This window comes from Dendrobates tinctorius, unplaced genomic scaffold (genome assembly GCF_039654945.1).
Source record: "Dendrobates tinctorius isolate UK_male_01 unplaced genomic scaffold, ASM3965494v1 ptg000281l, whole genome shotgun sequence".
Lineage (NCBI taxonomy): Eukaryota > Metazoa > Chordata > Amphibia > Anura > Dendrobatidae > Dendrobates > Dendrobates tinctorius.
Genome location: NW_027361948.1, coordinates 4,422,903 through 4,494,991, shown reverse-complemented (window position 1 = coordinate 4,494,991; position 72,089 = coordinate 4,422,903). Strand labels below are relative to the sequence as shown.

At 43.9% G+C, this 72,089-nt stretch overlaps 1 long non-coding RNA gene across 1 annotated transcript; it reads left to right on the top strand.

Annotated features, from left to right (window-relative positions):
- Window positions 1-12,371: 12,371 nt before the first annotated feature.
- Window positions 12,372-32,930, top strand: LOC141072615 (uncharacterized). The gene is made up of 2 exons (XR_012226714.1): window positions 12,372-12,853; window positions 32,546-32,930. It is a non-coding gene; the product is annotated as an uncharacterized lncRNA (long non-coding RNA).
- Window positions 32,931-72,089: the final 39,159 nt, after the last annotated feature.

The window sequence follows — 72,089 nt, the reverse complement described above, 5'->3', positions numbered from 1 at the left end:
AACATGACTGGTGCAGTGAGAAGAATTAATGTATTTGTTGCAGTGCCATAAAACTTTAAATATGTCATGTTGTTTTCTTGGTTTTAGTCACTGGAAGTCTACTTTTAAGGAGTCTGAGCCATGTTGTACTGTACGTATGCAAATATGTTGCAGTATTTAATTTTAGAATGCTTCTGTATGTAAATTGTAAAATAGGTTGACATACCTTTTTAGGCTAGGTCTACATTACTGCAGTACACTCTGCTAAGACTACGTCCGAGTTCCTGTCGGAGTACAGCTTTTCAGGGATTCTGACTGGATCCTCTACAGAGCCATTCACATTAGATACAAATACCCCAAACACAGGAAAAAATAATGAAGGGCTAAACTCACTGAACTATACAAAATAAATAGAATCTCGTGCAAGAGCTATTAAGCACAACAAGAGATAAGAATAGAGTTTTTAAAGCTCAAATACAATTTATTGGAAAGATAATAAACAGAGCATGAATGCTAATAGGTTACAGCAGACATAAACACAAAGTAATAGTGCAGCACCTTAGAAAATGTTACACAATGTAAATAAATATATGCAGCATGAACAATTAATTAACAGATATAGACCATAATAGGAAGCGCCCCCCAGCTAAGGTAATATATATTCCCAAAATAAAGGGTGTTACATGCAATACGGACCAAGGTGGGATACTTTCTATAAAGTGCAAAAGTGCTTCTGTGCTAAAAAGCCCAAAGGGCATTAAATGTAAACAAATGTAATGAAAATTGCCCATGCGCAATACACAACTGAATATAAGGGCTGTGTAAAAGAGTAACACTTACATGTAATGTGAATGCTGCTGTCAAACCTGCCGCCCCTACGCGCGTTACGCCGCAGCTTCCTCAGGAGTGTGGTTTCAATATGCCCCGGATCTGGTATTTATCATGCGGTCAACCAATGAACCGCTTTCCCTGGTAAGGGACGTAGAAATCAAGGCATGCGCACTAGCGCCTATAACAACGTCAATGGTGACTCATCCAGTTCATAAAGTCCGCAGAGTAGGCGGCGCATGCGCTGTAGAGTCCCCCTAACAAACAGGGAGTCTGTCATCAGCGCTCAACGGCATGGGCAATTTTCATTACATTTGTTTACATTTAATGCCCTTTGGGCTTATTAGCACAGAAGCAATTTTGCACTTTATAGAAAGTATCCCACCTTGGTCCGTATTGCATGTAACACCCTTTATTTTGGGAATATATATTACCTTAACTGGGGGGCTGCTTCCTATTATGGTCTATATCTGTTAATTAATTGTTCATGCTGCATATATTTATTTACATTGTGTAACATTTTCTAAGGTGCTGCACTATTACTTTGTGTTTATGTCTGCTGTAACCTATTAGCATTCATGCTCTGTTTATTATCTTTCCAATAAATTGTATTTGAGCTTTAAAAACTCTATTCTTATCTCTTGTTGTGCTTAATAGCTCTTGCACGAGATTCTATTTATTTTGTAGAGCCATTCACATGAATGAAGCTCAGAGTGACGGTGGACAGTCTAGCCTCCGCCCTGGCAATATTCGTCTTTTTCAGGCAAGCACAAAAACTTGACAAACCATGAATACTGCCAGCACGGAGGACGGGGACAGTGTCCAAGGTGGCTCCATTGACTTCATTGAAGTGAATTTCTTTCTGGGGTTCCTGTTTCAATAGTTTTTTGGGGATTCCAACAGAAACCCTGACTTAGTGCTTAGTGGAGAGCACTGTATTAAGAGGAATCTGTCACCAGGTTTTTACTACCTCATCTAAGAGCAGGATACTGTAAAGGCCGAGACTGTTTTACCAGTGATGTGTCACTTACTAGGCTGCCTGGTGTGTCCTTTTGATAAAATCTGGTTTATCTGCTGCAGATCAACCAGTGCTCTGAATGCTGAGCCCTGAATAACACCTCCCATACCATTGATTGGCAGTTTATTGCTTATACACAGTGTACACAGAAAGCTGCCAATCACTGGTGGGGGAGAGGTTACACAGCACTCATGAATATGCTTGACTAACTGGCAGCAGGTTTACTAGTCCTATAATGATGATCTCCTGCTGTCTCTCTCTCTGTCACTGCACTGCCACTGACTGCGCACTGTGGAGGATATGGCCGAGGTTCAGAGAGGCGTGTCTGTCACATGTACAGCGTGCTACGTAAGCACACCCCTGAACCCCAGCCATTAGACAGGCAGCAGCGGCCGGCCGCCATTGCTCTGACTGAGGCCACCACAGTCCACTCACTCAGTGCTCACACCTGGGGTCCCGTCCCATGTGTCCTCCAGGCAGGCTCCCAGTAAGCAGCAAGTATGGGAAAGTGTTTTACCCACATCAATGTGGACGTGACCCTCTATGGGGGGGATGTCTCTGTGACCCTTTAAAATATGGATGTGGGTGTCATCATCATCCACATTTTAGAGGGTCACATCACATCTACATTTTAGAGGGCCACATCCACATTACAGAGACACCTGGCTGACATGCTGATATGAAGCAAATGAGAGAAATTTGCTAATTGAGCACTTACTTGTATATTTTCGGTGGTGATACAGCAACAGAGCCTTTTTTCTATTGATAAGTGTTACGTGTTACAGAACCACTCAGCACCCAGAATATGTTGTGCAGTTATATGTATGTATAATAGGTTCTATGTGAGATGCATGTCCCTAATGCATCAGCGTCCGCCCTCCCCCCACCTTTGTAATCTCCACAGTAGACATTGGTAGGCTCCGGCCACCTGCGGCTTTTGTAATGCATGTCTGGCCTGCCGCTTTTCTATTGGCCTGCCCTCTGTATCTGTGTGATATATTCTGTGTCCTGTGAGTAAAGTGTTGTCAGACTGGAAATACGTGGAGAAGCAGTGATCTTTTATATGCGCCCATGTAACCAAGGAATTCCAGCCAGCGTCCTTCATTCAGATTCCAGCCAACGCAGAGCGGACCTCCGAAAACGCGGGGTGGTACTGAAAGAGGTACCCCAGCTTGGTAGACCCCGTTACACTGGTGGCAGACAGCGGGATATGATACCCCTTCTACAGGAGGAAAGGAATGAATGGAAAATAACTACCAGAAGTTAAAGAGGACTACATTAAAAGATCTGGTGGAAGCCCGAGGGTTGATCGCCAGCAACAAAACAAAAGCGGATTTGATAGCAGCCATCATGGAACACGACAGTGCAGCGCCCCCCAATGTTAATGTGGAGGCGACCGAATTCCATAGGGAGGTAAAGAACAGACTGGCGTTCTATGGCCTAAACCCTGCAGTAGAGATCATACGAGAGGTGATGGCTGATGTGCGTACTGATCTGAAGGAAAAGATGGCCGAGCGGACCAGAATAGAGCTAGCCAAGATGGAGATGGCAGAGCGGACCAAAGTGGAGCTGGCCAAGATGGAGATGGCAGAGCGGAGAGAGGAGAGTCAGCGAGCAGGGGGAGCTCTGGCCTTTGACCAGGTACCTTCAACAGTAAGCCACAAAAAGATCCAGTATAATGCCTTCCGACAGTTGGGGGACACAGAGGAAGACATTGATGGTTTTCTGCAGGACTTTGAGCGGCAGTGTGCCCTTCATCAAGTGAAGCCAGAGGAACGGGTTCAGATTCTGGCCAGCAAGCTGACAGGCCGGGCAGCGGACGCCTATCGCACGGTACCTGATGAGGACTGTAATGGACCATGAGCGGATCAAAGAAGTGATCTTGGCCCGGTATGCGCTGACACTAGAGGCCTACCGTCAAAAGTTCCGCGGACTTATAAAACGCGTAACCGATACCCACGCTGAATGGGCCTGTAAATTACGGCGGTCACTGCTACAGTGGGTACAAGGGAGCCAAGCAACCACTAAGGAGGACGTCCTCCAGCTCTTCCTGTTAGAACGATTCTTTAATGGACTAAACCCCGAGACACAGGAATGGCTTCGGGACAGGCCTGTAACGACTCTTGAGGAAGCCGCTCGTCTGGCCGACGAACATCATGATGCCAGGAGGCCGCAGTTGTCCGGATCAAAGGTGGTCACTAGGGGCCAGCCCATGGACCTGGAGGGCCCCAAACCAACGAAGATTGTAGGGGGACCAGCTAGAAACCCGGCCTACCACAGTCCCCCTGGGGCGCGATGCCACACCTGTCATCAGCTGGGCCACCTGCAAAGACCATGTCCCAACCGGACTCAGCATACCCAGTGGCCAAAGGCGGGAACAGCTACCTTCAGCCGGGCTGCTGTACACTGGTACCAAGGCGACACTGACCCGGCATTGGGGGCTACGACTAACCAAGGGGTGGAAGAGATGGAGGAAGAGTTGCATGAAGTAGACCCCGTGCAGGCAGCCTAGGCAGATAATCGACAACACCATCAACAGGTCGTGTGGGTTCATGGGAAACGTATGCAGGGACTAAGAGATTCTGGGGCAACTTTGACCCTTGTGAAGCCTCATCTCGTCCGGGACCAAGACAAGACGGACCGGACAGTGGCAGTCCTTGTAGCAGGGGGAGCTATACATCGACTGCCCACTGCCAGGATTCACCTGAACTGGGGAGTCGGGGATGGCCTTGTTGAGGTCGGCTTGATGGAGGATTTGCCTGCAGACGTCTTGCTGGGAAATGACTTGGGGCCCATGTTTTCTGCAATCTCGGTGGCCCCTCTGACTGAGACCTATCCTGTGACCACCCGGAGACAAGCTCGAGCTGCGGAGGCGGAATCACACTCAGAGGAGGCTCAGGTAAGACATCCCAGCCCTACACGTATTCCCATAGCCAGACACATTTCTTGGGCCACCCCAGATGAATTTAAGAGGGAGTTACTTGAGGATCCTTCATTAGAGGGATATCGTGGGAAGGCACAGGAGGGGAGAGGAGTAATGGAAGGGTAACAGTTTGTATGGAAGCAGGGACTCCTCTACTGGATCACAGAGCAGCACCACACAGGGACGAGCCCCACTATAAAACAACATATTCTGGGTGCTGAGTGGTTCTGTAACACGTAACAATAAGTATTTATTATTCCTCAACCATTTTTATGAAATGGGTTGTTGGAAGGTGTACCGCTGTCGCACATGTGCGATACTCAAGTGCTACTACAGGAGACCCAAGCCTTAAGATGGGCCGTGGCCCTCATAACAGTGGACCATTGCATTGCATTGTGCTTGCCCCCCAGGCTAAAATTTGCCAGCCAGCCCCTGTTACCCATTATATAATGACTTATACAGGATGAGTTTTTTTATTTATTTTAATAACCTTTTTCCCAGTGTAACCACTTTTTTTGCAGATGTTAGAAGTGCTAGGACATTTGTGTACTAAAGCTGGAAGAAGTGCTAACTAAAGGGGGTTTTACACTAAGCAATATCGCTAGCAATATCGCTAAAACGTCACTGGTTTTGTGACGTTATAGCGATATTGCTAGCGATATCGCTATGTGTGATACTTACCAGCGACCGGCTCCCCCGCTGTCCATCGCTGATCGCGCGAGAATGTCCGGCTCCATTTCTCGTCGGGCGCTTCCTGCTGGGCTTCCTGCTGTGACGACGAGCGACGCGTGGACGCGGGCGGGAGGACGCAGGATCGCTGTGTGTGAATGGTAAGTATCGTCCGCTGCGTCGCTGCTGCATCGCTGTGAGATCTTTCTGTATGAAAGCTCACTAGCGATCATTTAGCGATGCACCAGCGATCCTGACCGGGTCGGATCGCTGGTTGGATCGCTGGTGCATCGCTAAATGTAAAAGGGCCTTTAGCCTGCAGTCCGTCTGTGAGCATGGAGTGGTGTCTTGCACTGTGTTTTAGGACTGTATGATGTCTGACAGTAATCTCACTTAAGGTTTTCCCTAAAGTGTAAACTGTGCATTAAGCAGCAGAACAAATGCCTCAAATCGATAAAAGGCCACCACTTTCCCCCCTGTATGCTAATCCCGGAATATTCTTTGGCTCTGCTGGAGTTGCTGGAGCCATTTTTGTTGATGCTCATCAATATCACGTTCAAGAGGCCTAAAGAGATAGGAAATGGATATAGGAGCATATGAAAATACAATGAGCGCTAGTCATAAGCAGACCGGATGTCAAGGGACAGAAGTGGGTATTGACTGTGGAATGAGAAAGCTCATTTGATTTATTACATGTCAAGAGTGTTGATATATGTGGATGTGGGCTAATGTTACCGCTGGCGTTCTGAAATAATGTTTCTCTGCTGCTTGCCTTACTTGGCATCTAGAACTTTAAGTAATAGCCTGTCTTTTCCCCATATAAGAGTTAATTGTCTCTATAGAACAGACATTGCGGATACCTGTATTTATCAGTTCACGTGTCAAACTAAGAAAAGAAGGCTTCACATTTTGTGATTGACACGTAGCCGGGTTCTCTATAAGCAACTTTTCCAAGGTTTCATGACTTGATGAGCACTTTATAATGTTTCCTGGGTTTTTGAAAGGCACCTTTTGTACTTTACCGTAACTGCAGTTAACATGGACACTGGATCTATACTACACGATGAAAATATTTGGGCCCCATATCTAGATGATCTACGCAACGAGGAATGGAGCAGCGGTCAAGATTGCGCCCTGCTGCATTGAATGCCTATGTAGCTGAAGGAGATGGCTGGGCATTTAACTGTCTTGCGAATGTTGACAACTGTGCTGTTCACACTGATGCTTACTGCAACTTTAAAGAATGGAGGATCTGGATTTCCCTTCTGGTGATCAATGGGGGTCTCAGCTGTGGACCCCCCTGGTGTGACCTTTATGATTTAACTTGTGCATATTGCTTTAACCATTTAATCTCTATATACAAACATTACTGGTAGAATGGATTATATTAACGTGGCACTGTTGCAATAATAATTTTTATTTGTATGGCACCAACTTATTCCGCAGCACTTTACAATAAAGCAGGGACATGTTCAAACAATAAAGACATTACAAAATAAGACATAGTTCAACAATTACAGGAGGCGTGAGAGCCCTGCTCACAAGCTTTCAATCTAGAAGGATATACTTATATAAAATTTGAGAAAGTTCTGAAATGTCCTATAAATGTCTGTTCTGTTCCTGGTCTATAGATCTCGGCTTTTAGCCGAGATGAATCTGTGCTGCACTTAATGTACATGCTCAGTAGTAAGGCAGTAGTGGGAGTCTGTCGGTAGTCAGGGAAATTGAGGAATCAGATGTTTGGCTTACCAACTCCACAGCCCTGGGTAGAATGTGCTTGACATTCTTTCCAGCCATCATTATAATGGAGCATTTGAAATGAGCTGCATCATCTGGCCATCAGCCGGTATTTGTCTAAGTGCAGCTATTAAGTGCATGGAGGATATAGGAACTGGTGATTAGGAGGGACAAGTTTCTGAGGAAAATTTAGAAAGAACAGGGAAGCGTTAGATTAGTGGGTTGAGGTGATAGGCCTGTCATAGAATCATAGAATCGTAGAGTTGGAAGGGACCTCCTGGGCCATCTGGTCCAACCCCCTGCTCAAAGCAGGATTCGCTAAATCATCCCAGTCAGATGTCTGTCCAGCCTCTGTTTGAAGACTTCCATTGAAGGAGAACTCACCACTTCTCGTGGCAGCCTGTTCCACTCATTGATCACTCTAACTGTCAAAAAGTTTTTTCTAATATCTAATCTGTGTCTCCTCCCATTCAGTTTCATCCCATTGCTTCAAGTCATTCCTTGTGCAAATGAGAATAAAGTTGATCCTTCTACAATGTGACAGCCCTTGAGATATTTGTAGACAGCTATACTACTACTACAGCTATTGTCGAAAGAGATGTGTTTTTAAAGCACGCTTAAAAATGTGGGGGCAAGATATTAACCAGATTATCCGGGGTCCTGCATTCCAGAAAACGGGCACAGCATGAGAGAAGTCATTTAACTGAAGTGGGAGGCTCAGATTATGGAGGATGTTCTACTTAGATCGGTTGACGAATGGAGAGCACAGGTAGGGTGATAGGCAGAGATGAGAGAGAAGATGTAGGGTGGTGCAGAACTGCGGAGAGCTTTGTGGATGAGAGAGTGAAGTTTATTTTGTACTCTGTAACATATGGGTAACCAGTGCAATGATTTGCCCGAAGGTGGTGGCATCGGTGAAGTGCCTGGAAATAAATGATCCTGGCTGCTCCATTTAGGACTGACTGGACAGAATGTTTGGTATGAGGGAAAGACTGATCAGTAGATAGTTACAGAAGTCCAGATGAGAATGAATAAGAGTGACAGTAAGCATTTTTGCCGTTTCAAAGGTGACAAAAGGTCGAATTCTGGAGATGTTTTTAAAGTGAACCTGTCAGCAGTATCGTGCACACTAACTTATAGACAGTGTCAGGTCGGCGCCGTTATACTGAATAAAATGATACCTTGGTTTCCCAATAACACGAAGAACAGTTATTACTAGGACACTAAACATGCAATTTTGCTGCAGCGCAGGTGTCACGGCCGGCACCTGCCTGCAGAAAGGGTTTTTTTATTCAGTAAGTACAGGTATTCATTATGCAACCTAGGGGGGGTCAGTGAGGGATCAGTGGTCTGTCAGGAGTCTGCATTATGAATATCTAATCAGAGCACCAGATAAAGCCCCCCCCCACACACACACACACAGGCCGCCCCGGAGCACGAGCATATCATTAACTAAAAACTGAAAATGAAGATTAAACAACAACCACAAGACTGATTTCATCAACCCAGATAACATTTTAATCAGTATCACAGAGCTGACCTGACACTGTCTGTAGGTTACTGTGCACAATCCTGCTGACAGGTTCCCTTTAAGACGTAGGTAATATGAGCAAGTGAGTGAAAGAATATAGGGAATAAAGAAATGTGTTAAATATGACCCCCAAGACCGTGAGCTTGCTGCTTAGGAGTTACCGTATGTTTGAACCATGCAAAGAAACTGCAATATCGGGTATAGATAGGTTAGTTTAGGTATGAAATATGGGAGGTTCAGTTTTGGAGAGACTCCGTTTCAGATAGGGGGAGGACATAATAAAGTCAGCTGACGGACCACTCCTAGGATTTTGTGTTAAGGTGGAGGTGATGTCAGAAGATGTGTAATAATTGGTGTCATAGGCTGCCACATCTGCAAAAATTCAGTTTATCAAATTACCTCCCTGACAGAACTGTACCAAAAACTGCAAATCCTGTTATCGTGAAGTGGTGATGTTTACTAGAAACTACAATATAGCCATGCATTAGTTTGTTATACCTACGAACATTGCCAAAAGTCCTCTAAAGTAATGTAAACCTCCATGGGATTGATCCTTGGCCCAGTGCAATCATGTTTTATTTGGAGAAATGAATCCTTCACCTTCTAGCTATCTGGTAAACAAATCTGAGTTTCCTTTGCAGATATATTTTGGCACTGTATCGTCCAATACATTGCGTTCTGGGAAAATGCATTCTTCTTTACTTTAGCACATTCCCCGGTGTGAAGACTACCAATAATTCATAAGAGCTGTATTTAGATAAAGAACCCGCTTATGCCTGTGACAGCCGCACTGCATTTAACCCCCTGAGTGCCGTAGATTGGGTTTCATAGGAGACAGTCATTTTAGCTATATAGTGCAATAATATTGAATTGCATTACATAGAGTGAGCAATCAAACGATCCCAGGTTCAAGTCCCCTCAGGGAACAAAAAAAAAAAAAAAAAAAAAATAACATTTAATTAAATCTTTCTTTTCAGCCTGCTTCAGAGCAGCACACTCCTTGCCTGGGAAAATGGCCACTTCTGATAGACTGCAGAGGTGACAGCTAACCTAGGCAATGAGTGATAAACTATGGAATTAAAAAATCCCTCTGTTTTTCAGAAGTTACTTGTTTTTACAAACCCCATTTTAGTTTTACCCATTTATGATGAGAACCCCCCCCCCTTTAAATGCATGTATTTTGGATTAAAAATCTTTTTGCACTTGGATTGTATAAAAATTTTAAATAGTTTCCCTTCCATTGTATCTGTGTTGCACGTTCTATGGCTGCCTGCAGAGTGAGTATCCTGATAATAAACCAAGAGGAGCTTAGAAGAAAGAAGATGTTATAATCTGGGCAGTGGAGTCAGTAAGCCAAACCTCCAACTCCACAATTTCCATGACTCCGACTCCACAGCACTGGTCACTACTGAGCATGTACATAAAGTGCAGCAAAGATTCATCTCCACTCCGACTCCACAGCACTGGTCACTACTGAGCATGTACATAAAGTGCAGCAAAGATTCATCTCCACTCCGACTCCACAGCACTCGTCACTACGGAGCATGTACATAAAGTGCAGCAAAGATTCATCTCCACTCCGACTCCACAGCACTGATCACTACTGAGCATGTACATAAAGTGCAGCACAGATTCATCTCATCTACGACTCCACAGCACTGGTCACTACTGAGCATGTACATAAAGTGCAGCACAGATTCATCTCATCTACATCTCCACAGCACTGGTCACTACTGAGCATGTCCATAAAGTGCAGCACAGATTCATCTCATCTACATCTCCACAGCACTGGTCACTACTGAGCATGTACATAAAGTGCAGCACAGATTCATCTCATCTACATCTCCACAGCACTGGTCACTACTGAGCATGTACATAAAGTGCAGCACAGATTCATCTCATCTATGACCCCACCGCACTGGTCACTACTGAGCATGTACATAAAGTGCAGCACAGATTCATCTCCACTCCTACTGCACAGCACTGGTCACTACTGAGCATGTGGACATAAAGTGCAGGACAGATTCATCTCCACTAAAAACAGAGGTCCTTAGATCAGGAACAGATCAGACATTTATAGGACATTTCAGAACTTTCCCAAACTATTCTGAAAACATTTACAGCACGTCCTGCATTGTACTGCTGTACCCAATTTATTATATATTTTAGAAGTCTGTCCATTTTATACCGACTCCATCTTCAGCTCCTCTGAAATGGACTCTGGCTCCACAGCCCTGGTTATAATACTCCCATCAGAACAAGCTTAGTGATTGAGGCTGTGTGCACACGCTGCGGATTCATCCGTGCGGATTTTGTAAAATCCGCAGGTGAAACCGCAGGTCAAAATACCTGTGGTTTTACCTACGGATTGCTCTGCGGTTTTGCCCTGCGGTTTTTCATCTCCTCAATGGAGGAGATGGCAAACCGCAGCAGAATCCGCAGTAAGAATTGACATGTCAATTCTTTCTGCGGATTGAAAACCGCAGATAATCCGCGCGGAAAATTCTGCACCGTCTGCATTGGTTTTTGATTCCCATAGGGAATCATGGCACTGTACACCGCAGCAAAAACTGCTGCGGGTCCGCAGCGGCCAAAACCGCTGCGGAACCGCAGCAAAATCCGCAGCATGTGCACACAGCCTAAATCTTGAATAACTCATTCTGCAACCAGTAACAGGGTGACACAGAGGCTATTGAAAACAAATCGTGCAAAATTAAATACTTTTTTTTTTATTGAAGCCCAAATGCAAAATAACTTTTTAACTTTAAATACATGCATCATGAAAACAGAGAGAAAAAAAAATTCCAGGTAGGGGTCCATGTCCTTTTTAGGCTATTTTAAATAGGCTGAAAATTGTGTTCTGATTAACTTACTAATATATATTTATATGGGAGCAAGCTGAAAAAGAACTGGATCACCTGCATATTTACATGTAATCATCATTTGATGCTTGGCATGTATGGCATAGCCGCAGAATCTACTATATAAGCGACAGTTGCTTAGTCGTCGTGGCAACACGGCTGCATTGCTTATTGTACAGGCACATTACAGCCGTTAAAGGCATCACTGCTGCGTCGCTCATTACACAGGCACAGTCCTGTACTTATTCTGGAGTACAATACATTAGGTAACAGCAGAACAGTGACTGCAGCTCTGGGTGTAACTGGAGTACAATACATTAGGTAAGAGCAGAACAGTCTCTGCAGCTCTGGGAGTAACTGGAGTACAATACATTAGATAACAGCAGAACAGTGACAGCAGCTCTGGCTGTAACTGGAGTACAATACATTAGGTAACAGCAGAACAGTGACAGCAGCTCCGGGTATAACAGGAGTATAATACACTAGATGGTGGCCCGATTCTATCACGTCGGATATTCTAGAGTCTCTGTTAAAATAAAAAAGTTATATACTCACCTTCCGACGGCCCCCGGACTCTGTCCCGCCTCTCACCACGCTCCCGGCATCTTCCGGTCCCAGTAATGCTTAGCAAGAAGGGCCGGAGATGACGTCACTCACGTGAGCGCGACGTTATCAGCGGTGTTTCGCGCTACGCATTACTGGGACCGGAAGATGCCCGGAGCGTAGTGAGAGGAGAGAGAGAGTTCGGGGGCCGTCGGAAGGTGAGTATATCACTATTTTTTTTATTTTAACAGAGACTCTAGAATACCCGATGCGATAGAATCGGGCCACCATCTAGTATTCTATAAATGCCCAAAGTTCCGATTTCACCTTTTGGAGGCCACGGTAAAAACTTGAGTATTTTAGGACTGATTTTTATGTAGATAGTCAATTTCTGATGAAATCTACTCTAACTCTATTGCTTAGTGATGGGAAGTAATTAATATGTAGTTTGACCACCAGTAGTGTGGGTATATATAAAATTACGGTAAACCTTTTTTGGAATGTCATTCCTAAAATTGCACTGTTTTTTTAAAGATACCTGTTTTTACAGTCTAGAAAATAAGTGGAAAAAAGCTGTGTTTCACTTATGAATACATATTAACCTTGCATTTTATTTTGCCTTCCCCAGGAGATATGAATCACACCCAATATGTGCTGACCTGCAGGCTCAAATTCTCCAATGCTATCAGCAGAACCCACAACAGACCTTGAGTTGCTCTGTTTTGGCAAGCCAATACCTCCAGTGCGTCAACAGCGCCAAGCAGGTGAGATCATTGGCATCTTCCATTTTGTACATTCATACTGTAGCTAAGCCACCCTTGCTATACGAAACCTGTTTTTTCGTCATTAGAAGTGGGTACTTTAAAACTTTCCTATTGTTTTTCTTAGTAATATCTCCACTGTTAAGTTCGTGAGTAGTCTGTCATCTTCGGGATTTCTGCATTAAAGCTTTGTTTAGCTTTGTCGGATTTACGTGTTTGTTTCTCCGATTAATCTCTGAATATGCATGTGTATGCTTGCTTAAAGAATTCCATAAAGAATATAAATAGACTGTTTGCAAATCATGAAATCCTAATGACTGCGGATGCAGATTATAGGCCTCTCCGCTGTTTTATTCATTGCCAGATACAGAAGTGGGCAAGGAAGAGACTGTACAAGTAATAAGTCGTCCTGCTGTTCTGTAGCGCAGAAGGCCATGTACTGCACATCGGCACCGACATGTATGCTGATTCTGTTCTATGCACCATAGCAGTCTGCTTTCTCCTAACTGTTCAAATTCAATTTTTTTTGTGTTCTTTTCTCCTCTTATTCCAAGAGCCAATGTTTTTTTTTTTTTACTTTTCCATCAACATAGCCATATGAGTTTTTTTTCCCTGCGAGTCAAGATGGAGTTTTCATGACACCATTCATTTTTTACATTTTAATAAACATGTTTGGGGAAAGTGGTGGTGGTGATCTATGCTTTGATTTGTGTTTTTTTTGTTTGTTTTTCTAGGGGATTTGTTTCTAAATAATTTTAATGGTTTTGAATTTGTTCCCACATGGGAATTAAATCTGCTATATCTTGGTAGGCATAGGGGGTCTTCAATAGTCCCCCAGATACCATTGCAACCGATAGCTCTGTAATTGCATCACGCAGGGGGCCAATGGCATCAAAAGTGTCATGTTAAATAATTTATAACTGTCATTGGTATTCTTGAGGCCTGCATTTAAAAGGTTAAACTGATGCGATCACAGCTAGATCCAATTGTATCAGTTACTGTCAATTGCCGGCTATGAGCCAGCACCTCTTCCGCATAGAGCGGGCTTCACTCCTGAGCCCGCTTCATAGCGTGATAGTGCACATTCACCATAGATGTACTGCGGTCTTTGCTAAAAGATTAATACTTCACCATTGGGTGTTTTTTCTTTACAAAAATGAGCAAATAATAAAAAGAGAAACAAATCACCAATATAGTATTTAAACAACATATAGTGATGTGTGGCAACCTGTTTGAACAGAGCAAGAGGCCGTAAATGATAAACCTCCTTGACATGACTTATAGGGATGATCTTTACCAACTGATATAAATAATATAGTGTGTCCGTAAAGTCATGGTGCACTTTTGACCAGTCACAGGAAAGTATACAAGTATACCACGATCCCCAGAATTGACGTCCTTAGACTTTTACTTTTGGGGTTATGTGAAGCAACATGTGTACATTGAACGTATCAACAACATTAATCACTTAAAACAGAGGATCACAGACGTTATTCACTCTGTTACACCAGACGTCCTTCCGTGTGTGGCAAGAACTTCACTATCATTTGGATGTGTGTAGGGCAACAAATGGCGCCCACATCAAATTGCACTGAATAGGTATGAAACTAGGAGAGTTTTTCTTTTATTTGAAGCAGATTTCACATTTCCGTCGTCTTTTGTTGCTTTCCAGTGACTGGTCAAAAGCGCACCATGACTTTACGGACACACTGCATATTAAATATAATATAACTACAGCTCTGGCAAAAATTAAGAGACCACTTTCAAATGTTCAGTTTGTCTGATTTTTCTCTTTATAGGTATATTTTTGCGTAAAATGTAAATTGTTCTTTTTGTCTATAAACTTCTGAAAACATGTCTCCGAATTTCCAAGCACTAAATTTAGTATTTTTTTTTTCTGACAAAGAAAAATGGTCAAAATTAAAAAAACAAAATAGTGCTTTCGGACCTCAAATATTGCAAAGAAAACCAGTTCATAATCATTTAGAAACAACAATACTAATGTTTTAACTCAGGAAGAGTTCAAAAATATTTTGTGGAATAATGGCTTCTTTTACACTTCCCGTGTTTTTTGTGGCCTGTTTTTGCGGATCGCCGTTTTTCTGTTTTGGATTAGGTTTTGAAAAGTCGGGGGGAAAAAATACAGCGTTCCGCAAATACGTCTTCACAGTGTACCGCAAAAACAAGTTTCCGTTGTTTTTGCGGCACCATTGATTTCAATGGGGGCCGTGTTCTTAAGCCTTGAAAAATATCGAGCAAGCTCAATATTTTTTCACGTCCGTAAATACGGCGTATGGCACTCCGACAAATTTTTGTGGATCGTTTTAGCGGCTCCATAGAAATCTGTTGGGGCCGCAAAAACACGGCAAGTGTTAAAGAAACCTAACCATGATTTTTAATCATAGTTTTCATGCATCTTGGCATGCTTGACACCAGTCTTTCACGCGCAAAAATGTAAGCAGTTCTTTGATGGCTTGTGACTATCCATCATTCTCTTGATACATTGTAGAGGTTTTCAATGGGGCTCAGGTCAGGAGATTGGGCTGCCCATGACAGGGTTTTGATGTGGTGGTCTCCTAACTTTTGCCAGAGCTGTATATATAAATAATTATGAGAACTTTGAAACCTCTGCCTTATAGCGTTGTCTACTTCTAAATATATTTTTCATACTCTCAGTATTCTGTAACTTGGTCACAACATTTACTCAAGTACTTTGCACAACATATATGGTAACCTGGATATTAGTTAAAAACTTCAATGGCACAAGGTAACAGGTTCAAACCCTACGGTGGTGGCTGTTGCCTCTGTATAGAAAAGCATCAATTTTCGACTAACTATCCCTAAGGCTATGCCCACACGCAGCATGTTTCTGCAGCCAAAACCTGCTGTCTTGGCAATATAAATTGTGCTTTAAAAATGCGCTTTTTCGTCAAGTTTTTCGCAGCGTATTTTTTGGGTGCGGATTACATTTGTGCTGGTACTTTAAAGCGTAGCTTATTTTGTATAAAGAAAAACCCTCTGCACCTGAACATAGCCTTACAGTGCCCTGTTAGGTCTGTGTGCACTCTGAGTGACGTTGCCATCATCTTTGGTGAAACATCACTAGTCTATATATAAGCAGGCCTGGCTAGGGAGAAGAGTGGTGTGGGAAACAGAGCCTACCACACTTACCGTTAGTGGCTCCATTAACAGTCCCAGCAGACTTGACCTGAAGAATACTGCTAAATGAAGGGCTATTTTTCCTTTCAAAGTAATGGACCCTATTGTAAATCAATAGTCTCTAGATCATTACATTTACATGGTTGATAATGATTAACCCTTACCGACTAATGACTCAATAGTACTTTCCCCATTGGGTGCACGTGTATGGGGACAACTCTGGTCTCTGTTATTTAACCATTTAAATGATGTGGTTAATTAAAGGGAGTCTGTCACCAGGTTTTTGATACGTCATCTGAGAGCAGCATTATCTAGGGGCAGTGACCCTGATTCCAGACGTATGTCACTTATTGAGCTGCATCCTGTAGTTTTGAGTACATCACTGTTAGATCTTTTGCAGATATAGCAGTTCTCTTTTAACGGCAGCAATTAAGGGCACTTAAACCACAGCGCTGCTTTATAATGGCACTGAGGAATAAGGGTATAGCGCCCCCCATAGTCGGAATTTCTCCAGGGTCTCGGCTACCGGGGGTAGCTTAGACCCCAAAGAACATGATTCAAGTTGGTTTTTACCGACCCCAGTGTTGCGATCACTGTTATTAAAGGTATAATGGCGACCACAAAAAAAGTCTGATTTCCCATTTAATTTCTCTCCTCTGATGTGATCGCACACCAGATGAGAGAGAAAGAGTTCTCTGATCCCACTCAGTACCTCTGTTGTTCCTGCAACCCCCCCTGTAAAGTCCGCCTGGCCGCCGGTGTCTTCTTCCAGGAGAAAATGGCGGGCGCACACCCGGCAACAATAGGAAATTTCTCCTATTGGTTCATTTTGATCACTCTGATAGACCCTATCACAGTGATCAAAATGAAAAAAGTAAATCAAACCCCTCTTTATCACCCCTTACTTAACTAAAAATAATAAAATAAAGAAAGTATATTTATTTCCATTAGGGTTGGTGTTAGGGTTGGGCTAAACTTTGGGTTGGGCTTCGGCTGGGGTTTGTCTAGGGTTGGGGTTGGGCTAAATTTAAGGTTGTGGTTAAGGTTGGGATTACGGTTAGGGGTGTGTTAGCATTAGGTTTGTGGTTAAAGTTAGGGTTGGAGTTAGAATTGGGGGGTTTCCACTGTTTAGGTACATCAAGGGGGTCTCCAAACGTGACATGGCGCCACCATTGATTCCAGCCAATTTTGCGTTCAAAAGTCAAATGGTGCTCCCTCCCTTCTGAGCCCTGCCTAGCACACAAACAATGGATTTTCTTCACATATAGGGTATCTGCGTACTCAGTAGAAATTGCAATACAAATTTTGTGGTCTGTTTTTGCTGATACACTTGTGAAAATAAAAAAAATTGGTTCCAAATTAATTTTTTTGTGAAAAAAGTAAAATGTTCATTTTTTTCCTTCCACATTGCTTTAGTTCTCGTGAAGCACCTGAAGGGTTAAAAAACTTCTTGAATGTGGTTTTGCACACCTTGTGTTGTGCAGTTTTTAGAATGGTGTCACTTTTGGGTATTATCGGTTATATTGACCCCCTAAAACTCACTTCAAATGTGAGGTGGTCCCTAAAATATGGTTTTGTAAATTTTGTTGGAAAAATAAGAAATTGCTGGTCAACTTTTAACCCTTATAACGTCCCAACAAAGAAAAATTATGTTTCCAAAATTGTGCTGATGTAAAGTTGACATGTGGGAAATTAAATCAGAGTGGTGACACACAAAATAGTTAAAGGTAACCTGTCACCTGTTTTGGCCGCTATAAGATGCGGCCACCGCCTTTCAGGGCTTATCTACAGCATTCTATAATGCTGTAGATAAGCCCCAGATCTGACCTGCAAGTAAAGAAAAATAACTTTTATTATACTAACCCGGGGTGTAGTCTGGTCCAATGGGTGTTGCAGGTTCAGGTTTGGCGCCTCCCATCTTCTTGTGATGCCGCCCTCCTGCTTGCTTCATCGCTCCCCGGCATCGCGCTCCTGCGTAGGCGTACTTATCTACCCTTGTCAGGGCAGAGCAAAGTACTGCACTGCACAGGCGCTGGGTCCTCTGACCTTTCCCGGCGCCTGCGCACTGCAGTACGCCTGCACAGTAGCACGATGCTGGGGAGCGATGAAGCAACAGGAGGGCGGCGTCGCAAGAAGATGGGAGGCGCCGGACCCAGACCTGCAACACCCATCGGACCGGAGCCCCCCTTCCCTGGGCGAGTATAATAAAACTTATTTTCTTATCTTTCAGGTCGGATCTGTGACTTATCTACAGCATGATAGAATGCTGTAGTTAAACCCTGAAAGGCAGTGGCCGGCCGCATCTTATAGCGGCCAAAACAAGGACACAAAAATTAAAAGTTTGAAAATTGCTACATTTTCAAAATTTTTGCCAAATTTCCATTTTTTCATTATTTAGTGCAAGTTATATCGAAGGAATGTTACCACTAACATGAAGTACAATATGTCACAAAAAAAAGTCTCAGAATCAGTGGGATACTTTGAAGTGTTTCAAAGCTATAACCTCATAAAGTGACAATGGTCAGAATTGTAAAAATTGACCTGGTCATTAAGTACCAAATTGTCTCTGTCACTAAGGGGTTAATGCTCAGCTCTGTGAAACCCCACCCACACCACTTATTGGCAGCTTTGTGCCCATGTATAGTGTACACAATGAGCTGCCAATCGGTTGTGGGAGTAGGGGTTATACAGAGTTCACCAGAGGTACCTGGCAGCAGGTTTACTAGTCATCTTATGACAAGCTCCTGCTGATAAAACAGATTTTATCAAAACTAGATTAAGCACCTCTCTAAAGGCCCTTTTTTATATTTAGCGATGCACCAGCTATCCGAGCAGCGATCCTACCCTGTCAGGATCGCTGGTGCATCGCTAAATGATCGCTAGTGAGCTTTCACACAGAAAGATCTCACAGCGATGCAGCAGCGACGCAGCGCACGATACTCACCTTTCACACACAGAGATCCTGACGTCCGCCCGCCCGCCTCCAGCGTCGCTCATCTCACACAGCAGAAAGCCCCAGCAGGAAGCGCCCGACGAGAAATGGAGCCGCCCGATCTCGCGCGATCAGCAATAACCAGCGGGGGAGCCGGTCGGAGGTAAGTATCACACATAGCGATATCGCTGGCAATATCGCTATAACGTCATAAAACCAGAGACGTTTTAGCGATATTGCTAGCGATATCGCTATGTGTAAAACCCCCTTTAGGGTCCCGTTTCACTTAGCGACGCACCAGCGATCTCAACAACGATACGACTTGGTAGGGATCGCTGGTACATCACTAAATGATCGCCAGTAAGCTGCCAAACAGGCATATCTCTCCAGCGACGCAGCAACGATCCAGCGATCAAACACAGTGCCCAAGACATTCCTGCACGATCAGCGATATCCAGCAGGGAAGCCGGTCGCTACTGCGTGTCATATGTGGCGAGATCGCTGTTGCGTCACCGATTTTGTGATCTCGTTAGCAATCTCGCTATGTGAGACGGGGCCTTAAGTGATACATCACTGGAATCGGGGACTCTGTCTTTACATTATGTTGTTCTTAGGGTATGTGCACACGGTTCGGATTCTGCTGCTGATCCGCAGAGGATTTGCCTCTGCGGATCCACAAGCAGAGTACAGTGAAATGTTATCCAATGGCTTTTAACCCCTTTCTGACATCCGTCGTACTATCCCGTCCATGGGACCCGGGCCCCTATGCCCATGGACGGGATAGTACGTCTAGCGCGATCAGCGGCGCCCACATGGTGAGCGCCGCTGATCGCGGCCGGGTGTCAGCTGATTATCACAGCTGACACCCGGCACTAGGTGTCAGGGGCGGTCACGGACCACCCCTGACACGTTAACCCCTTGCACACCGCAATCAAACACGATCGCGGTGTACCGGGGGTTAAAGGGAAGCATCGGCAGGGAGGGGGCTCCCTCCGTGCTTCCCTGAGCCCCCCCACGGCAGCGCAATGTGCAGCGCTGCTGCGGGGGGCTCTATCCCTGCAGGCCCCCGAATCCAAGATGGCGACGGGGACCTTCGGGGGCCTGCAGGGAGCTGGCTTCCTCAGTGCCTGCAAAGCGCAGGCACGAGGATGCCTTCTGTACTGCCTGTGACAGATTGCTGATCTGTCACAGTGATGTGACAGATCAGCGATGTCCCACCTAGGACAATGTAATAAAGTTAAAAAAATTTAAAAAAAAAAGTGTTAAAATAATTTTTTTTAAAAATCGCTAAATAAATTAGGAAAAAAAAAAATATTCCCCAATAAATTCATTTTTTTTGGAAATAAAAAAAAAACAATAAAAGTACACATATTTGGTATCGCCGCGTCTGTAGCGACCTGCCCTATAAAACTGTCCCATTAGTTAACCCCTTAAGCGAACCCCTTAAAAAATAAAAAACGAAGCAAAAAATGATTTATCATACCGCCGACCAAAAAGTGCAATAATGCGCGATCAAAAAGACGCATATAAATATCCATGTTACCGCTGAAAACGTCATCTTGTCCCGCAAAAAACGAGCCGCCACACAGCATCATCAGAGAAAAAATAAAAAAGTTACAGCTCGCAGAATAAAGCGATGCAAAAATAATTATTTTTTATATAAAATTGTTTTTATTGCATAAAAGCGCTAAAACATAAAAAAAGACAAATGAGGTATCGCTGTAACCGTACTGACCCGAAGAATAAAACTGCTTTATCAACTTTACCGCACGCGGAACGGTGTAAACGCACCCCCCAAAAGAAATTCATGAAACGCTGGTTTTTGTTCATTCTGCGTCCCAAAAATCGGAATAAAAAGCGATCAAAAAATGTCACGTGCCCAAACATGATACCAATAAAAACGTCAACTCGTCCCGCAAAAAATAAGACCTCACATGACTCAGTGGGTCAAAATACGAAAAAATTATAGCTCTCAATATATGGTGATGCAAAAACTATTTTTACAATAAAAAGCATCTTTTAGCATGTGACAGCTGCCAAAAATAAAAACCGCCATAAATAGTAAATCAAACCCCCCGTTATCACCCCCTTAGTTAGAGAAAAATAATAAAATTAAAAGAATTGTATTTATTTCCATTTTCCCATTAGGGTTAGGGCTGAGCTAGGGTTAGGGGTGTGTTGGGGTTAGGGTGGAGTTAGAATTGGTGGGTTTCCACTGTTTAAGCACATCAGGTGCTCTCCAAACGCAACATGGTGTCTGATCTCAATTCCAGCCAATTCTGCGTTGAAAAAGTCAAATGGTGCTCCTTCCCTTCCAAGCTCTGCCATGCGCCCAAACAGTGTTTTACCCCCACATATGGGGTATCAGCCTACTCAGGACAAATTGCAAAACAACTTTTGGGGTCCTATTTCTCCTGTTGCCCCTAGGAAAATAAAAATTGGGGGCAAAAATATCATTTTTGTGGGAAAAAAATGATTTTTTTATTTTCACGCCCGGGCGTTATAAACTTCTGTGAAGCCCTTGGGGGTTCAAAGTGCTCACCACACATCTAGATAAGTTCCTTAGGGGGTCTAGTTTCCAAAATGGTGTCATTTGTGGGGGGTTTCCACTGTTTAGGTACATTAGGGGCTCTCCAAAGGCAACATGACACCCGCAGAGCATTCCATCAAAGTCTGCATTCCAAAACGTCACTACTTCCCTTCCGAGCCCTGACGTGGGCCCATACAGTAGTTTTCTCCCACATATGGGGTATCGGGGTACTCAGGACAAATTGGACAACAACTTTTGGGGTACATTTTCTCCTGGTACCCTTGGGAAAATAAAAAAATTGGGGACTAAATGATCATGTTTGTGGAAAAAATACGTTTTTTTTATATTCACGCCCAGGCATTATAAACTTCTGTGAAGCCCTTGGGGGTTCAAAGTGCTCACCACACATCTAGATAAGTTCCTTAGGGGGTCTAGTTTCCAAAATGAGGTCACTTGTGGGGGGATTCCACTGTTTAGGTACATCAGGGGCTTTCCAAACGCGACATGGTGTCCGATCTCAATTCCAGCCAAAAAAGTCAAATGGCACTGCTTCCCTTCCGAGCTCTGCCATGCGCCCATGTAGTCGTTTACACCCACATATGGGGTATAAGCGTACTCAGGACAAATTGCACAATAACTTTTAGGGTCCTGTTACCCTTGGAAAAGTAACAATTGAGGGTGAAAAGATCATTTTTGTGGAAAAAATATGATTTTATAATTGTACTGCTGTACGTTTATAAACTTCTGTGAAGCCCTTGGGGGTTCAAAGTTCTCACCACATATCTAGATAAGTTCCTTGGGGGGTCTAGGTTCCAAAATGGGGTCACTTGTGGGGGTTTCCACTGTTTAGGTACATCAGGGGCTTTCCAAACGTGACTTGGCGTCCGATCAGAATTCCAGCCAATTTTGCTTTGAAAAAGTCAATCGGCGCTCCTTCCCTTCTGAGCTCTGCCATGCGCCGAAACAGTGGTTGCCCCCCGCATATCAGGTATCAGCATACTCAGGACAAATTGCACAATAACTTTTCCAGTCCAATTTCTCCTTTTACCCTTGGTAAAATAAAAAAAATAGAACCTGAAATTTTATTTTTTTTTATAAAAAGTTAAATGTTCAATTTTTTTAAATATTCAAAAAATTCCTGTGAAGCACCTGAAGGGTTAATAAACTTCTTGAATGTGGTTTTGAGCACCTTGAGGGGTGCAGTTTTTAGAATGGTGTCACTTTTGGGTATTTTCTATCATATAGACCCCTCAAAGTGGCTTCAAATGTGATGTGGTCCATAAAAATAAAATGGTGTTGTAAAAATGAGAAATCGCTGGTCAACTTTTAACCCTTATAACTTCCTAAAAAAAAAAAAATTTGGTTCCAAAATTGTGCTGATGTAAAGTAAACATGTGGGAAATGTTACTTATTGAGTTTTTTGTGTGCCGTATCTCTGTGATTTAAGGGCATAAAAGTTCAAAGTTGGAAAATTGCGAAATTTTCGCCAAATTTCCGTTTTTTTTCACAAATAAACGTAAGTTATATGGCTGAAATTTTACCACTAACATGAAGTACAACATGTCACGAGAAAACAAAGTCAGAATCACTAGGATCCATGGAAGCGTTTCAGAGTTATTACCTCATAAAGGGACAGTGGTCAGAATTGTAAAAATTGGCCCGGTCATGAACGTGCAAACCACCCTTGCGGGTAAAGGGGTTAAAAATCACAGTGCACATACTGCGGATTTTTCCTTGCGGATTTGCTGCAGTTTTAAATCCGCAGCATGTCAATTCTTTCTGCGGATTCCGCTGCTGTTTGGCACCTGTTCCATTGTCCAGGTGTCAAAACGCAGGGGAATCTGCAGGTAAACCGCAGGTCATTTTACCTGAGGATTTACCTGCAAATCCGCACTGAAAAATCCGCAGCGGAATCCGCACTGTGTGCACTCACCCTTAGATTAGTTTGCAAAAACCTGGTGACAGCTTATGTTTCCCAAGGGGACTAAAAAATAAATGAAAATGCCATTAACAGTGCTCAAATCTATCCCAAAATGGTATTCATAAAAACTTTGTCTGGCCTTGCAAAAATCAAGCCCCCACACAGCTCCACTGATGTAAAAATAAAAAGTTTTCATCAAATTCTGTGTTTGTTTTTACACCATTATAATAAAAGTCTCAAATAGTTATTATTGTACTGCAGAATCAAATTGCCTGCTCATTTCAACTGCACAGTGAATGCTGTAAAAAAAAAAAAAAAAAACTAAATCCAAAAAACACTGGTAGGATTGTAGGTTTGTTTGTTTTTTCATAATTTCTCCGCACATGAAATTATTTTTCCAGTTTTACAATACAGTGTATGTTATAGGGGGTAGATAAAAATGTATACCAGCTCACCAATTGTCATAGTCCAGTATGCAGGGAAATCATGATCTGAATATTTGCATGACAATGAGAAAAAATTAAAAAATATTTTTTTTTTTTGTCAAAGCATTGAAAAAGAACAGTTGAATCAGTTCTAAACACGTTGCTTTCAGCATTTTTGCTTTGTTTCAGAATTATATTTTTTAATCTATGATGGAATAACATTTAAAGAAATTTTACCAGGAGCTGGAAATATCTTCCTTTTTTTTTTTTTTTTTTTAATTTTTCTTATGTTATAGGGGACCTTGTGCCGGATTTAGCAAGTTAAAGTGGCTAAATGATTAAATAGTAGTTGCAACGTTGAGTAAAATGTAGTCGTCATAGTAAAGTTTAGGTTACAATTTCTGTAATTGTCAACTGGGTGTTACCAGAGATTTGGCTATATACTTATCCTGCATAAAGTATAAAGACCATAAGTAGGCAAAAACACATGGGGGAAAAAAAGAGCAAGGCATCCTCACTGATCTCTGCACCCGCTGTGTAGAGATTCAGTAGAACCGAGTTAAGTATCATTACAAACACTTCCAGATCTCATCTCACGGCAGTCAGTGTGTGGCGGTGGTGGGGGAGTGAAAGCTGACAGCACTGTGAAATGAGATCTGGAAGGGTTTTTAATGATACATTACTCAGTTTTTCTGTATATCTACACAGTAGCTGCATAGATCACTGTGGAGAGGAGGGTGTTTTTTTCGTCTGTGTTTTGCTGCCAACTTTTGATTGGTCAACCCAACGCAGGGAAAGATGTATACACCCACAGACACGAGGAAAGACTAGAAGCAATGGGATGAAACTGAATGGGAGGAGACACAGATTAGATATTAGAAAAAACTTTTTGACAGAGTGATCAATGAGTGGAACAAGCTGCCACGAGAAGTGGTGAGTTCTCCTTCAATGGAAGTCTTCAAACAGAGGCTGGACAGACATCTGACTGGGATGATTAAGCGAATCCTGCTTTGAGCAGGGGGTTGGACCAGATGGCCCAGGAGGTCCCTTCCAACTCTACGATTCTATGATTCTATGATCTCTGGTAACGCCAAGTTGAACTATAGCAAAAATTGTACCCCAAACCTGGGGTTCCCCAACCTGTGGCTAAGAAGCCACATGTGGATTGCAGACCTGTGATGTGTGACTCGCAGGTGTCTGTCAGCTGGTTGTATTGGTACCAGGTCTAGAAAAAATGCTATAAATAGCAGGATAGAGACTATTGTTGAGTAGTCGTGAACAGAAGAGCAGATCTGAATGTGCAAATACTGGCCTTGGGGGTGGAAAGATAAGTTAAGCAATTACTAACCTGGAGACAGGATGATCCTACGTGTCAGAAGAGGTGCTTAAAGCTGGATGTGAGTGTGGTGGAAGTAATTGATGCGAGAATATTGAAATGAGATAATGTGGGGATCCTCAGATTTAATTATACTGCCTCTATTTATGTAGCGACGCTTTGGTTGTCATTATACTGATAATGGGTGTCACTAGTGTTGAGGGGGGAAGTACTGTTCTGGGAATCTGGATGTGGCTCTCAACAGTCTGTCAACCGTGAATGCCACTATTCCGTGATGTGGCTAGTTCAACATGCTCAAGCTGGTGAAAATTAGTCTTTAAAATGAATGGTGTCATTCAGTACTGCAACAAAAAAATGCAGAAAATAAGGCCTAATATGGCTGTTTCGATGGAAAAATAAAGTTTATGGTTCTAGGAAAAAGGGAAGGCCAAAAATGTCACCATAATGAAAAGGTTTATTAAAAAGAAGGAAACATGTCTGTTTTCACAAATGTATTAAATAGATATATTTTGGTAGGAAAAATCTGCTATTAAGAGCAAAATAAACTGAAAATGTATTTATGCAGTTAATACGCTATTCAATGAATGTATCTGTGAGGAGCTGGCCACTTAATAAAGACTATAGTACGAATGGATGTAGAGCGGAGTCAAGGGATTCAGACTTTTTCCAGCACAGAGCATCGGTTGCATAGATATTGTTGTGCATTATTAGATATTTTCTTGCTGTGTTTTATTGATGATTTGCTTGCTCATCCGTTCATCCTCAGGAATCAATGTTTTCATTCAGTGACAGTAAGCAGAGGGAGACAGTAAGCAGGCTAGATCTTATGTATACCTAAAGGTACTGTCACACTTAGCGATGCCCCAGCGATCCCGACCAGCGATATGACGCGGTCAGGATCGCTGGTGCATCGCTAAGTGGTCGCTAGTGAGCTGCCACACAGGCAGATCTCACCAGCGACATAGCAGGGGTCGGGGGTCGCTACTTACCTGTCAGACGAGGCGATCCTGATGTCCTCCCGCCTGCGTCCACGCATCGCTCGTCGGCGCCACAGGAAGCTGACAACGAGAAACGGTCCAGGACGTTCTCGCGCGATCAGCGATAACCAGCGGGGAGCGGGTCAGAGGTAAGTATCACACATAGCGATATCGCTAGCAATATCGCTGCTACGTCACAAAAACCAGTGACGTTACAGCGATATTGCTAGCGATATCGCTTAGTGTGACCGGCCCTTAGGGCCCCATCACACATAACGACTCACCAGCGATCCCGACAACGATATCAACGTGTCAGGATCGCTGGTAAGTCGCTATGTGATCGCTGGTGAGCTGTCAAACAGACTGCTTCACAGCGATCAGCACAGCGACGCCGAGTGCGCGGCGTCGCTGTGTTCGTTAGTTACCAGCGCGCTGATGCAGGGAGCTGGTAACTGTACACATCGGGTTTCTAAGGGACGTGCGTCCCTTAGATACCCGATGTGTACGTTAGTTACCAGCTGATCGCTGGTCTCCCGCGTGTCACACGCAGCGATGCGTGCTGGCCAGCGGGAGACCAGCGACCAAAAAAAGTCCTGGCCTTTCCTTCAACGATCAGCGATTCCGGCAGGGGGGCTGATCGCTGTCACACACAACGATCTCGCTGGTGAGATCGCTGTTGTGTCACAAAACTTGTGACTCAGCAGCGATCTCGCTAGCGAGATCGCTGTGTGTGACGGGGCTCTTAAGGCCAGACAGGAGATTGCTAAAGGTAAATGTAAAGCAATCATCCTATCAATCCCCTCTGTATCTCATGGTCTCAATCCATTGTTCTTCCAGCCTAGGCCCATTGTGTGGATTGGGATTGTAGACCCAGGGAAGCTGTCACCACAGGGGGTCTCACATGCAGTCCCAGGTGATGGATTATGTTTCATTCTGATATGTTTCATTCTGTGAGCTAAAGGAAAATGGTTAACCCCTTCACGACCCAGCCTATTTTGACCTTAATGACCTGGCAATTTTTTGCATTTCTGACCAGTGTCCCTTTGAGGTAATAACTCAGGAACACTTCAACAGATCCTAGCGATTTGTCATTTTTACAACAAAATTCACAAAACCATTTTTTTTTTAGGAACCACCTCACATTTGAAGTCACTTTGATGGGTTTATATGGCTGAAAATACCCAAAAGTGACAACATTCTAAAAACTGCACCCCTCAAGCTGATCAAAACCACATTCAAGAAGTTTATTAACTTTTCAGGTGTTTCACAGCAGCAGAAGCAACATGGAAGGAAAAAATTAACATTTAACTTTAGTCACAAAAATGATCATTTAGCAACATTTTTTTTATTTTCCCAAGGGTAAATGGAGAAAATGGACCCCAAAAGTTGTTGTCCAATTTATCCTGAGTACACTGAAATCCCATATGTGGGGGGGGACCACTGTTTGGGTGCACAGCAGGGCTCGGAAGGTAAGGAGCGCCATTTGACTTTTTGAATGGAAAATTAGCTCCAATCGTTAGCGGACACCATGTCGCGTTTGGAGAGCCCGTGTGTCTAAACATTGGAGCTCCCCCACAAGTGACCCCATTTTGGAAACTAGACCCCCCCCCCCCCCCCAAGGAACTTCACAAATTACACCATTTTGGAAACTAGAACCTCTATGGAACGTATCTAGATGCATAGTGAGCACTTTTAACCTCCAGGTGCTTCCCAAATTGATCCGTAAAAATGAAAAAGTACTTTTCTTCACAAAAATGTTAACAATACCAAATATATGGTCATAAACCACTGTTTGGGTGCAGGGCTGGGAAGGAAAGGATCGCCATTTGACTTTTTGAATGGAAAATTAGCTGCAATTGTTAGCGGACACCATGTCGCGTATGGAAAGGATGAAGTGTATGTCAGGTTGGTGTGTGGTGTGGTGTAGTGTACGTTAGGTTGGTGTGTGGGGTGTAGTATACACCACACACACACACCATCCTGACATACACCACACACCAACCTGACATACACTACGTCAGGTTGGGATGAGGTGTGGTGTGGTGTAGTGTAGGTCAGGTTGGTGTGTGTGGTGTAGTATACTCCAAACACACAACAACCTGACGTACACTACAACACACACCAACCTGACACACTGTCAGGTTGGTGTGTGCGGTGTAGTGTAGGTCAGGTTGGTGTGTGGTGTAGTGTAGGTCAGGTTGGTGTGTGTGGTGTAGTATATATCACACACACACACACAACCTGATGTACACTACTCCACACACACCAACCTGACACACTACGTCAGGTTGATGTGTGTGATGTAGTGTATGTCAGGTTGGTGTGTGGTGTAGTGTAGCGTACATCAGGTTGGTGTGTGTGGTGTAGTATACACCACACACACACCAACCTGACGTACACTATACCATACCACACATCAACCTGACGTACACTACGCCACACACACCAACCTGAGACACTTCGTCAGGTTGGTGTGTGTGATGTAGTGTACGTCAGGTTGGTGAGTGTGGTGGTTGTGTATGTCCGGCTGGTCTGGGTGAGTTCTGTAGGGGAATGTCAGGATGTGTTTAGTCCACGGACGTGTGATGAATTCTGAAGCATTCATTCAAACACAGTCCAGGTTTGTCAGGACACGTTTCACATTGGAAATGAGTTTCCCTTCTTGTCCCCCTTTTATAGCATACCCAGCACCTTTTTTTTTTTTGCTCTCCGCTCACGGGGAAAATGTTGTCCTGGTACCATATGGGAAGCTTGAGTTCCAGGGGTGCTAGGGCCCCCGCTCCTCCTTCATCTCCAAACATCAGGGCCTTTGTCACCACCTCCTGGAACTGAAGGAAGGTGTTGTTGGTCTGGCCTGCACATCGTGATAGCACGTATGCATTATACAGTGCCACTTGTACGATGTGCACAGCCAGTTTTTTATACTACACCTCCACCTTCCCCATGACTCTATAGGGCTGGGGGACTTGATCAAAAAGATCAACTCCCTCATGTGTTTGTTGTACCCCAGGGCACAGTCCGGTTTGTGGACCTTTGCTGTTGTACCTCGAACGGCGGTGGCCGTGGTGCTAGGACCATGGATTGTTGTCAAGAAAAAGACGTCCCTTTTGTCTTTGAACTTGACCACAACCATGTTGCCGCTACATTGGGCTCAGCTCTCACCCTTTGGGAGAGTCTGCTCAATTAGCAACAAAGGGAGCCCCCTCTGGTTTCTGCGCACAGTACCGCAAGCTGCGGTAGCTCTGGCAGAGAGGGATTGAAAGAGTGGAATGTTTGTATAAAAGTTATCAATGTACAGATGGTAACCTTAGCAAGCAGTGGGTGGACCAAATCCCACACTATTTTCCCACTCACCCTCAGAGCAGGTGGACATTCTTGGGGCTGAATCCTGCTGTCCTTCCCTTGGTTAACTCTAAATCTGAGAGTGTACCCTGAGGTACTCTCACACAGCTTAGAGTTTTATCCCGTACCTCGCCCTTTTGCCGGGCAGGTACTGACGGAACTGAAGCCTCCCTTGGAAGTTGATGAGGGATTCATCCACACAAATTTCCCTTTGGGGAATGTACACTTCAGCAAACGTGTTGCTGAAGTGTTCGATGACCGGCCGAATTTTGAACAGTCTATCAAAATTCAGGACATCGCGGGGAAGGATGTCAGTATTGTCCCTAAAATGGAGAAACGTATGAATCGCGTCAAACTGTTTGCGAAACATAACCATGCCAAATATTGGCGTTTGATAAAAAAAAAAAATCAGTACTCCAGTATTGGCGAATTTCCGGTTTCTTCACAATCCCCATGTGAAAGACCAGTCCCCAATATTTCATAATTTCTACAGAGTCAACAGGACTCCAAGTAGAAAATGATGAATTGGGGTTTTGGGCAAAAAATTGCAAGGTGTACAAGTTGGTTTGCTCCACCATAAGACTGACAATTGACTCCGAGAAATAGACATGGAAAAAGTCTATTTCCCTGAAGTTGGCAGTCTCAAACTGGATTCCTGTTTGGGGAACAAAATCAGGAACCCGTGGAACAAAATTTTCAGGGACGGGGGTCCAGGAGGGGGCACTAGTGCTAGGTTGGGCGTGACTAGCACTAGGTTGGGGGTTGCTCACACTTGGCTGTGGGTCTTCTCCCCTGGCCTATAGCTCTTCCTCCCTGGGCTCCGGACGATTTCTCGTCTTGCGACATCTTGGTGATAAGTCTGTGTCACTGGAGGAGGAAGAGTGGGAGGAATAGAGAAAAGTGGGGTCCTCTCCCTCACTATCAGTTTCGGAGGCAATAATGTAATTTGCCTCCTCAGCTGAGTACACCCTTTGTGACAGGGATGAGCGGGACATTGTGTGTGTGGTGTGTGCGCCTGTGTTAAAAAAGCTAAACTTTATTTTTGTGTGTATGTGCGAGTGTTTGGTGAAACTTTCTACTGCAGGAGGGGACTGTCAGGCGTAGGGGGAAACAAGGGGGCTGTCATGCGCGGGGGGGCAGGAGGGGCTGTCAGGCACGCGGGGGGGCAGGAGGGGGGCTGTGAGGAGATGCAGCAGGAGGTGGAGCCGGCAGCAGCAAGTGGGGGGTGATCAGGTGGGCAGGGGTGATCACCGGGGGCAGGAGGTGGCTTTCAGGCACAGGGGGGCATGAGGGGGCTGAGGAGATGGAGGCGGAGATGGAGCTGGCAGCAGTAGCGGGGGATTGATCGGGGGGGTAATCGGGGTGATCACTGGGGCTGGGGGGTGATTACCGGGGGCAGGGGGGGCAGGAGGGGGCTGAGATGGAGATGGAGGCAGAGATGGAGCCGACAGCAGCAGGGAGGGTGATTGGGGGGGAGGGAGCGGAGGCACCTCGCTCTTCAGCTTCCACGGACGGGATGAAGCTGAAGAGCAAGGGCAGCCATAGTTTACTCCGCCCTCCACATCTGATTGGAGGGATAGCGTCACATGGACGCTAGCTCCAATCAGATCTGGGGGGGTGACGAAGAGGTCACCAGAAGCGCTCTAGGCCATGGGGGGGCAAAGCCACCCCCCCGGGGTCAAGTATAAGTCCTCCTGTACCTGCAGGTTGGGTGACATTTCAGTGACCCCGGTCACTTGACCCGCAGGAACGCGATCCCGCCATGACGCCACATAGACGTCACAGGTCGGATTGGCACCGACTTTCATGACGCCTATGTGGCGTCACAGGTCGGGAAGGGGTTAAGCGGGAGGGAGAAAAGACAAGGGGTTTGAATCAGGCAGTTGTTGGAGTGACTTCGAAGAGAGGATCCAAGCTGGGATGGATGGTCTATGGAGTTTTGGAGATCGGTTGCCAGTTGAGCTGGATCTTCCTGCTACATTTGACGGATCTGTCATCTGGATTTAACAAATTTTCTTCAGGATTGTTGATCCTGGATACATGGATGTTGGTTGTGATGTTTGTCGTTTGGAGGAGCCAACTGCTGTGATTACAGACTATATTGGCAGGAGATACGAAATCTGTGGGCCAACCAAAAGTTGGGAGACTGTGGGTATCGCCTGATACCTGGACAGTGGGACTATCGACCGCAAGGAAGGGATCTTTGTGTATTGAGGACATTGTAAATTGGCCATCTACCTGGATTTGTTTAACAACCATGGATGTATGGAATAAAAATAGTTGCATCGTTAACCTACCAAGTTGATTTTTATAACCCACAACCTCAGATGCTCAGAGTATCCCTGCCTCAAACTAAGAATCTTATTACATTATAGTAATATTGGGTGTGGTGCAACATATAGTTTTGTGATAATCAAGAGGAAATCCTAGATGGATGGTGGAAAACCCAAGCAGTTTTTCAGCTCAGTACATCATCCATTCAACTCATATACTGCACCATGGAATAAACTGTGCTCTAAAAATAACTCTGTGACGGTATGGTAGAGCTATATAGAGACACAGACACCTTTTGGTACTGTTGAGCGACTTGTGGTTACTGGTATCTGACACTATATTTTGAGCCAAACGCTCTTGCCTCAAGCGGTACTCTGTTTAGCTTCTGATTGTGTCTGAGACTTTTCAGCTTTCACAAAATGATTTGCACAGACTCCACCGATTTGATAATCTAGCCTGTTGTCTGAATACTACATCAGCAATTTTTGGGTATATATTTTAAGTACTTTGAATTTGTTATTAACTCCTGTGTTTTGATACCCTGTACTTAACAGGCTATGATAAACTGTAGTGATTAAACCTCTAAACTACCAGCCATTTCCAGGCAGTAGACTTTGGTCTGATTTATGAGAGCTGTTCTTTAATTTTAATGCAATTCTTCCTCACAACTTCTAAACTCTAGTGTTGGATATATTTAGGATATATTTTAATAAAATCCATCAGAATGGTTCAAATTTGGATAATTACATGTGGTTATGACTCCTAACTTTGTTTTCCCTTTTGTCTTTCCCTTCCATAGAGTGTGCTCGGTAGAGGTGGGTAAAGCCAACACCTTTCGCACTCCATCTGCAATTGGTGTTTATTAAAGGGCATCAGAATGCTGTTTAACATGAAAAGAAAACCAACCGTAGAAGAATCCCATCTACCACCGTTAATAAGTCACCTTTCTTCATTTTTTTCTATCCTTTTCCAATGTTCTTGACTGTTTCTTTCCTTACACTCGCCTTTCATAAAATGTAGTATGTTCAAGTTGATGTTGATTCTCCTCTTTCTTTAAATTTGTTTTTTGATGCCTCTTTATTTAATAAATTGCAGCTATATTATCTCCTTCTGGACACACACTTGTCACCATCTGTATTTTAAGTCCGGATTCCTAATAAAGTATATATATATTTTCCAAATTATATTTTGCAGCACTGTTCGTTTTAAAAAAAAATATACGGTGGGCAGCACGGTGGCTCAGTGGTTAGAGCTGCAGCCTTGCAGCGCTGGAGTCCTGGGTTCGAATCCCACCAAGGACAACATCTGCAAGGAGTTTGTATGTTCTCCCCGTGTTTGCGTGGGTTTCCTCCGGGCACTCCGGTTTCCTCCCACACTCCAAAGACATACTGATAGGGAATATAGATTGTGAGCCCCATCGGGGACAGTGATGAAAAATGTGTGCAAACTGTAAAGCGCTGCGGAATATGTTAGCGCTATATAAAAATAAAGATTATTATTATTATTATTTATACGGTATATAAACCCAGATATAGTATTGGATTAAATGAAATTATAATGAAAATCTCTGAATCTGCACTGATGGGGCCACATAAAACTGAAATACAGAGGCATCTGCCACATTCATTTGCTACATTTAAATCTGTTGCGTTTGCACACGGTCGTATTTTGCTTTTTTAACAAAAAAACAGTTGCATTTGGCAAACTTAGAAGCAGGTTGAATTGATTAAAGATCGTGGCCAGTTTCATTTCTATGTGTTTACACATACTCATTAGGTTTCAAATATGTACAGGTTTTATAATTAAAGATACGCTAACCGTCCTAAAAACAATTAATATTGTAGGTTAAAACTGTAACTGTGGAAAACTTATGGCTCTAAAGCCTTCAAAATGTCAACCCAAAATAAGAGAGGACTGAAAAACAAAATTGATACAGGGTAAAGGGGGTTTTACACTAAGCAATATCGCTAGCAATATCGCTAAAACGTCACAGGTTTTGTGACGTTATAGCGATATTGCTAGCGATATCGCTATGTGTGATACTTACCAGCGACCGGCTCCCCCGCTGTCCATCGCTGATCGCGCGAGAATGCCCGGCTCCATTTCTCGTCGTCTGCTTCCTGCTGAGACTTCCTGCTGTGACGACGAGCGACGCTGGAGGCGGGCGGGAGGACGTCAGGATCGCTGTGTGTGAATGGTAAGTATCGTGCGCTGCGTCGCTGCTGAGTCGCTGTGAGGTCTTTCTGTATTAAAGCTCACTAGCGATCATTTAGCGATGCACCAGCGATCCTGACCGGGTCGGATCGCTGGTTGGATCGCTGGTGCATCGCTAAATGTAAAAGGGCCTTAAGTGAGGAATAACTCGAAAGTGTGGTTAATCGCTTTCATGTCTGGTAGCATGTATGTGCTTAACCTAATATTGATGCAAGTATTGCTGTAGAAAAACCTTTTGGGTGCAAGAAAAGTAAAAGGAAGGTGCTCACCTGAGCAGGTTGTGTGTATAAGCAATTCCTATGAACACCTGAAAATATCAGCTGCTTCTGTCTCATGACAATCTTCTCCAGGATTCAATTGTTTATTTTTTCACTTGAAAAAGTCGCTAGTCCAGTGTTGAAACACGCTGTGGGCATAAAAACCATTCAACTCCTCTAGGTCCTAAGTATTTCTGTAGCGTAAGATTTCACTTTAATATAAAAAATGATTGTAACTCCAAAAGGTCCAACCTGGTGATGTTCCCTGGCTTGCTGGGTTTCACATCTTGCATGTGCCATACCATATTTGAGTATGAGGAGTGCACTGAATTTGCATTCGCTTAAAGCCAATCATTGTAAATGGTCTCCACAAACTTCCATTATATGTTGTAAGGTTTTATGTATTATGTGCAGTAAATACAGTCCTATTCTGTATTTTCCACATAGGCATTCTAACACATACAGTAATGTACTCTACTGCACAGGGCTGTAGCGTACGCCACCAACTCAACACTATTTAACTAGCAGGCTTGAGATATAGGGCAGGGGTGGGGAACCTCCAAGCCCCGATGACTTGACCTCCAGCCCGCGGGGCAGATTCCTGGGAACAGCAGTGCTCGGGCCAGCAGCCATGCTTTGTAGCACATGCAATGAAGGGTTACGTCCAGACACTGACCAGTGGGTAGAGATAGCACGTGATGTGCTCCCATCTCACAGATGAAGACCCCAGTGGCAGGCCCAGCCCCTCTTGTAATTTATATGCTCCAGGTCCATTGACTCCTGTGATGTGTATGCTTCAGCCCTAGTGTCTCCTATGTGATGTATATGGTCCATGCCCAGTGTATCCTATGATTCATGCAGTGGCTTGCGAAAGTATTCGTCCCCTCTTTTACCTATTTTGGTTCATTACAGCGTGTTTAAATATTTTTGTAATCCGATTTCTGTGTGATGGATGCGCACTAAATAGTCTAAGTTGAAGTGAGAAAAAAATAGGCAAAAATTAAATTAATGGGATAAAATAAAAATTAGTATGTGCAAATGTATTCACCCTTTTACTATGAAGCCCCTAAAAATTTCTGGTGCAAGTAATTCAAAAGTCACATTCTTAGTGAAAGGAAGCCCACCTGTGTACAATCTAAGTGTCACATGGTCTGTCAGTATATACACACCTTTTCTGAAAGGCCACAGAGGCTACAACACCATTAAGAGCGAGACGCCGCTAACCAAACACCATGAAGACCAAGTCGGGTTACTAAAAATAAAAAAATATCCCAATATCTGATGATCCCTTGAAGCACCATGAAATCCATGATCATCAAATGGAATGAACAAGGTAGCACAACAAACCTGCCACGAGAGCTGACCACCAAAACGCTCAGACCGGGCAAGGAGGGCATTAACCAGAGAGGCAGCATAGAGACCAAAGGTAACCCTGAAGAAGCTGCACAGTTCCCAAGCAGAGACAGGAGTATCTGTCTATATGACCACAATAAGCCGTACACTGCATAGAGGTGGCCTTTATGGAAGAGTGCCCAGAAAAAAAGCCTTTGCTTACACTCAAAAATTATAAGGCTCTTTTTTATTTTGCCAAAAGACGTGTGAGACTCCCCAAATGTATGGAGGAAAGTGTTGTGGTCAGATGAAACCAAAATTGATCTTTTTGGCCACCAAGTTAGACTAGGGCACCAAACCAACACAGCTAATCACCCTAAGAACACCATCCCCACAGTGAAACATGGTGTTGGCAGCATTATAGCATTATGCTGTGGGGATGTTTTTCGAAAGCAGGGACAGGGAAAATGGTCCGAGACAAAGGGAAGATGGATGGTGAAAAATACAGGGATATTCTTGAGTAAAACCTGTTTTAGCCTGTCTGTGATTTATGACTGGGATGGAGGTTGCCTTCCAATAAGACAATAGCCCAAAGCATACTGCTAAATCAGCACTCGAGTGCTTTAAGGGGAAATGTGTAAATGTTTTTGGGTGGCCTAGTCAAAGCCCAGACCTTAATCCAAGTGAAAATCTGTGGTCAGACTTGAAGATTGCTGGTCACCAGAGAAAATCATGTAACTTGAAGGAGCTGGAGCAGTTTTGCCTTGAGGAATAGGCAAAAATCAGTGGCAAAATGTGGAAAGTTCATAGAGACTTATCCGTAGCGACTTGCAGCTCTAATTGCCGCAAAAGGAGACTCTTAAAAAGTACTGACTTTAGGGGTTGAACAGTTTTGCACACTGAAATTTTCAGTTATTTTGTCTTATTTGTTTGCTTCACAATGAAGCAAAAATCAAATGTTCACATTTGTAGGCATGTTCTTTACATGAACTGCTGCAAACTCTCAAAAAGACCAGTGAAATTTCAGGTTGTGAGGTAGCAAAACACGAAAAATGCCAAGAGGAAGTAGATATTTTTACAAACCATTGTATGCTGCAGTCCCAGCGTCTCCTATGTGATGTACATGATCCAGCCCATGTTTCCTATGTGATGTGTATGCTACAGTCCCAACATCGCTAATGTGATGTATCTGCTCCAGCCCCACTATCTACTATGTGATGTATATGCTCCAGTTCCATTGTCTCCTATGTGATGTTTATGCTGCAGCCCCAGTGGGTCTCCTATATGCTGCAGCCCCAGTGTCTCCAACTGTGTGTGATGTACACTCACTGGCCACTTTATTAGGTACACCTGTCCAACTGTGTGTTAAGACTTAATTTCTAATCAGCCAATCACATGGCGGCAACTCAGTGCATTTAGGCATGTAGACATGGTCAAGACAATCTCCTGCAGTTCAAACCGAGCATCAGTATGGGGAAGAAAGGTGATTTGAGTGCCTTTGAACGTGGCATGATTGTTGGTGCCAGAAGGGCTGGTCTGAGAATTTCAGAAACTGCTGATCTACTGGGATTTTCACGCACAACCATCTCTAGGGTTTACAGAGAATGGTCCGAAAAAGAAAAAAAAACCAGTGAGCGGCAGTTCTGTGGCCGGAAATGCCTTGTTGATGCCAGAGGTCAGAGGAGAATGGGCAGACTGGTTCGAGCTGATAGAAAGGCAACAGTGACTCAAATTGCCACCCGTTACAACCAAGGTAGGCAGAAGAGCATCTCTGAACGCACAGTGCGTCGAACTTTGAGGCAGATGGGCTACAGCAGCAGAAGACCACACTGGGTACCACTCCTCTCAGCTAAGAACAGGAAACTGAGGCTACAATTTGCACAAGCTCATCGAAATTGGACTGTAGAAGATTGGAAAAACGTTGCCTGGTCTGATGAGTCTCGATTTCTGCTGCGACATTCGGATGGTAGGGTCAGAATTTGGCGTAAACAACATGAAAGCATGGATCCATCCTGCCTTGTATCAACGGTTCAGGCTGGTGGTGGTGGTGTCATGGTGTGGGGAATTTTTTCTTGGCACTCTTTGGGCCCCTTGGTACCAATTGAGCATCGTTGCAACGCCACAGCCTACCTGAGTATTGTTGCTGACCATGTCCATCCCTTTATGACCACAATGTACCCAACATCTGATGGCTACTTTCAGCAGGATAATGCGCCATGTCATAAAGCTCGAATCATCTCAGATTGGTTTTTTGAACATGACAATGAGTTCACTGTACTCAAATGGCCTCCTCAGTCACCAGATCTCAATCCAATAGAGCATCTTTGGGATGAGGTGGAACGGGAGATTCGCATCAGGGATGTGCAGCCGACAAATCTGCGCCAACTGTGTGATGCCATCATGTCAATATGGTCCAAAATCTCTGAGGAATGCTTCCAGCACCTTGTTGAATCTCTGCCACGAAGAATTGAGGCAGTTCTGAAGGCAAAAGGGGGTCCAACCCCTTACTAGCATGGTGTACCTAATAAAGTGGCCAGTGAGTGTATATGTTCCAGATCCAGTGTCTGTGTGATGCATATGCTCCAGCCCCAGTGTATCCTATGTGATGTTTATGCTCAAGCCCATGTTTTCTATGTGCTGAATTCCGTATTTTTCGGATTATAAGACACTTCAGAATATAAGACGCGCTCCAAATTTTGAGAAAAATAGGAATTTTTTTTTAAAATAAAATGGTGCTTATAATACATGCGTCTTATTGCTTACCGGGGGTGGTGACTGCGGTGAAGCGAGGTCCCAGGGTCGCTGAAGGAGGAGGCAGGAATGGGGTGATGCTGCAGGCCGCAGGTTGGGATGAGGGGGTGTTCCGATGTGTGGCGCACCGCTGCTACAGGTGTCTCCAGTGCTATGGGGCTCTGCCAACATTTTGTGAAAGGACAGAGCCCCGCAGTTCCATGGTGTCCTATGCAGTGGACTCCAGGAAAAGGGGCTCCGCATGCGCAGATGGAGATCTCAGCAACAAGATCTCAAGAGATGAGATCTTCATCTGCGCATGCGCTGTCCCCCAGCGGCCATTTTCATGGAGTCCATCGCATAGGAAACCATGGGACTGCGGGGGCTCTGGTCTTTCACAAAATGTCGGCAGAGCCCCCGCAGCACAGCCGGGCACCTGCAGCACCGCCGGACACCCCCTCATCCCAGCTTGTGGCCTGCAGCAACGGTACCGGTAAGGTATAGCCACAGCATAAGATGCAGCTCTATTTTCAACCCAAATTTTGGGGGAAAAAGTGCATCTCATAATCCGAAAAATATAGCATGCTGCAGTTCCAGCATCTCCTATATAATGTATATGCTCCAGCCCATGTTTCTTATGTGATGTGTACGCTACAGTCCCAGCATCTCCAATGTGATATATATGCTCCTGCCCCACTATTGTCTATTGTCTCCTCTCCTCAGGACTCCTCCAGGGGAGGAGTCCTGAGGAGAGAATTTGCATATTCCCAGTGCATTCTGGGATAAGTGAAGAGTCTCCACGAGTTCAAAGAACACTGGATTTTGGCAGTTGCAGCTGAAAGGAGGATATCGGTAAACGGTAAATTTAGGCACGTTTTTCACCGCTTTGATATCTCTTTAACAGTAAGAACATGGAAGAGGCCAGGAACCATTTGGTGAGCTGCATTTCTTGCTACATATTCACAGACTTATCAGTGGAAAAGCCAGACTTCATATGCCAGAAATGCAAGCTTGTATCCCTGTTGGAGGAAAAGTTGCAAAATCTAGAAGAGAGGTTAACTACATTGAAAATCATTAAGGAAGGTGAAGAGTTCTTAGACAGAGCAGAATTATCTCTTCATGTTACAGAAAGAGAAGAAATTTGAAGTGCACCTGAAGACACAGAAGCAGGAGGATCGGGAGGTAGTCAGCACCCATACTGCTCTGGAACCAGTACCAGGCTCTCACGCAGGAGAGCGGTGAAGTACATCAAAATAAGACTTTACCCACAAAGAACAACCTTGTACGCCCTCAGAGTCCTCCTGGATGGAGAAAGAAAAATGTTGTGAAGAAGAAAGGGAGAGTTGTGGTCATCAGGGATTCCCTGTTGAGAGGAACAGAGGCCGCTATCTGCAGACTGGATATAACCTCAAGAGAAATGTGCTGTCTTCCAGGTGCAAAAATTTAAGATGTGTATGACAGTATATCAGGACACTTCAGACCTACAGACGACCACCCATTCCTGCTAATATGGGGACAAATGACACCGCAAGAAAGGACCTGGAAACCATCCGCAGTGACTTTGAAAACTTAGGTAAGAAAGTGAAAGAACTGGGAGCGCAGGTGGTCTTCTCTTCCATCCTCCCAGTGGCTACTTCGATGGTGCCATCAGCAAGGATTTGGATTTCTGGATCAGGGAATGAATTACCTATATGATGGACTGCTTGCTAGAGATGGGGTGCACCTTACGAAGACTGGAAAACATGTATTTGGAAGTCGCCTTACTACACTCATCAGGAGAGCTTTAAACTAGAACAATGTGGGAAGGGAAGCAAAAGGCCAGAAAAAGCCATACAAATACTATTGAGAACTCTGCTATTAGAAGTCGACAAAAAAAATCTAAATAATAAAAATATTGGAGGAAGAAAACACCAATCACAAACTAAAATGTTTCTATACAAATGCACAAAGCATTTGCAACAAACAAGGAGAATTGTAACTACTAACACAGGAGAAGAAATATGATGTAATTGGAATCACTGAAACTTGGTGGGATGATACACATTATTAGAATACAAGGCTAGAAGGATACAACTTATTTGCGAGAAACACTTGATAAAAGAGGAGGAGGTGTTGCATTGTATGTTAGAAAAGCATATATCTGCTCAGAGATTGAAGCTTCAGAGAATGGGAGTTCTATGGAAACTGGGTAAGAATACAAGGAGAGAACAACAGAAAGGACACCATTGTAGGCATTTACTACAGGCCACCTGTGCAAGCTGAAGATATGGGTGAACTCTTTATGCATCAAGTGGCCAAGTTCTCCAAAAAATATGACAGAGTGGTCATGGGAGATTTCAACTATCCAGACATTTGTTGGGAATCTCTCAGGTAAAACTAACAGGTCAAGCAAATTCTTAGTCTCTTGCTAACAAATTTATCTTCCAAAAGGTAAGGGAGAAAACAAGGTGATCTGCTACCTTGGATCTAATCATTATAAACAGGGAGGAAATGGTTGAGGAGGTAAAAGTGGCTGGGACCCTAGGAGGTAGCGACCATGCTATTTTAGAATTTTGGATAAATAGAGGAGGAAGACCTGTGAAGACTCAAACTTCAAGGTTAGATTTCAGATAGGCAGATTTTAACGGACTCAGAAAGAGAATCTGAGGGATCCAGTGGCTGGATATCCTTAAGAAAAAAATGTCCAGGAAGGATGGGAAATCATGAAAAATGAGATTTTCAAAGCACAATCATTAACAATTCCAAAATGAGGGAAGAATATGAAGCATTTAACCCCTTTACTACCAAGGGTGGTTTGCACGTTAACTCCCGGGCCAATTTTTACAATTCTGACCACTATCTTTATGAGGCAATAACTCAGGAACGCTTCAACGGATCTAGGCGATTCTGACATTTTCTCGTGACATATTGTACTTCATGTTAGTGGTAAAATTTAATTCATATAACTTGCGTTTATTTGTGAAAAAAACGGAAATTTGGCAAAAAATTAGAAAATTTGGCTATTTTCCAACTTTGAATTTTTATGCTCTTAAATCACAGAGATATGGCACTCAAAAAACTTAATAAGTAACATTTCCCACATGTTTACTTTACATCAGCACAATTTGGGAACCAAATTTTTGTTTTGTTAGGAAGTTATAAGGTTTAAAAGTTGACCAGCGATTTCTCATTTTTACAACACCATTTTATTTTAATGGACCACATCACATTTGAAGTCTATATGATAGAAAATACCCAAAAGTGACACCATTCTAAAAACTGCACCCCTCAAGGTGCTCGAAACCAGATTTAAGAAGTTTATTAACCCTTCAGGTGCTTCACAGGAATTTTTTGAATGTTTAAAAAAAAATGAACATTTAACTTTTTTTCCCCAAAAAAATTACTTAAGGTTCAATTTTTTTATTTTACCAAGGGTAACAGGAGAAATTGGACTGGAAAAGTTATTGTGCAATTGGTGCTGAGTAAGTGGATGCCTGATATGTGGGGGGGGAACCACTGTTTGGGCGCATGGCAGAGCTCAGAAGGGAAGGAGCACCGTTTGACTTTTTCACTGCAAAATTGGCTGGAATTCAGATCGGATGCAATGTCAAGTTTGGAGCGCTCCTGATGTGCCTAAACAGTGGAAACCCCCCACAAGTGACCACATTTTGGAAACTAGACCCCCCCCAAGGAACTTGTCTAGATATGTGGTGAGCACTTTGAACCCCCAAGGGTGTCACAGAAGTTTATAACGTACAGCCGTACAATTAAAAAATAATTTTTCCACAAAAATGATCTTTTCACCCCCAATTGTTATTTTCCCAAGAGTAACAGGACCCCAAAAGTTATTGTGCAATTTGTCCTGAGTACGCTGATACCCCATATGTGGGGGTAAACCACTATTTGGGCGCATGGCACAGCTCGAAAGGGAAGCAGCGCCATTTGACTTTTTTGGCTGGAATTGAGATCGGACGCCATGTCGCGTTTGGAAAGCCTCTGATGTGCTAAAACAGTGGAAACCCCCCAATTCTAACTCCAACCCTAACCCCAACACACCCCTAGCTCTAATGGGAAAATGGAAACAAATACATTTTTTTTATTTTATTATTCTTCCCTAACTAAGGGGGTGATAACGGGGGGTTTGATTTACTATTTATGGCGGGGTTTTATTTTTGGCAGCTGTCGCACGCTAAAATACGCTTTTTATTGTAAAAATAGTATATGCATCACCACATTTTGAGAGCTATAATTTTTCCATATTTTGACCCACCGAGTCATGTGATGTCTTATTTTTTGCGGGACGAGTTGACGTTTTTATTGGTACCATTTTCGGGCACGTGACATTTTTGGATCGCTTTTTATTCCGATTTTTGGGACGCAGAATGAATAAAAACCAGCGTTTCATGAATTTCTTTTGGGGGGTGCGTTTACACCGTTCCGCGTGCAGTAAAATTGATAAAGCGGTTTTATTCTTCAGGTCAGTATGGTTACAGCGATACCTCTTTTAATGTTTTGGCACTTTTATGCAATGAAAACAATTTTATATAAAAAATAATTTTTGCATCGCTTTATTCTGCGATGTATAACTTTTTTATTTTTTCGCTGATGACGCTGTGTGGCGGCTCGTTTTTTGCGGGACAAGATGACATTTTCAGCGGTACCATGGTTATTTATATCCGTCTTTTTGATCGCTCGTTATTGCACTTTTTGTTCGGCGATATGATAAAGCTTTATTTTTTGCTTCGTGTTTTTTTTATTTTTTAAGGGGTTCAATAAAGGGGTTAACTAGTGGGACAGTTTTATAGGGCGGGTCGTTACGGACGCGGTGATACCGAATATGTGTACTTTTATTATTTTTTTCTTTTCAAAAAATGAATTTATTAGGGAATTTTTTTTTTTTAATTTAGCGATGTTTTATAAATTTATTTATACACTTTATTTTTTTTTTTTTTACTTTATCCCAGGGGGGACATAACTGTCATGTGACAGATCGCTGATCTGTCATATCACAGATTGCTGTGACAGATCAGCAATCTGTCACAGGCAGTGCTGCAGGCTTCCTCATGTGCACATCGCACTGCTGTGGGGGTCTCAGGGAAGCACGGATGGAGCCCCCTCCCTCCCTATGCTTCCTTAAACCCCCGGTACACTGCGATTGTGTTTGATCGCAGTGTGCCAGGGGTTAACGTGTTGGGGGCGGTCCGTGACCACCCCTGACACATAGTGCCGGGTGTCAGCTGTGATAAGCAGCTGACATCCGGCCACGATCAGCTGCGCTCCCCCCGTGAGCGCAGCTGATCGCGCTAGACGTACTATTCCATCCTTGGGACTTAGGTCCCAGGTCACATGGACGGAATAGTACGTCTAATGTAGGAAAGGGGTTAAGGAAACCAAGATGGATGAACACAGAACTCAAAAACATGCTTGAAAGATGTTTATCAAATGGAAAGAGGGAGGCATATCTAAAGAAGAATATAATGTTGTCTGCAGGGCACGAATCAGATTATCTAAAGCTGACAATAAATTAAGGCTTGCAAGAGATCCCAAAAGCAATAAAAAAATAAATTGGGGATATGTCAAAGGTAAAAGAAAAGTCAAAGATGCTATAGGATGCTGAACTTTTAAATTCCTATTTTGCATCTGTTCTCTTAGAAAGGAAATGTAACAACTGATCTTGACTGTCCTATTAAAGGAATAGAAGAATCCAGGATATCTATAAACAGAAAGATAGTTAGGAAACGCTTAGCTAACATAAATAAATTCAAGTCTCCAATTCCAGATGAATTACACCCCAGAGTACTGAGGGAGAAAGCAGAAGAAATTTTTGAACCACTCTCCATAATCTTTGAAAATTCTTGGAGAACAGAAGTCCCAAAAGACTGGAGAAGAGCAAATGTTGTCCCTATCTGAAAAAGGGGAAGAAGGTGGACCCAGGGAATTATAGGCCAGTGAGTTTGACTTCTATACCAGGAAAGATCTTTGAACAAATTATTAAACATGTATGTAAGTACCTGGATAAGAATGAAGTGATTAACCAGAGTCGGCATGAGTTTGTAACTAATAAATCATGTCAGACTAACTTAATTTCCTTCTATGACAGAATCACTGACTGGGTGGATTAGAGAAATGCTGTAGATATAGTATATCTTGACTTCAGCAAAGCATTTGACAAAGTGTCTCATACAATCCTTATTGAGAAAATGACTAAGTATGGAATGGAGAAGGCAACTGTTAGGTGGATTCATAACTGGCTTAGTGATCGGACCCAAAGAGTGGTTGTAAGTGACTTCACATCCAGTTGGAAGAATGTCTCAAGTGGGGTACCCCAGGGTTCTGTCCTGGGCCCTGTATTGTTCAACATCTTTATCAATGATTTAGATTAAGGAAATCTAGGAGGGATAGCTAATACTAGCGAAGAGAGAGGATTCAAAAATATATAAATAAACTGGAGCAGTGGGCAGAAACTAACAGAATGGTTTTTAATGGAAAAATGCAAAGTACTACATCTAGGCAATAAAAATGAAAAAAAAAACATACAGAATGGAGGGAATAAGACTATGCAACAGCACATGTGAAAAAGACTTGGGTATACTAATAGATCATAATCTGAACATGAGTCAACAGTGTGATGCAGCAGCAAAAAAGGTAAAAATGCAATTCTGGGATGTATTAACAGAAGCATACAGTCTAGATCACGTGAAGTCATTATTGCTCTCTACTCCTCTTTGGTCAAACCTCATCTGGAAGACTGTGTCCTGGTTTGGGCACCACATTTTAAAAAAGCCATCATCAAACTGGAGCAAGTTCAGAGAAGAGCGACCAGAATGGTGGACCGGTCTGCAAGCCATGTCCTATGAGGAACGGTTACAGAATTTGGGAGTGTTTAGCTTGCATAAAAGAATAATGGGAGACTTAATAGCTGTCTACAAATATCTCAAGGGCTGTCGCATTGTAGAAGGATCATTTTTATTCTCATTTCCAAGAGGAAAGACTAGAAGCAATGGGATGAGACTGAATGGGAGGAGACACATTAGATGTTAGAAAAAACTTGTTGACAGGGTGTTCAATGAGTGGAACAGGCTGCCACAAGAGGTGGTGAGTTCTCCTTCCATGGAAGTCTTCAAACAGAGGCTGGACAGGCATCTGTCTGAGATGATTTAGTGAATCCTGCTTTGAGCAGGGGGTTAGACCAGATGACCCAGGAGGTCCCTTCCAACTCTACCATTCTATGATTCTATATGATGTTTATGCTACAGCCCTAGTGGTCTCCTATATGCTGCTGCCCTAGCATCTCCTACTATGTGTGATGTATATGTCCCAGCCCCAGTGTCTACTGTGTGATGCATATGCTCTGGCCCCAGTGTATCCTATGTGATGTTTATGCTCAAGCCCATGTCTCCTATGTGATGTATATGCTGTAGCCCCAGCATCTCCTATGAGATGTATATGCTGCAGCTCCGTTGTCTCTTGTGTTGTATAACATGCAGGGGCTGCAAGATACACATCACAGACACTGGGGCTGCGGCATATACATCACATAGGAGACACTGGGGCTTGAGCATATAAATATGTGCTCCAGCCCTAGTGTTTCCTATGTCATGTAATATGCTCCATCTCCAGTGTCTGAGATGTTTATGCTGCAGCCATAGTGAGTGTTTTGTGATCTATATGCTGCAGCTCCAGTGTCTACTATGTGAGGTATATGCTCCAGCCCCAATTTATCCTATTTCCTATGTGACATATACTTCAGATCTCCCACTGCTTGAGTTCTATAAATGTAAATTTTTAGCAATGATGAATTTCTCACTTTGAGGACACATTCAATGTAATATACACCTTTGTTCAGAACAACTTACTGCTGCAAGGTATTTATAAAACTAATAATTGAAAAGAGTAGACTGTGCTCCAGACCTACACAAACCTGGAAAAGCAGTTACGAGTAGCAACATTATCAATACTACCTAACATCACACATCGCATCAAAGAGGAGCAGTCCCAGCAATTGCACTAGGGGGAGGTAATTGTTTGACTAAATATAGCAGTTATTTTCACATTGATAATTTTACATGGCCTCCAAATTTTGGTATAAATATCTACCGTAATTGGCCCTTGGAATAAAGGTTACCCACCCCGGTATAGAGCTTGCTTTAATTGTTCAGTGAAACATGCATGTGATCGGTTGATTAACCTAGCAAGTTCCATGTTCTACAAAACAGTGCTGGCAGAATGATCTTTTGGCTTTTCATCCATGGCAAGTGGAAATTGAATAAAACATCTGCTCCTTAAGATACAATCCCCAGAAGTCTAATGAGCCAAGTGTGAGTTGAGTGCATATTCAAAGCAGTCATCGCAAAACAAGGCACCGCTGTGCATATTTTAGCAAGCATAGACCTCAGAATTTGTAGGGCAGGTACTTTTCTCCATATTTTCTCTCCCAATATTATACTAGATTTTAAATAAAATAACTCTTTGAATAATAAGTTGTCAGACTCGTCAGTAGAGCGATCACTCTGTGGCACAGCTCACTTGTCAGTTCTGTATGCAGAGGTGATGGATGAGGAAAATCCTCTGTCATTTCAGGGTGGGAAAGTTGATGCTGTTATATTGCTGGTGGTCTAGAGAAGGCCACTCTCTCTATATGTTGCTTCCATAGTCTTTGAGGGTCAGCGGGTGCTCTGGTCCGCAAGCCAAAATTGCATGGACCAGAGCACATCCCACCAAACGCCCGCTCTCCATTTACCGTGGGCGTAATACAAAGACAACAGGGTGAGGGTAAAACAGTGTAGAAATACTTTATTGAACCCACAAATAGGCAAATAACACTCAGAGCAGTCCCAGCAAAATACCCAAGATGGTGCAAATTAGAGTGTCTCTTTTCTGCTGACTTGCCGGGAAAAGGGCAGCTGTTAAATCAGAGCTTCCAGGGCCGATTAACCCACTGGTGGCATGCACACAGAGAGGAGGTAATGACAAGCTTAGGCTAGTTTCACACTAGCGTTTTTGAGCGCAGTGACGGCCTGCGTACGGCCGCCGCTAAGCCCCGCCCCCTGCCATGCCTCCGCCGGTAGCTCCGCCTACTGGCGCATGACGTTGCATGCGCCCTGCGTCCCCTATCTTTATCACTGGCGGCGCAGGCCGTGCGCAGTATGCGTTTGGCGGCGCATGTGTCCTTTTCAAACACATACTGCGCACGGTCTGCGCCCCCAGTGATAAAGATAGGGGACGCAGGGCGCATGCAGCGTCATGCGCCGGTAGGCGGAGCTACCGGCGGAGGCGCAGCAGGGGGCGGGGCTTAGCGGCGGCCGTGCCCAGGCCGTCGCTGCGCTCAAAAACGCTAGTGTGAAACTAGCCTTAGGAAGATGATCATCCATTGAGGTACAAGTCCAGTTGACCGGAGGGTCACAACCTGGCTTCTCCAAACACCTCCATGGAGCCAGACTACCGTTGAGTCCCATTCCTGGCCAACACAAACATACTGATGTGGCTCAGGCGACTGGTGGGTCCAAATCCTGACTACCCCAAATATATCCATGGATTTGTGATGGTCAATGGAGCAGAACTGTATTCTTCCAGCCAGGGCAGTGGTCCCTGAAGCTGGCACCCTGTAGAATGACAAATCTGTGTCCCTCGTGATGGAACCATGATGTCTTCGCTGCTGTCCTGTAGAGAGTTTCTGGTTCTTTGGATCTCTTGGCTGTCTCTTGTTACAGAGGTATATAACCTCTTTGTAGTTGGCAATTGTCCTTCACCCAGTATTCACAGGTAAATGTGAAGAATAGTGATAAGACCAACTCGCATTGTTTGATTATATAATCTATTTACATAGTTTTTTCCTCTATTTTGCAAGTTAACAAACTGGCTGGCATGTACAATGTGTAATCATCATATCAGCAAACATCATTGTTCCATGACTATGTATCACTAGTCATCCAGGATAAGAGCATATGTTACAACAAATTATCAACTTGCAAGTCAATTTTATAGGCTTACATGAACAAAAGTCTGTTTTCTTGACCATCCAGAAAGAATCATAAAGTCAACATATAGATAAGTCTGTTCCTTCTGGCTTACTGAAAGAAGATGTCTGGTTAATTAAGATACAATGCTATGTCCTCACAATGGCCATCCTCTGATAATTTTTATAAACATTACAACTAAATAGCAATAAAATGTAAGAACTAAAATGTAACTAATAAAACTGAAAATACATTTAGGACACATTCCCATTAATTTGCATTTTTGATGCATTGATCTAATTTTTTTCTAAAACAATGGAATAAATAATTGGCCGAGTTTAAAAAAAAAAAAAAAAAAAAAGATATCAAAGCTTGATCAGAGGCATAGAAATAAAACCAGACATTTGGATTGTGCACTACAAAGATGAAATAACCTTTTGTTAGGACTGCATTTCACCATCTCAGGCATTTGAACACAAGTGTATATTATATTCTTACACAGCAATTATAGCTGATTTTAACCCCTTTACCCCCCAAGGATGGCTTGCATGTTCATGACCGGGCCAATTTTTACAATTCTGACCACTGTCCCTGTTACGGCGGCGGAACACGTTTAAAAAATATAAATAAAGCCTGTTCGCCGCCCGGGGTCCACCGTGCGGCAGATGTAATAACCGCTGCTGAAAAGGCAGAACACCAGGATGGTAATGTGCACAGGGAAGGACTGCACCTGATGCACAAAAGCAAGCTCTGTTGGAACTCACAGAGCTGCACACAAGAACACAAACACAAAAACGCTGAGTCTGTATATACTGCACAGATAATCAGCGGCACACGTGCGGTAGCCAGAGAATGGGGTAGTTGGAGACGTCACTACCACCAAATGGACTTACCGTGACTGGACGTGTGCACGGCGTCGCAACTGCGGACTCCCAAAACGGCTGCAATCGCAATTAGCAGGCGCAATGCAAGACGCTGGCTGCTGTAAAAGGTGGAGCTTGAGCGCGCTGGCGCTAGCGCGCACACTGGCTGTATCCCAATCACTCACACATTCGTATTATCAGAGGGAAGGGGTTTCTTAATAAGTCATTCACCAGTCCAAGCATCCATCACCAAACACACAGCAACAAGTATGGAAAATACTAGCGCATGGCATTGCGGCCATGCGCACTTTTTATAGCGTACGGGACCTGCCGGAAATCTCCAGAGCCCCGAGCATAAACAATCAAATCAGGAGCAGGACCTGGGCACCTGACTCCTGAACTCCAATGAGAGCTAGTCCCGTGAGCATGCTCAGAAGCAGGGTAAAAGGACTTAGCCTCTGGAGACAAATGTGAGAATCTGGGTTGCTGCATATGCATAGAATGACCCAGATTCCTAACATTACCCCCCTCCTAGGGCCCCCTCCTCCCTGAACCCTCCGATCCACCAGCCTGTGCCCGACAGCAGCACAGGTCTCAGACTTGTCAAAAGGCGAGCCTGATCTCCCGGTAGGTGAAACCGAAAACCGGGAGATGCGGACGGTATCGGGAGAGACCAGATCACCAGGTCTCATGAGGGACACCTGGGAAACAATGGGAGTTTTAGGAGAAGGCCGCCGTGTATTGGCGGGCGTAGCCGCTCTCCATTCGGGAAGGCTATCCCGAGCACATAGGGTGCATGCCCGAATGAATTTCTTTACATCCCGAGCCCTGTGCGGCCACCAATACGAACCGGCCAGTGACTTTGTGGTCTGTCTATAGCCACAATGGCCGTCCGCATTGGGCGCGTGTGCCCACGCGAGAACTTTAGACCGCTGGCAAGGAGGGACAAAAGTCTCGCCAACTGATTCGCAATCAGACCATTGCGGGGCGCTGTCTTCCTGGGAAGCAGGCAGATGGTGACAACTCTCTTGCGCCGGACAGGTCTCCGAAATGGTGCGAGACACATCCATGGGCTCGGGGGGGTAGAACCTCTGGCTCGGGCAGATCCAAAGGCTCAAAAAATTTGGGAGCCGGAGTACCTCTACGTTTGGTGTGAGCACGCTCCAAACCACGCTCCGAAAAACAGGTCAATACGGGAGGAGATGGAGATTAGCTCCTCCAGAGTTGTAGGGATCTCTCTAGTGGAGAGAGCATCCTTCACGTGCTCGGCTAGTCCTCTCCAAAAAACTGGGATGAGTGCCTTGTCAGGCCACTCTAACTCAGACACCAGTGTCCGAAAACGGACGGCGTATTGGCTTACTGAGAGTGATCCTTGAGACAAGGCAAGCAATTGGAGAGAGGTATCGTGGGTAACCCGTGGACCAAGAAACACCTGCTTGATAGCGGTAAGCAGATTAGACACAGTCCGAACATCTGGGTCACCACGCTCCCAAAGTGGCGTTGCCCATTCCAGCACCTTGCCCGACAGTAGGGAGATAATAACGGCCACCTTGGCCCGTTCTGTAGGGAATTGCGCAGCCAGCAGCTCCAGATGGATCGAGCACTGGCTGATAAAACCCCTGCAGTAGGCGCCATCCCCAGAATATTTCTCAGGTAACGGGAATCGGGTAACTGTCGGCGCAAGGGCGGACATCGACATACGTCCCACTGCATTCGTAAGTGCTTGGACAGCAGCATCTGTGGCCTGCGAAGCTGCGAGGGCCCTCTCAAGGATGGTCAAGCGAGCCTCGATCTGTCGCACGCATTGCAACAGTTGCTGCTCATCTGCCATTTTTAGCCAGACCCTGGCGATAGTATTATGTTACGGCGGCGGAACACGCTTAAAAAAATATAAATAAAGCGTGTTCGCCGTCCGGGGTCCACCGTGCGGCAGATGTAATAACCGCTGCTGAAAAGGCAGAACACCAGGATGGTAATGTGCACAGGGAAGGACTGCACCTGATGCACAAAAGCAAGCTCTGTTGGAACTCACAGAGCTGCACACAAGAACACAAACACAAAAACGCTGAGTCTGTATATACTGCACAGATAATCAGCGGCACACGTGCGGTAGCCAGAGATTGGGGTAGTTAGCGACGTTACTACCACTAAATGGACTTACCGTGACTGGACGTGTGCATGGCGCGCAACTGTGGACGCCCAAAACGGCTGCAAGCGCAATTAGCAGGCGCAATGCAAGACGCTGGCTGCTGTAAAAGGTGGAGCTTGAGCGCGCTGGCGCTAGCGCGCACACTGGCTGTATCCCAATCACTCACACATTCGTATTATCAGAGGGAAGGGGTTTCTTAATAAGTCATTCACCAGTCCAAGCATCCATCACCAAACACAGCAGCAAGTATGGAAAATACTAGCGCATGGCATAACGGCCATGCGCACTTTTTATAGCGTACGGGACCTGACGGAAATCTCCAGAGCCCCGAGCATAACCAATCAAATCAGGAGCCGGACCTGAGCACCTGACTCCTGAACTCCAATGAGAGCTAGTCCCGTGAGCATGCTCAGAAGCAGGGAAAAAGGACTTAGCCTCTGGAGACAAATGTGAGAATCTGGGTTGCTGCATATGCATAGAATGACCCAGATTCCTAACAGTCCCTTTATGAGGTAATAACTCTGAAACGCTTCCATGGATCCCACTGATTCTGACTGTTTTCTCGTGACATATTGTACTTCATGTTAGTGGTAAAATTTCATTCATATAACTTGCGTTTATTTGTGAAAAAAATGGAAATTTGGCGAGAATTTAGAAAATTTCGCAATTTTCCAAATTTGAATTTTTATGCCCTTGAATCACAGAGATATGGCACACAAAAAACTTAATAAGTAACATTTCACATATGTTTACTTTTCATCAGCACAATTTTGGAACCAACATTTTTTTGTTAGGAAGTTATAAGGGTTAAAAGTTGACCAGTGATTTCTCATTTTTGCCACACCATTTTATTTTTAGGACCACATCACATTTGAAGTCACTTTGAGGGGTCTATATGATAGAAAATACCCAAAAGTGACACCATTCTAAAAACTGCACCGCTCAAGGTGCTCAAAACCACATTCAAGAAGTTTATTAACCCTTCAGGTGCTTCACAGGAATTTTTTGAATGTTTAAAAAAAATGAACATTTAACTTTTTTCCCCCAAAAAATTACTTCAGGTCCATTTTTTTTTATTTTACCAAGGGTAACAGGAGAAATTGGACTGCAAAAGTTATTGTGCAATTTCTCCTGAGTACGCTGATACCTGATATGTGGGGGGAACCACTGTTTCAGTGCATGGCAGAGCTCAGAAGGGAAGGAGCGTCGTTTGACTTTTTCAATGCAAAATTGGCTGGAATTCAGATCGGACGCCATGTCACATTTGGAGAGCCCCTGATGTGCCTTAACAGTGGAAAACCCCCCACAAGTGACCACATTTTGGAAACTAGACCCCCCAAGGAACTTATCTAGAAATGTGATGAGAACTTTGAACCCACAAGGGCTTCACAGAAGTTTATAACGTACAGCCGTACATTTAAAAAATCATATTTTTTCCACAAAAATGATCTTTTCACCCCCAATTTTTATTTTCCCAAGGGTGACAGGATCCTAAAAGTTATTGTGCAATTTGTCCTGAGTATGCTGATACCCCATATGTGGGTGTAAACATCTATTTGGGCGCATGGCAGAGCTCAGAAGGGAAGCAGCGCCATTTGACTTTTTTGGCTGGAATTGAGATCGAACACCATGTCGCGTTTGGAAAGCCCCTGATGTGCCAAAACAATGGAAACCCCTCACAAATGTCACCAATTTGGAAACTAGACCCCCCAAGGAACTTATCTAGATGTGTGGTGAGAACTTTGAACCTTCCAGGGCTTCACAAAAGTTTATAACGTACAATCATAAAATTAAAAAATCACATTTTTTTCCTCAAAAATGATCTTTTCACCCACAATTTTTATTTTCTCAAGGGTAACAGGACCCTAAAAGTTATTGTGCAATATGTCCTGAGTACGCTGATACCCCACATGTGGGGGTAAACCACTATTTGGGCGCATGGCAGAGCTCGGAAGGGAAGCAGCGCCATTTGACTTTTTTGGCTGGAATTGGGGTAGGACCCTATGCCGCGTTTGGAAAGCCCCTGATGTACCTAAACAGTGGAAACTAGACCCCCCCAGGAACTTATCTAGATGTGTGATGAGAACTTTGAACCCCCAAGGGCTTCATAGAAGTTTACAATGCCTGGGCATGAAAATAAAAAAATCATATTTTTTCCACAAATATGATCTTTCAGTCCCCAATTTTTTTATTTTCCCAAGGGTAACAGGAGAAAATGGACCCCAAAAGTTGTTGTCCAATTTGTCCTGAGTACGCTGATACCCCATATGTGGGAGAAAACTACTGTATGGACACACGTCGGGGCTCGGAAGGGAAGTAGTGACGTTTTGGAATGCAGACTTTGATGGAATGGTCTGCTGGTGTCATGGTGCCTCTGGAGAGCCCCTGATGTACCTAAACAGTGGAAACCCCCACAAGTGACCAAGTTTTGGAAACTAGATCCCTTAAGGAACTTATCTAGATGTGTGTTGAGCACTTTGATCTCCCCAGTGCTTCACAGAAGTTTATAACGCCCGGGTGTGAAAATAAAAAAATCATATTTTTTCCACAAACATCATCTTTTAGTCCCCAATTTTTTATTTTCCCAGTGGTAACAGGAGAAATTGGACCCAAAAGTTGTTTTGCAATTTGTCCTGAGTAGGCTGATACCCCATATGTGGGGGTAAAACACTGTTTGGGCACATGGCAGAACTTGGAAGGGAAGGAGCACCATTTGACTCTTTCAACGCAGAATTGGCTGGAATTGAGATCAGATGCCATGTTGCATTTGGAGAGCACCTAATGTGCCCAAACAGTGGAAACCCCCCAATTCTAACTCCAACCCTAACCCCAACACACCCCTAACCCTAATCTCAGCCCTAACCCTAGCCCTAACCCTAATGGGAAAATGGAAATAAATACATTTTTTTAATTTAATTATTTTTCCCTAATTAAGGGGGTGATAAAGGGGGGTTTGATTAACTATTTATGGCGGGTTTTTATGTTTGGCAGTAGAGTTGAGCGACTTTGGTCGGATCGGGTTTCGTGAAACCCGAATGAAACAAAATTTGTTTCGGATGAAACTGGTCCGAGTAGGGCAAAAAAAGTCAGAGTTTCGTCTGAAACAATGCAAGTCAATGGGAAATAAAAGTCGGCATTGAGCGGAAGACATTCATCCACTCAATGCCGACTTTTACTCCCCATTGACTTGCATTGGGGTCGGGTTTCAGATGAAACTCCGACTTTTTTTTGCCCTAGTTGGACCAGTTTCATCCGAAACAAATTTTGTTTCATTCGGGTTTCACAAAACCCGATCCGACCAAAGTCGCTCAACTCTGTTTGGCAGCTGTCACACGCTAAAAGACGCTTTTTATTGTAAAAATAGTTTTTGCATCACCACATTTTGAGAGCTATAATTTTTCCATATTTTGACCCACGGAGTCATGTGAGGTTTTTTTTTTTGCGGGACGAGTTGACGTTTTTATCGGTACCATTTTCGGGCACGTGACATTTTTTGATCGCTTTTTATTCCAATTTTTGGGACGCAGAATGAACAAAAACCAGCATTTCAAGAATTTCTTTTGGGGGGTGCATTTACACCGTTCCGTGTGCGGTAAAATTGATAAAGCCGTTTTATTCTTCGGGTCAGTACGATTACAGTGATACCTCATTTATGTTGTCTTTTTTATGTTTTGGCGCTTTTATGCACTGACAACAATTTTATATAAAAAATAATTATTTTTGCATCGCTTTATTCTGCAAGCTATAACTTTTTTATTTTTTCGCTGATGACGCTGTTTGGTGGCTCATTTTTGCGGGACAAGATGACGTTTTCAGCGGTACCATGGTTATTTATATCCGTCTTTTTGATCGCGCGTTATTGCACTTTTTGTTCGGCGGTATGATAATAAAGCATAATTTTTTGCTTAGTTTTTTATTTATATTTTTTAAGGGGTTCGCTAATGGGACAGTTTTATAGGGTGGGTCGTTATGGACGTGGCGATACTAAATATGTGTACTTTTATTGTTTTGTTTTTTTTATATAATAAAATGAATTTATTAGGGAATATACAGTGGGGAAAAAAAGTATTTAGTCAGTCAGCAATAGTGCAAGTTCCACCACTTAAAAAGATGAGAGGCGTCTGTAATTTACATCATAGGTAGACCTCAACTATGGGAGACAAACTGAGAAAAAAAAATCCAGAAAATCACATTGTCTGTTTTTTTTTTCATTTTATTTGCATATTATGGTGGAAAATAAGTATTTGGTCAGAAACAAGCAATCAAGATTTCGTGTTTGATCGCAGTGTGCCAGGGGTTAATGTGTCGGGGGCAGTCCGTGACCGCCCCTAACACATAGTGCCAGGTGTCAGCTTTCATAATCAGCTGACACCCGGCCGCGATCAGCGGCGCTCACCCCGTGAGCGCCGCTGATCGCGCTAGACGTACTATCCCGTCCACCCATGGACGGGATAGTACGTCAGATGGCAGAAAGGGGTTAAAGGGCTTCTCTAGGCATAGAATATTGGTGAACCATGAATTGCAGTTAGGGTAATTTTACACGTCAAAAGTGACTCCTTAGTGTATAGTCCGTTTTTCTCGTACAGCACACAGACCCATTGAGTTTCATTCACATATACATATATCTGTTTTAAAAGCAGATCTATGGATCTGATACGAGAGTCTCACGACATGTCCTATTTCAACTTGTTTGCGGATCAGACTCAGCCATTAGTCTATGGGGATCCTTATAAAATGGATGAAACATGGAAGACATACATTTTTTTTGTTCAGTGTTCCAACCATTTTTCACTGAACTATTCATGGGTTAATGGATAAATAAAGTTCAGAGAATTTTTAAAAACAAATAGAAAAAAAACAGTTCACATAGGCAATGTATATGACATATGAGAAAATAATGGTCCGTTTTACATGGATGCAATAATAGACAAACGTGTGAATGACTGAATGTGCTTTTAAAATGTATTTAATAGGAACCCATGTACAGCGCTAAGCAGTGTCAACGATACATTTTACAAACCTGTGCAGTGGGACTCCATTCAATGTTTGCATCTGACTGCAGTCTGAACTGCTAGTGGCTTATTGGTGATGGTGCTGTGTGTCAGACTCCCACCAATTCAATATTGATGACCTATCCTAAGAGCGCAATCCGATGGCCGAATAAAGCGGACCAAGATCGGAAAGCAGTGCCTGGACTGGCTGGCAGCTCTCCCAACCTGAGTGCAACAGCTTCATGTATTTCTATGCAGCTGTCCCACTCTGGTCGGGAGAGCTGCCAGCCAGTCCGTGTACTGCGTTCCAATCTCTGCCCGATATATACAGCTGTCTGACTGTGCCCTAAGGGTAGTTTGTTAATTTCTTTTGCCTGAATATGCCTTTTGATAAAGCTATGTCTATGTAGTTGGTTAGCAGTCATATTTTTGTACCCTATACACATACAGAACCCTTTTAAATATACAGAAATATGCGTTTGATTCAGATATATATAATCAGTAGTTCATTCTGGCTTGGGGAAACTTAAGAATATTTATTGAATAGACTATTTTAGGGCCATTGTTGTAAGAAAAAGAAAACATTGTTCCAGTAAGAACTACTAATGTCATCACTGCATTCTAAATTTATAAAGCACATATATGTCCTCTATTATAGTACCTTGCGTATATATTTGTCTCCTGGTCCTGCTTTGCTCTTGACATTTCGGGTAAGGACAGCTAAGCTTTATTGCCTGTCTTTGTGGGTATTTTATGGCCCTGCTCTTTGGCCATTTCTAGCTCTTCTATTATATTTTGTGGTTCTTACTTACTAAAATACTGTTATCTTTTCCTCAAAATCAATAACTGCCTCCCGGATAGTTTATTGATGGTATTAGGATAAATGGTCCAAAACTGAGTTATGAGCATTGCATTTTTATGCCCTCTACACAAATGAAATTCAGTCTACAATTAATGTTATTTTTGTGCTACGGTTGTTTTTAAGTGTTATGGAGATAAAATCCAGCCATCCCTTAAATCATTAGGAACATTGTATAGTATAAAATTTTCAGGCTTAACAGGTTAATTCAAGTTTCTTGAGAATACAGTGTGAGCATCCTTGATTTTGATTTCTATATTGTCAATCATGTTCATATTGGCTACCATGTGATATACTGTTTTTGCATATTGCTTCAATGCATCTAAAAAAAATAAATGAAAAAATATCCTTGTGTTTTGTGTACAATATACAGCTCCAATACAGGCTTACATGTGTTAAAATTGCTGCCAATGTGTCTATTCCCATCCATTTTACTTTTTCTTTTTTTCAATTACAGACAAATATTTGTCAGTCTGTCAATTTCTAGTCAGTATACTATTAAAATAAATAATTTGAAAACCTCTTTAGGGTGTTATCAAAATTGCGACTTTTAGGCTGTGTTCACACGTATTTTTTTTGCGTTTTCGCGACTTTTTTCCGTGCGGAATCGCCGCGAAAACGCAAAAAAATGCATTCCATGCAATCCTATGGGATTCCACAATGCTGTGCTAATGCTGCGGATTTTTCCGCTGCGGAATCGCATAGCGTAAAAATCCGCAGCATGTTCATTCTTTTTGCGGAATCGCGAGGTTTCCGCACCCATAGGAATGCATTGAAAAGCTCATTTTTCGCATGTGGCTATGCCCACCATGCGTGAAGTGAGCGCTTCATGTGCGGATGGTTCCCTGGGTATGGAGGAGAGGAGACTGTCCTCCAGGCCCTGGGTACCATAATCCTGTAAAATATAGAATTAAAATAAAAAATAGGGATATACTCACCTTCCGACGGCCACCGGAGTCCTTCCCACCTCTCACCACGCTCCCAGCATCTTCCAGTCCCAGTAGTGCTTTGCGTGAATGACGGTGATGACGTCACACTCTCACGCATTACTGGGACCGGAAGATGCAGGGAGCGCCGCAGAGCAGATCAGGGGCCGTCGGAAGGTGAGAATAACATTTTTTTATTCTTTTTTTATTATTTTTTACATCCTATCGTTTACTATTGGTGCTGCATAGGCAACATCAATAGTAAAAAGTTGGTCATACTTGTCAAGCACTATGCTTTACAAGTGTGACCAACCTGTCAGTTTTCCAAGCGATGCTACAAATCGCTTGGAAAACGCTAGCATGCTGAAGCTAATTATACTTGCAAAATGCTAGTTTTTCATGGGAAATCGCATGTGAATTTCCCGCGGCTGGGAGTTGCGGAATTGCTGCGGAAATTTCCGTGGCAATTTCACACGGGTGCACATAGCCTTACAAATGAGTGATCCAAAACCAGCAGATTGCAGGCTTAATTTCAATCCTGAATTCTTGCTACAGCAGTAAAGGGAACCTAGGTGGCTGTAAGCACGTGTGTTGCATAATCAACTGCTAAAGTGTTGGGGCGACAAGCATAAAGATTTTCCACAGACCCCCAGTTGTCATTCCACAGACTCCAGAGGTTTGTGACTCGCTTCCGGCATTATCATGTTAAATGCCGCTGTCAGAGATTGTGATTCCACCCGTGGATGTTAGAGGAACATGCCAGCTTATCAAATCATCTTGGTAGTGGCATTACTGTGATAGCCTGGCTGCATTACCTCATAAGAGGTTATAAAAGGACAGATGCAGCCATGTTGGCACACTGATGCCATTACACAGTTGAGGACAGTTGTGATTGGAGGGAGAGAGCAGGTATCCAGGTTTGTGTGTGCACAGTTTAACTAATCAGAGTCCTCTAGTGTTGATGCTGATGCTGAACCATCATACTAACATTTAACCTAGGGGACAGTTGCAGGAGCAGGGAGAGTAGCAGAATACAGGATTTAGTCAGGGCTTAGAGCTTTGCAGTCTACTGCTAAATACAGCTCTGTCAAAAATAAAGAGACCACTTCTAAATGTTCAGTTTTTCTGATTTTTCTCTTTATAGGTATATATTTGAGTAAAATGTAAATTGTTCTTTTTAGTCTACAAACTTCTGACAACATGTCTCCGAATTTCAAAGCAATAAATTTTGTTTGTTTTTTTCTGAAAAGGAGAAATGGTCAAAATTTAACAAAAAACCCAATGCTTTCAGACTTCAGATAATGCAAAGAAAACAAGTTCATTATCTTTTAGAAACAAAAATACTAATTTTTTAACTCAGGAAGAGTTCAGAAATGAATATTTTGTGGAATAACCATGATTTTTAAAAACATCTTTCATGCGTCTTGGCATGCTTTCCACCAGTCTTTCACACTGCTTTTGGGTGACCTTATGCCACTCCTGGTACAAAAATTTAAGCAGTTCTTTTTTGTTTGATGGCTTGTGACTATCCATCTTCCTCTTGATTACATTCCAGAGGTTTTCAATGGGGTTCAGGTCTGGAGAATGGGCTGCCCATGACAGGGTTTTGATGTGGTGGTCTCTTCTTGCCAGAGATATATCTTGTATATATCTGCTGCATGTGACTACATTCTTTTTTTTTCTTTCTAGCAGTGAAAAAAATTACTATATTGTCATCCATAGAGTATTATGTGGTTTGTGTTACATTTCAGTGGTATATAATACTCCAAAAAATTGTTCAAAAATTTTTCTGCATTCAAATAGTTATCCATAGAGTATTACAAGCTTTTTGTTACATTTCGGTGGTATATAACACTCAAACAAAGCGGTCAAAATTTTTTCAATGAGTCATTCATAGAGTTTAATGTTGTTAGTGTTACATTACTGTGGTATATAAACCTCCAAAAAAGTCAATTTTTTCTCTATTTAGAACTATTAATCCATGCAGTCTAACTTGCTTAGTGGGCGTCATGGTGACAAAGAGGGCAGAATTCCAGCTAACTCCCGAGGAAGCGACCGGAGGAATACCAGAGCCAGACCATATTGGTGCGACAGCAGAGGTGGCAGAAGCTGGGGTTCTTGCGGAATGCGGACAATAGCCAGGATAAAGCAACTTGTGAGTGGACTGGGGGACCTAGGCTGATTGATGAGAGAAGGAGGTGAACCAGGACCAGGGTTAGAGACCTGCTAGCGGGCCCACTAACTGCCAGGTATCGGGAGTTGGCATCCCAGGGAAGGTTGTGTCATACAACTGGCAGTTGAGTTGGGGGTCCATAGAAGAGTTTGGGTTCCATGATCACATCTTGTTCAACCATTGGGCAAGAGAGATTGTACACTTACCTGGAAGGCTGCAAGAGCTGACAGCTGAAACCAGGGTCACATTCCTCAAAATAGAGGGGCAACATCGCTGGAATGCGGTGGGTGTGATCAGAGAAGGAATGTAGAAAAATGAACCCTTCTTTCAAAATTAATGGGCGTGGGAGAGGCTCCTCGAAATGAAGCTACCTCTCCCCCGAAAGATCAGACTGTCCTTGGGGTTCCAAACTCCTATGCAGGAGCAGGCAATGGTGCAGGTGACACAGGGGGCTGTTGCCCATTTCTACATGTCAGGTGTTGCGGTACTACACTACCCAAAGCATGGTCACTTACAGACCAGGCACTGGGAATTGGGCTCCAGGAGGCAGGTGGAGACAGTCCCCCCCAGCCTCCCAAGGAAGAAGATGCGGACACATAAAGAGGATTACTGTATTACCCTCCTTATCATTTTCTCCTGTGTTTGCACTTTGTGCAAAGCCTTTATGAGTGTAGGAGTACAGCAACTATACTTTAAAAATAAGTGAAAGATGCCTGCCAGATGTTGCCTTCAAGGCTTCATGGATGACCCTCCTTATAATTATTTTTTTCTGGCTCTGCACTGCTTGCAAAGCCTTTATGAGTGTAGGAGTGCCACAATTACACTTTTTCTTAATTTTTAATGAGGCACTCCATTTGGTCCCTTCAAGAGTGTATGGATGACCCTCCTTATAATTTTGTCTGACTTTGCACTGTGTGCAGAGCCTTTATGAGTGTAGGAATACCACAACTATACTTTGATCACAATATTTGAATGAGGCACTCCAGTTGGTGCATTCAAAGCCATGGATGACCCTGGTTGTAATTTTTATGAGTCTAGGAGTACCACTACATGACAATTTCGACATGTGTATGAGGCCCTCCTTTATGTCTAATATAGGGTGTATCTGAATCCCTCTTCCATCTAATTTTTGGCAGTTCTTCCTTCATAAATTTCACTGAAATTTACATTTTTTTTATAAAAAAAATTAAAAAATCAAATTTCCTTTACTTTAAATTATCATTTTTTTCATAAATCCTGTTTAAATTTTGCCTTATGTACAAGTCATTATACAGAAGAAAATGTTTCTTAACATTTTTTTTCCAATTTCTCTTTGATTTTGAATGTTTTATTGTCGGTCCTTAAAGTGGAGTAAAAGTGTGACACCATTGTTCTCAGCAGTGATCTGGAAGTCATGGATGCTTCCAGGGGTCTCCTCATGCTGTTCTCCTTCCATTCAACACTTTTTCTATTTCACTGCCCCCAGACCTCCTTGTAGGGTCTGCGGTAAAAATGTTCAGGATTCCCATTGACTGTCCCGTTGTGACCAGTCCTGTATCCTTGTCCCCTAGGCCTGGGGTTGCCTGTGCCTGAACCTCATCCCCATTTCCCAGAGCGACCAGTACCTGAACCTTGTCTCTTGGAGTGGCCAGAGCCTTAACCTCATCCCCTGGTCCCAGAGCGGCCAGTGCCTGAGCCTCATGACCTGGTCCCAGAGTGGTCAGGGCCTGAACCCTGTACCCTGGTCCTGGAGCAGCCAGTCCTGTTCACTGAAGTCCCTGGGTCCCAGTACGGGCAGTGCATGAACACTATTCTCCGGTCCATGAGTTTGCTAACCCTGATCATGAATCCTAGACCGGTGATTCTGAACTAAGCCCTAAAGTAGTGTCAGCGTACCGGACCCCTTGGGTCAGTAGCTGCAATACCTGGTTCTGCCCAGGAGTGCTACCTGGCGGCTACCTGCCGCACAAGCCTGACCTCACCACTAAAGGCTCCAGTGAACACCAAGGTAGTCACTTTGTTACGCCCCTTCATGGGTAACCCCGCTCCTGTGGCACAGTGAGTCCACAAATCCCCGTGCGCATAACAGACTGCTCTGCCTAGCCATGACCGCAGCACCTAGTTAGGAGCGAATCCATCACGATATTCAAAGAAGTGACATGCACTTTCTTTTCTTCCTACCAGATTTTTTTTTTCAAAGCCTGAAGTTATCGAAAAACAACAAAAGATTGAATATATGACTAGCGAACTGGTATTACAAAATAAATGAATAGAAAGAGTGTTTCAAGCATTTTTTAGGTGATTTTTCAGATGGTTTTTGAACCTCGACTGTGGGTAAAATCCTGGAAGGTTTTCTAAGAGATGCTATACTGGAGTATCTGAAGAAGAGTAAACTCATGACCCAATATCAACATGGGTTTACGAGGGACCATTCCTGTCAGACTAATCTGATAAGCTTCTATGAAGAGGTAAGTTCTGGACTGGACCAAGGAAATGCAGTGGATGTGGTGTACATGGACTTTTCTAAAGCTTTTGATATGGTGCCACACAAAAGGTTGATGCATAAAATGAGAACAATGGGAATAGGGTAAAAATATGCGTAAGTGGGTTAAGAGCTGGCTGAGGGATAGGAGGTGGTTATTAATGAGCACTCTCGGACTGGGTCACGGTTAGCAGTGGGGTACCACAGGGGTCAGTATTGGGCCCGCTTCTTTTTAACATATTTATTAATGAACTTGTAGGTGGCATAGAGAGTAGAATTTCAATATTTGCAGATGACTAAACTGCAGGGTAATCCATGCAGAGGAGGACAATTTTATATTACAGGAGGATTTAGAAGCTTGGGCTGATAAATGGCAAATGAGCTTTAATGAGGATAAATGTAAGGTCATGCACTTGGGTAGAACAAACAAGATGTATAATTATGTGCTTAATTGTAAAACACTGGGCAAAACTGTCACTGAAAAAGACCTGGGTGTATGGGTGGACGACAAACTCACATTTAGTGGCCAGTGTCAGGCAGCTGCTGCAAAGGCAAATAAAATAAGGGGATGCAATAAAAGAGGCATAGATGCTCATGAGGAAAACATAAATTTAACTCTATACAAGTCACTAGTCAATGTGAAGCTTACTGTTTGCCACATGGGTTTTTTTTTGCCTTCCTCTGGATCAACATGATAGGGCAGGTTAGGATAGGATATGGGTTGAACTAGATGGACTTAAAGTATTCCTTAAACCTTAATAACTATGCTACTATGTTACTGTAAAACCACGGCCACTGGGGGTAGCCTCATCAGCCGCTCCGTAACTCACTGTGCTGGAGGCTGCTTCATCCCAGGTTCACTGCTCACTGCTGGGGTTCAAGTGACTGCAGGCAGAGGTTGGTCGCTGCTGGGCTTGTCCGCCAGGAAGCACCGGGGTCCCTCTACCTGCCGTCAGGCAGAAACTGCTTCCGGGTCGTCTGGTTCCTCTGGGTGAAGAGCGAGTTCCTCCTCCCGCGTTGTCTCCTTAGTTGCGGCCTGTGGTGAGTGCGGACGCATCTTCGGTGCAGTAGGCCCAGGTGTTGGGGGCTCCACGTCCTTCTGCGGGTCCTCGGTATAGGTGAAAGTTTGTTGCTCTTGTAATTGCTCCCAACTCTGGGTGGCACGCCTGGCCTCTTCTTCCTGTCGCCATCGCCACTCCGTGCGTCCGATACCCCTGCAGCTGCACCGATACATCGTTGTCGATACCCTGGGTCCTACTGATGCCAGACAACCGCATTCAGCCCATTCTGCAGAGCCACTCCCATTCCAGGGTGGGGCCCTCGTTGGCCTCTCCACCCATTTCTCAGCATTGAGGGGGAAAGGGCGAGTGTCTGTCTGCACATAGCACTCCTTCCAGGGGCGGACCCGACAATGTTGACAGGACTCGTTTGGCGCCATCCAGACTCTGTCACTCCCACGAATCGCTCCTTGCTGACAAGGACAGTCGGTTTTGGTGCCACGGTCCTCCATCTTGGCGGTCGCCATCTTAGAGTCCACAGGGTCACTTTTCAGATCTTCTTCTTTGGTCACAATCAGTATTTCAGTCACACTTTCCAATTCTTCTTCTTTGGTCACAATCAGTATTTTAGTCACTTTTACTTGCCCATCGCCACATTCTTCAATCCGCACTTTATAAGATGCTGCATCACTTTCACTTTTTCTTCCTTCTTCACCTCCGCTGCGGTGTCTCTGCCATTTTGGGGCAGCGAGATTCTGCTGACTTCGCCACTTGTAAAACCATGGCCGCCGGGGGGTAGCCTCATCAGCCGCTCCGGTACTGTGCTGGAGGCTGCTTCTTCCCAGGTACACTACTCACTTCTGGGGTTCAAATGACTGCAGGCAGAGGCTGGGAACAACTTAAACAGTTCAACTTTATTTTCTTCAGGGTACAGCACATCCCAAACGCCATCAGGACACTTAACACAATACCAACAGTACATCGTCTTCTACAGCAGCACACTACTTCTTCAGTTACACACGGGTGGACCACACAAGCAACGGAACACTGTGAACATGGCACTACGACCCCTCTTCCTGCGACTGACTTCAGCCCACGAAGGTAATTGTCTACTCCATTATAGTTCACCTCTTTACGGCAGTGGTGATCCTGTACGTGTACAAGGCTAGTGGCTCACGACTCCTGGAACAGCTCCCACACTCTGGCTGTAACTTCCACAGGGACTCACTGACCTCCCTGGCTTGACCACTTCCAGACACGGACTGGTTTCACAGACTGGCTTCAATGTCACTTCAGCTCCTTGACTCTGGCTGACTTGACTTCAGAGGTTCTCCTTTTAGCCCCTCTAGCCCTTTAGCTCCCAGCCTCCAGCTAAAGGGCCTCCAGTGACCCTTCTCACTGGCTGCTGCTGTAAGCAATCTCTTCACTACTCTGCTAAGATGGCTACCCCCGCCTCAACTCACTGTAGGCAGGAAATCTATCTCTCCTTTAGCTTCTGGCTAGCCACTCCTCTCATGTCCCTCTAGTTAACCCTTCTAAAGGCTCCCATCTGAATATGCTCAGTGCTCCCATCTAGTGTCCCTTTACTAGTACTACTCTACCTATTGTATCTATATAATGCCATATGGCCGCAAAAACATATATACAGGTTACATATGATGCACTCAAACATGTCAATCATAACAAGGTAAACAATGACAGCAAATTAGCCAGGATTAAGTCCTGGCACCCTCATACATTACTATGAATTGGTGCAGAAGCTTTCCTCTTCTGGATTCTGTGGATCTTTGGAGAAGACCTCTGATTCCCATAGAATAGAATGTGCGAACAGCTCTGCTGACTCGCCCATGTGTGGTTCCCCACAGTCAGTTGGGTAGTTGGAGACTTGTGAAGTGGGGGGAAACAAGAGTGATTGGGGTGTCACTTCTGAGGATGGTACTATGTGTGATGTTAAGGTGGAGGAATAGGAGTAGAGGAAACTTGTTGCAGCACTTGCTATTCATTGGAGCACATGCTCTTTGTGACCCACATCTTTAAGGTGTACCACTGTGGGGCTGCCAAAGATAGGGATTTGAGTGGCCCATCCAGTAACAGATGTTGTTTTTGGATAGGACAAGATGGTGTTTATTCAGTAGAGCTTTCAGTAACCTTACCACTAGTGTTGAGCATTCCGATACCGCAAGTATCGGGTATCGGCCGATACTTGCTGTATCGGAATTCCGATACCGACTTCCGATATTTTTTCAATATCGGAATTCGGCATCGGAATCGGAAGTTCAAAGTTGATTGACAGACTGACGTCATCATGATGCGCGGTGTGTGCGCATCATGATGCGCCGTCATTTCGGGCCTTCCGGGGGTCTCTGCCGGCCTGCCGGGGGGCTGTGCCGGCCTGCCGGGGGGCTGTGTGGACTGCCCGGGGTCTGTACCGGCCTGCCGGGGGGCTGTGCCGGCCTGCCGGTGGTCTGTGCACCCTGTGGGGGTCTGTACCGGCCTGCCGGGGGGCTGTGCCGGCCTGCCGGTGGTCTGTGCACCCTGTGGGGGTCTGTACCGGCCTGCCGGGGGGCTGTGCCAGCCTGCCGGTGGTCTGTGCACCCTGTGGGGGTCTGTACCGGCCTGCCGGGGGGCTGTGCCGGCCTGCCGGGGGGCTGTGCTGATGTCCGGGGGTCTGTGCAAGCATCGTCCGATGGGACTACAAGTCCCATCGGGCGATGCCTGCTACCATGACAGTGATTGACACATTAGCCAATGATGGGACAGTAGTAGTCCCATCATCCGGCTAATGTGTTAAATGTTAAAAAAAAAAAAAAAAATACTACATGCATACTACATACATACTACATGCTACATATATACTACATACATACTACATACATGCTACATACATACTGCATGCTACATACATACTACATACATACTACATACATACTACATGCATGCTACATACATACTACATGCATGCTACATACATACTACATGCATGCTACATGCATGCTACATACATACTACATGCATGCTACATACATACTACATGCTACATACATACCACATACATACTACATACATACTACATACTACATATATACTACATGCATGCTACATACATACTACATGCTACATACATACCACATACATACTACATACATGCTACATACTACATACATACTACATGCATGCTACATACATACTACATACATACTACATACATGCTACATACATACCACATACATACTACATACATACTACATATATACTACATGCATGCTACATACATACTACATGCTACATACATACCACATACATACTACATACATACTACATACATACTACATGCTACATACATACTACATACATACTACATGCATGCTACATACATACTACATGCTACATACATACCACATACATACTACATACATACTACATGCTACATACATACTACATATATACTACATGCATGCTACATACATACTACATGCTACATACATACCACATACATACTACATACATGCTACATACATACTACATATATACTACATGCATGCTACATACATACTACATATATACTACATGCATGCTACATACATACTGCATGCTACATACATACTACATACATACTACATGCTACATACATACCACATATATACTACATACATGCGTGGGAAATTCCCACACAGCAATGGCATAAAGTGAGACTAGGGACTTTTTTTTTTTAAGTGGCGGAGGAATATAGTGCGGAAGGATACCTACCTTCCGTCATTGGATTCCTACAGCCCGTAGAGAACGGCAGCATCAGCTGATGCTGCAGTTCTCTACCCAAGATCGTCGTGGGACACACTCGTGGACTGCTTCGGATCGTGGGTGAGTATTTTTGTGGTTTGTTATGTTAATATTTATTCCGGAAAAGACAATGGCTTCGGGGAACAATGTGACAAGTATTGGTAAGTATGTTACTCTATGTTATATGTACTGTATGTCTATGTATGTATTGTATGAATGTATTGTATGTATGTAGTATATATGTGGTATGTATGTAGCATGTAGTATGTATGTAGTATGTATGTAGCATGCAGTATGTATGTAGCATGCATGTAGTATATATGTAGTATGTATGTAGCATGTAGTATGTATGTAGCATGTAGTATGTATGTAGCATGCATGTAGTATATATGTAGTATGTATGTAGCATGTAGTATGTATGTAGCATGCATGTAGTATGTATGTGGTATGTATGTAGCATGTAGTATGTATGTAGCATGCATGTAGTATATATGTGTTATGTATGTAGCATGTAGCATGCATGTAGCATGCATGTAGTATGTATGTAGTATGTATGTAGTATATATGTGGTATGTATGTTGCATGTAGTATTTATGTATGTAGCATGTAGTATGTATGTAGCATGCAGTATGTATGTAGCATGCATGTAGTATATATGTAGTATGTATGTTGCATGTAGTATTTATGTAGTATGAATGTAGCATGTATGTAGTATGTAGTATGAATGTAGCATGTATGTAGTATGCATGTTGTATGTATGTAGCATGTAATTTTTTTTTTTTTTTTTACATTTAACACATTAGCCGGATGATGGGACTACTACTGTCCCATCATTGGCTAATGTGTCAATCACTGTCATGGTAGCAGGCATCGCCCGATGGGACTTGTAGTCCCATCGGACGATGCCTGCACAGACCCCCGAAGCCTGCACAGCCCCCCGGCAGGCCGGCACAGCCCCCCGGCAGGCCGGCACAGCCCCCCGGAGCCTGCACAGACCACCGGCAGGTCGGCACAGCCCCCCGGCAGGCCGGCACAGCCCCCCGTAGCCTGCACAGCCCCCCGGCAGGCCGGCACAGCCCCCCAGCAGGCCGGCACAGCCCACCGGAGCCTGCACAGCCCCCCGCCAGGCCGGCACAGCCCCCCGGCAGGTCGGCGCAGACCACCGGAGCCTGCACAGACCCCCTGGCAGGCCGGCACAGCCCCCCAAAAGGCCCGTACAGACCCCAGAGAGGCTGTACAAGGGCAGGAAAGGGTTTTTCTTATTCCGATACCGGAAGTCCCATAGACTTGAATGGGACTTCCGGTATCGGAATCGGCGATACCGATACTTTTTTTAAAGATCGGCCGATACCATCCGATACGATACTTTGAAGTATCGGACGGTATCGCTCAACTCTACTTACCACGTAACCCACATGCATGTCTAACACCAGGCCTACTCCCCCTTCCACCAAGACCTTGCTTTTTCCCACTCATGTATGTACCCTTCCACTCTTTTAACCAGCTGTTTCACTCTCCTAGGTCCAGAACTGTCAGTTACCTGTCACTAAATTAACAATCAGTATTTGTTAAGATAGTGTCACGATGTGACACGACCCAACGGGTGGTCGGTCAACGGATGGAGCAACACACAATGGGATGGCATTGGGGAGAGAAAGGCCTTACCGATAGGGAATGAGGGATGGTCACCACCTGAACTCAAACCTGAGTCTGTCCCTGCACTCACCTAATGCCCTAAGCGGGTCCTCCCCCGCCGCCGTGCCTCCTTGTCACCTATTACTGCCCTGGCTAGTGCACTGGCCAGCAAGGGGTGCTAGCCTCACCACTGCAGATAATACACACTGGGGAATGTGACAAACACCAAAGGGACAAGGTGAAAACACAGCAATTAGCTTCCAGACACCGCTGCCAAACTCTACACTGCAAATAGCACAGCAACAGGACTTCAAAAACCAGACATGGCTGACACCAGAAAGCTGCTCCTGGCAAAGGCTGGTCTCCATAGAGAAACTGTATCACCAACAGTCAGCTGATGCATCAGGTGGCCATTTAAAGGATGGTGGGAGTGGGCACGACAAACATCAGCTGACCCAGCAGCACTGCAGTTACACCAGATTGCCAGTGGGGAAAAACTGACATTAACATCTGGTCTGAAAGGAAAAAAGCTACAAATAAACAGAGTGGAACCAAAGCTGCCACAAATCCAAAAATGGATTGTGACAGTTAATGTGCCTTCACCTCAATATGTGCCCAATTGATTTAGATAAGGAAATGTGGCCTCCTGCCTACGCCACAATATTAGATTGAACGATTTTGATTAAGAAATGTGGCCTGGTGCCTGCACAACATTATTAGCCCAAACGATTTTGATTAGAAAACGTGGCCTGGTGCCTGCACCACAGTTTGAGCCCAAATGATTTTAATTAGGAAAGTGGCCTTGTGCCTGCACATCAATTTTAGCCCAAACAATTTTGATTAGGAAATGTGGTCTGGTGCCTGCACAAAACTATAAGCTCAAACGATTTTGATTAGGAAATATGGCCTAGTGCCTGCACCACAGTATTAGCCCAAATGATTTTGATTAGGAAATGTGGCCTGGTGCCAGCAACAACAGTATTAGCCCAAGCGATTTTGATTAGGAAATGTGGCCTGGTGCCTGTACAATATTATCCTGAACAATTTTGATTAAGAAATGTGGATTGGTGCCTGCACCACTTTAATAGCCCAACAATTTTAATTAGGAAATGTGGCTTGGTGCCTGCACAACAATATTAGCCCAAATGATTTTGATTAGGAAGTGTGGTCTCCTGCCTGCACAAATTATTAGTACAATCTAATTAGATGCCGGAAGGTCGATTTCACACAGGATCCGATCAAGCTGAAGTAGCTGACATTAAACCACCTATCTAACTATCTGACAACTTGCAGCAGCAGGAGAAGAATCTGCGCTTTTAGAATGTCAAAATGGCACCACCAAGACAACATGTCCGCTTTTTATATGGAGAGGGACATGTTACTTTGGCAGCCAATGATAGAAACCCTTGTGTCTGGACTTTGTGGATGGTTTCTGTGCCCTGATTGGCTACCGGAATCTCCACACATTAAGTTAATAAAAAATAAATAACAGTCCGCTGCTCCTTTGACCTCTCCCCACACTCTCCCCTCACAAAACACGCTCCCCCCGCTCATCATACTGCACCACTATCCAAAGTCCTTGCAAGAGCATTAGTGGAAATGCAATTATTTACTGAACTGTGTCAGAATTTTGCAGACTTTGAGAAAAAATGGTCCGGAATCTGAACATGAATCCGAATGAGCTATGTTCATGCCGAATTTGAGATTGATGAATGTTTTCAGAACAAATTTGCTCATCTCTAGCTAAGAGGAGACTAAATAGCTGACTACAAGTATTTGAAGGGATGTCACAGTGTATAAGGATCATCATTATTCTCATTCGCACATGGAAACATGAGAAGCAATGGAATGAAACTAAAAGTGAGAAGATACAGATTAGAAAAAAACTTTTTGACTGCAAGGGTGATCAATGAGTGGAACAGGCTGCCACGAGAGGTGGTGAGTTCTAATTCAATGGAAGTCTTCAAACAGAGGCTGGACAGACATCTGTCTGAGATGGTTTAGTGAATCCTGGGTTGCATTGACCAGGGGGTTGGACACGATAACCCTTGAGGTCCCTTCCAACTGTAACATTCTATGAAACCTAATCTGCTTACTTTGCCATCAATAAACAGGGAAGTCTGGTCCCATTCGCACTCTGGAACACATGGATGAAACATTGGAGAATATCTCAATGTGCCTGGGTTCCAAGAGCTCCTTAAGGAGCTGCAGGGGCTGAAAGGGTACTGCCCCCCCCAAAAAAAATTCTAATAATAAAATAACTTAGATGAGGCCTCACCCATCTAGTCGACTTTTGACGGCATACATGCAAATCATATACTTGCAGTCACTTGCCTGCCCACTACCGGGGAATCCTCATAGCACGCATGATGTAAGGATTCACACATCTGCAGTCACATAGATTGATTGCAGACTTCTGGCTTAGAACCGAACAACTCCTTTAATTTATGAGTGCTGTGAAGACGGTTTACAAACATATAGCAGCAATAGCTGGATGTATCTTTGCTTATTATCCCAACATATTTATCACCCTCCCCCTGTAATGTGCAAACTGTGCATCCAGATATTTATCCCCCTGTAATGTGCAAACTGTGCATCCAGATATTTATCTCCCTCCCCCTGTAGTGTGCAAACTGTGCATCCAGATATTTATCTCCCTCCCCCTGTAGTGTGCAAACTGTGCATCCAGATATTTATCTCCCTCCCCCTGTAGTGTGCAAACTGTGCATCCAGATATTTATCCCCCTCCTTCCTGTAATGTGCAACCTGTGCATCCAGATATTTATCCCCCTCCCGCTGTAATGTGCAAACTGTGCATCCAGATATTTATCCCCCTCCCCCTGTAATGTGCAAACTGTGCATCCAGATATTTATCCCCCTCCCCCTGTAATGTGCAAACTGTGCATCCAGATATTTATCCCCCTCCCCCTGTAATGTGCAAACTGTGCATCCAGATATTTATCCCCCTCCCCCTGTAATGTGCAAACTGTGCATCCAGATATTTATCCCCCTCCCCCTGTAGTGTGCAAACTGTGCATCCAGA